The sequence below is a fragment of the Theropithecus gelada genome, chromosome 16, assembly GCF_003255815.1.
Source record: "Theropithecus gelada isolate Dixy chromosome 16, Tgel_1.0, whole genome shotgun sequence".
In the NCBI taxonomy this organism is placed as follows: Eukaryota; Metazoa; Chordata; class Mammalia; order Primates; family Cercopithecidae; genus Theropithecus; species Theropithecus gelada.
The window spans coordinates 65,156,886-65,227,763 of record NC_037684.1 but is presented as its reverse complement, the minus strand read 5'-3'; the positions used below and the strand labels follow the sequence as shown (position 1 = coordinate 65,227,763).

The 70,878-nt window shown below is 49.2% G+C and overlaps 2 protein-coding genes across 3 annotated transcripts in view; both read left to right on the top strand.

The window, feature by feature from the left end:
- Positions 1–16,558: 16,558 nt before the first annotated feature.
- On the top strand, positions 16,559–48,201 carry PIK3R5 (phosphoinositide-3-kinase regulatory subunit 5). The gene is made up of 19 exons (XM_025362364.1): positions 16,559–16,610; positions 17,582–17,697; positions 19,933–20,033; positions 23,390–23,458; positions 24,416–24,554; positions 35,866–35,935; positions 38,148–38,322; positions 38,927–39,080; positions 39,818–39,901; positions 40,152–40,875; positions 41,328–41,490; positions 41,788–41,913; positions 42,405–42,533; positions 42,688–42,781; positions 43,431–43,507; positions 46,411–46,504; positions 46,579–46,661; positions 47,284–47,396; positions 47,515–48,201. Exons 2-19 carry the CDS (start codon positions 17,595–17,597, stop codon positions 47,660–47,662), a joined length of 2,646 nt encoding a protein of 881 aa, XP_025218149.1. The 5' UTR covers positions 16,559–16,610; positions 17,582–17,594; the 3' UTR covers positions 47,663–48,201.
- A 12,294-nt stretch (positions 48,202–60,495) lies between these two features.
- The window catches only part of PIK3R6 (phosphoinositide-3-kinase regulatory subunit 6), a 66,244-nt gene continuing 55,861 nt past the window's right edge, over positions 60,496–70,878 (top strand). Inside the window, exon 1 of one of the 2 annotated variants that reach the window (XM_025362825.1) lies at positions 60,496–60,648. The gene's annotated coding sequence lies outside the window, so the exon portion shown is untranslated. The remainder of the gene's footprint in view (positions 60,649–70,878) is intronic. The other variant, XM_025362824.1, reaches the window with a different exon arrangement.

Here is a 70,878-nt window from a genome sequence, read left to right as displayed (position 1 = left end):
ATTCCTAAAGGATGTTTTGCTGAATATTGGACTCTAGGCTGACAGTGCTTATCCTTCAGCAATTAAAATGTTATTCCACTTCCTTCTAGCCTTCATAATTTTTGATGAAAAGTACACTGTCATTCAAATTATATTTCATCTAAGGTAAGGTGTTGTTTCTCTCTTGACCCTTTCAAGATTTTTTCTTTGTCTTTAGTTTTCAGAATTTTGACTATGAGATGTCTTGGTGTGTATTTCTTGGCTTTATCCTGTTTATGGTTCACACAGCCTCTTAAAACTGTTGTTTTATATATTTTGCCAAATTTGGCAAGTTTTATGTGATTATTTATTCAAGTACTTTTTCAGCCCTGCCTTCTTTCTCCTCTTCTATTGGGACTTCAATTATAGACATTTTGTTAGATCCCCTGTTTTAGTCCCACAGGTTCTGAGGCTTCGTTCATTTTTCTTCATTTGTTCTCTATTGTTCAGATTAGATAATATGATTGTTATATATTCAAGTTCACTGATTCTTTCTTCTATCCCCACCATTCTTTTTCCTATACCTCTCCATTGAGCCTACCCATTGAGTTTTTTTTTTTTTAATTTCAGTTATTTTCTTTCTCAATTCTATAATTTTATTTAATACTTACTTATATCTTCTATTTCTTTGCTGAGACTTTCCTATTTTTCATTTGTCTTAAAAGAGTTTAAGCTAATTTAAAAAATCTGTCACATTGGTGTTGGCATCCATCATTATCTTTTCCCATTCAGTTTGAGATATTCCTTCTTCTTGATGTGACAAGTTATTTTTTATTGAAATGTGGACATTTTGGGTATCGTGATAGTTATGAGGCTCTAATTTTTGTTTAAACCTTCTATTTTATCTAACACATCTCCAACAGGAGAAGAGTAGGGGGCACTGCCTCATTACTGGGGGTAGAAGTTCAGGCTCCACACTTAGCCTCCATTGCCAAGTTTTAAGTGATTATTTCTTCAAGTACTTTTTCAGCCTGGCCTTCTTTCTCCTCTCCCACTGGAACTCCAACCACATGAATGTTAGACTTTTTGTCTGACATTACTAATGAGTGGCATGAGAGTTCCAGCTTCCTATTAGGTTTTGTCTTTGTTTGTGCTGCTATAAAGGAATACCCGAGGCTGAGTCATTTATGAATAAAAGAGGTTTATTTGGCTCACAGTTCCACAGGCTGTACAAGAAGCATGGCGTCAACATCCACATCTGGTGAGTGCCTCAAGCCACATGCAGTCATGGTGGAGGGTTAAAAGTTGCTGGTGTGAAGAAATCACATGGTGGGAAACTGGGTGCAGGGGAAATGTGCCAGGCTGTCAGGGGAACTAAGCTGATTCCCAACCAGTTCTCAGGAATGAAGAGTGAGTACTCACTCACTCCCATGAGAATGACACAAAGCCATTCATGAGAGATGGGCTCCAACCATCCGAGTAACTCTCACCAGGCACCACCTCCAACACTGGAAATCAGATTTCAACATGAGACTTGCTGAGGCCAAGAAAACATATCCAAGTTCTACCAGGCCTCCACTGAGAAGTCTCTGGCTGGAAAGGGTAGGAGTGCCTCATTACTGCTACAATGCCACCACAGCAGAGGGGATGAACTCATTACTTTTGGGCAGTGTTAAAAGTCTTGACTCCCTACTAGGCTTCCTCTGATATCATCTTATCGTGGAGGTGTCTCTTTACTGTCTGGTGGGGGTGGAAGTCCAGGCTCCTCATTGGTGTCCAGCAACATTGTGGAGTGGGAGGGGGCTCATTATCACTAACGGAGATAGAAGACCTGGCTATCTACTTGGCTTTTTCAGACAGTGCCCATGGCAGGGGATTTGGGGAGCCTCATTACAGCCTGGCCAGAGTGGACGTCTAGGCTGATTAATTGGCTTTTGCTGGTGGAGGTGGCACCACAATTTTCCCTGTGGAGTTTGGCTGCAATAGAGCAGGTATTGTCTAAACGTGTCTGTCTTGCTAAGTTGCCTCTTTCTTCGGGCTTTGGCTAGAGAGAGAAGGCTTTTGTGGGGGCTTTATTTTAAATCTGCACCCATTGGTTTTTTTCAGACTGCAGGCTCTTCAGCTCCAAGTCTGGAATATGTAAGGCAAAAAGAAGCCAGGGAACTCACCCATGCCATTCCTTATCCCCAGGGTCCCTAGCCTGAATGCCTTCTCTCTCTCTTTCAGGGTCTCTTATGTTAGTTTTATATATAATCTTCAGTGCTTGTAGTTGTATTTTAAATGAAATAGGGAAAAGCATATCTACTCCACTTGCTCAGCACCATTTTTAAATTTTTATGTACATTATCTATGTGATAAAAAACACATAATACTACTATATATTATATGATATATAGTATATATATCATATTATACTATATATAGTGTATATATATAATACTATACTATTGTCTATGTGATAAAAACAAGGCATAAAATGTGTATTATGAAAAATATTTATAAAAAATAAAAATTATTCCTATTTTTACCTCCCAGATATAATTGCTGTTAGCATTTTGATGTGTAACCATGTCGGGTAGTGACATGGTTTGGCTCTGTGTCCCCACCCAAATCTCATCTCCAATTATACTTCCCATAATTCCCATGTGTTGTGGGAGGGACCTGGTGGGAGATAATTTGAGTCATGGGAGCAGTTTCTCCCATACTGTTCTTGTGGTAGTGAATAAGTCTCACGAGATCTGATGGTTCTATCAGGGTTTTTGCTTTTGCATCTTCCTCTTTTTTCTCTGGCCGTTGCCGTGTAAGATGTGGCTTTTGCCTCCTGCCGTTTCTGAGGCCTCCCCAGCCGTGTGGAACTGTAAGTCCAATTAAACCTCTTTTTCTTCCCAGTCTCAGGTATGTCTTTATCAGCAGCATGAAAATGGACTAATACAGGTAGTTTTCCTTTTGACATCGATATAGACATTTTTTTTTCAAACTGGAAGCACCTTAGGGTTCTTTTGGTCACCATGACAGCAAATGAACTTGTGCTAGGTAAAGAAAAACAAAAAGGAACTTGACAGAAGGATCCTGGGGCATCTCATAAACCCAGCTCTTCTGAGCAAAGCTTCCCAAAACAGTTGCCTCTGTGTCACTTATTCTCTCTCTTCCGCCCATTCCATTTGGTCTTCTCTCCCTGCACTTGTTCCTTCATGGTCACTCAAACCCTCCACGTCACCAAATCCAGTGGCCACTTCTCTGCCCTCATGCTGTAGATCTTGCAGCAGCATTCCTCACTCCCTCCTTGAAACATGCTTGTTATGAATCCTGTGACATCATGTTCTCCTCCTGCTCATGAGCTGCATCTTCTCAGTGTCCTTTTGGTGATACTTCTGGGGCCAACTCTTAACACTGGAGGTGTTCTCCTCACTCTTCTCACATCACATGGTTCGCAGCCTCAGTGGTCACAGCACGATGTGAACTCCCAAATAGAGAGCTGTAGCCCAGACCTCTCCACTGGGGTCTGAAGGGGATAGAACTCGGACAAAGCAGGACTCTTCTTCTCTTCTCCCAAATTGTCCTCTCCCCAAACTTCTCCATCTCAGTGAATGTGATGCATCAGTCTGCATTAAAGGAAAAGAAAAAAAGGGATGAAGCATCCAAGGAAAAAGTGCACACCCACTCGGGGACCAAAGTGTACTCAGCCGTGATGCAAGCTGTATCGACTTATTATAGAGATTTGGGCCTGAGCCTAAGCCTGGATTGTCTTAATCCATTTCCATCAGACTTAGACATAATGTCAATCCCTGATTCTGGCCTGTCAGTGTTGGTTTCAGTTTGGATTGTATGCATTCCTTTTTTCTCTATCTATCGATCTATCTATCCATCCATCCATCCATCCATCCATCCATCTACTATCTATCTATCTATCTATCTATCTATCCATCTATCCATCTATTATCTAACTATCTATCTGGTATGTTTGGTGAGAAATTGGGAGAGACTGCATCAGTGCCTGATGCCCTAATGTCATAGTAAATGATCCTTTAGAGTTCTAGAGAGTTCTAGACTGGGCTAAACGGGACTCTTGACATCAGTGTTTGTTCCATAAAAAGTTGTAAAAACCACACCTGGCCAAGTATCAGGAGGAGCGTCTGATTTCAGTTCTGTCCACAAACCCTGAGGAGTATTTGTTTTCTTGTTAGAGAGGTTTCGCTATAAAGCATATTCATGAATGGGATTGGCGGGGAGGGGAGGGGAGAAGTTGAGAGATTTTTCTTGCATAATTGAGCAAGAGTTCAAAGAGAGTAAAAAGGAGACTAGAGAAAATGGGTGTGCCCATGTCTGAAAACAATGACCTGCTGTCAGATTAATGGAGAGAAGATGGGGTGGTAAATGGTTTATCACTCTGGAAGAGAAGAAAATCTGTGCAAGGGAAAAGATAATGGATTGGACTGCTCTACCCCAAACTTATTCTGATAGTAAAGCATCTAGAAGTCACAGTGCTCTGGAAGAATAAAAATCTTCCTTGCCCAAAACTATGAAATATTCATGTCTGTCTTACAAACTAGAAATGATTCTATCTGTAGAAAGTGAGCAGCCTGTGTCAGACTGCAGGTGGCTCACGCCTGTAATCCCAGCACTTTGGGAGGCTGAGGCCAGCAGATTGCTTGAGCTCAGGAGTTCAAGATCAGCCTGGTAACATGGTGAAACCCCACCTCTACAAAAAATAAAAAATAAAATTTAGCCAGGCATTGTGACATGTGCCTGTAGTTCCAGCTACTTGAGAGGCTGAGGCAGGAGGATCGCTTGAGCCCAGGAGGTCAAGGCTGCAGTGTGGTATGATCACACCACTGCACTCCAGCCTGGAAGGCAGAGCAAGACCCTGTATTGAAAAGAAAAGAAAAGAGCAAAGAAAAGAAAAGAAAAGAGAGCAGCCTGCAATAAAACAAATTTGTCACAACCGCAATCTTTTTCCACATCCAGAAAAACCAGAAAGCTGCCAATATATGTGTAATTGGCCTTTCTTGAGTTTTTACATTTACATTCATTTGCTGCTTTATTCTCCTGTGCACATTTGCTAACAATTAAGATGGGTTCCATATTTAAAGGTGGCAGGATTAAACAGTCTCCAGTGTAAGTGCCCATGGATTAGTCCAAGCACCCAGAGAATTTGGTTGCTGCCTGGAGCTTATTCCTTGTTTTATTGTTATAGTCTTCCTCTGATTTCTCAGTTTGGCAGTAATTTCAGTTTGCCCACCCCTGGCTCCAGTATAGCTGCTCTTACTTGCATGGAAAAGCTAAATTGCCTAGAGCATACTTCATTTACCAGCTGAGAGAATGCTCTGTACCTCAGTCTCCTCATCTGTGAAATTGGGGGTAAGGAGGATCTACCTCACATGGATTTAATGACTGAATTCACAGAAACACCTAGAACGGTGCCTGCCACGTAGTAAGCTTTCAATTCCTATTAGCTGCTATTCTTAAAATTACATGAAAAGGCGACATTATACATCCTATTGTCTTTTCAGTACTCTACTTGGGTAGAGTGGACCAGATAGACCTTAGTTCAGATCCTCTCTGTGCTATCCGTATGTCCTTGGGAAAGTCTTTTAGTCAACAGGAGCTGAACTTCCTCATCTCTGCAAGTTCAGAGTGTTCTAGAGTAGCTCAAAATAAATGGGATCATGTGCTTCAAGCCCTAAGCACGGTATCTGGCCCAGGGTCAGTACTGTGTACATGTTAGCATCTTTCTCCTTCCCCATCCTTCATCCTTATCCCATTTCTTCTTGGTCTTGACCACAACTGTGGTCTTGGTCTTCCCAAGCATTCCTGTGTCCCTTCCTTGGTAAAGAAGGGCTTGAGCAAAGTTAGGGGGAGATGGGCAGTCTTACCTCTGCTTCTTCAGTGGTTCTTTCTTTTGGTACATCTCTGCTTCATCTTCTGCCCTCCCTGGACCTCCATGCCATGTCCACCTACCTTTTCACATTTCCTCCCTCTTCTGGCCCCAGAGTCCTTCTCCTGCCCACTAGGTACCGTCACTGCTGTAATAGACTCATCTGGTGGCTAAATCATCCTCCAAGAATCTTACATCTTGAAAAATAAGCTAGGACAGAGGAAGTGAACAGCCCTAACCCAAGGAGAATGAATCACTAACAATGGAAAACTCAGCCAATTTTTATGCAAGACGTCTTCTCTGGAAGCCTCAAATTACAACACTGAGACGAAACAGTACACTCAGCCCTTTAAGTCTCTAGAAACCAGTAGATATGACTTCCTATTAACACGACATAGGAAAGAACATGGGCTTTGAGAGTCACGCCAACTTTACATGGACTTCAAGCTCAGGCCATAGGAATCGTGACCATAGGAACTTGAGTGAATAAATGGCTTACCCTCCTCGAGCTGCAGGAAATGTGAATAATTATGACAATGTCAAAGGGTGCTTGTGATTATCAAACTAAGTAATCAATGTCTTGGGGATTGACCGAATGTTAATTCAGTTTCAATGTAAGTAATCAATGTCTTGGGGATTGACCGAATGATTGATAATTTGATAATCAATTATGATTATCAGACTAAGTGAAAACGCCCAACATAGTACCTGACACAGATCAGCCACTCAATAATTACCTTCCTCCTTTTCTTCCTTCCTCCCTCCCTCCTTTTCTGTCACCCTCCCACCCTCCCTCCTTCCCTCCTTCCTTCCTATTCTCCAGGCTGAAACTTACAGAGAATGAACAAATCGGGTGGTTTGTTTTTGCTGTTGAGTTATATAGGAGTTCTTTATATATCCAGGATGGTAGCCCGTAATCAGATATATGATTTGCAAATATTTTCTTCCATTCTGTGGCTTGCCTTTTCACTCTGTTGATTGTATCCTTTGATGCACAGAGTTTTAAATTTTGACATTTAACTATTTTTTCTTTTGCTGCCTGTGCTTTTGGTGTTATATCCAAGAAATCTTTGACAAATCCAATGCGATGAAGCCTTCCCCCAATTTTTCTTCTAAGAGTTTTATAGTTTTAGCACTTTCCATTTAGATCTTTGATCCTTTTTGAATTAATTTTTTATGGTATTGAATCTTCCAATCTAACAGCAGAATATGTATTTGCATTTACTTTTGCTTGTTTGTGTCCCTCAAACATTTTCTTTATAAAAATCTTGCATATTTTTAAAGTTTTTTTTTAAAATTTGTATCACTTTTGTTGCTGTTAGAAGTGGAATCTTGTTTCCCCAATATAATTTATTTGCATAGTTAGATAATATTGATTTCTACATTAATTTGTGCCCAGCCACTTTACCTAACTCTGTTCTTTGGTATGACCATTTTTCAGTTGATTTTCTTGGGTTTCTATGAACATTTTGAGGGTGAAAAATTATGAATTATGCCAATTCTATAATTGGCAAAGCTATAATTCCTGAGCCAGAATGAATGACACATGACATATAAAGTCTCAGAAAGTACCTCACCCACACATCTGTCCTGAAATTACTCAAAATACTTGAGCTGAGCAAGAAATGAACCAAAATAAAGGACTTATAAATAGGAATGGTAGGGTACAAAACAGTGAGTAATAAAATAAATGAAACTTAAAGCCACTGTCCAAAACTACTGCTGTTATCACAGTTATTACATTTAATGTAAATGTCAAAAACATTTAAAGAACTATAAAGTAGTATAAAATATTTAATACAGGCTGGGTGCAGTGGCTCATGCCTGTAATCCCAGCACTTTGGAAGGCTGAGGCGGGTGGATCACCCGAGGTCAGGAGTTTGAGACCAACCTGACCAACATGGTGAAACCCCATCTCTACTAAAAGTATAAAAATTAGCCAGCCGTGCTGGTGCATGCCTGTAATCCTAGCTACTCGGAAGGCTGAGGCAGGACGATAGCTTGAACCTGGGAGGCAGAGGTTGCGGTGAGCCAAGATTCGCACCATTGCACTCCAGCCTGAGCAACAAGAGTGAAACTCCATCTCAAAAAAAAAAAGAAAAAAGAAAAAATATTTAATACAAATATGGATCTGTATTTTGAAAGAAAACATGTTACATTAAAAGAAGGGCTAAAATTACAGAAGTAATTATAAAAAATATATAGGAATTTCTGATTCTTGCTAATGAACTTTAAAATCTTGATTAAAGTGAAAGATATTGTCAGAAAACCTAAGTTTGTGAAGTTGACACATAAAGTTCAGTACCTGAACAGACCAATAACTCTGGAAGAAATTTGAAAAGGGATTCCAAAAATAGCCTTGAGAAGAGCAGCTGAAGTCACTCACTGCTGGGCAGCAAGGAGAGTACGATCCTCATCCAAGCAGGAGGATGCATGATTATCTTTTGTTCCAGGCTCAGATTCTACTTACAGATTTACTGGGGTCTAATCTGGGCAAGTCCTTTCACCACTCAGAGCCTTTGTTTTCCTATCTGTAGAGTGGGAGTGTTGTACTAAATGGTACCTAAGGTGCCTTCCCAGTCTTAGAGTCAAAAGTGTGTGTGTATGCATATTTGTGTAAAATAAAAAGCATGACTTTCCAAGCCTAACTGTGCATCAGAATCATGCAGGAGGTGTTTTATTTCCTGGCCTACTCCCGAAGACATCAAGAGTTGGGCAGCTGAGATGTGAGTGTTAAGAAAGCACTCTGGGCCGGGCGTGGTGGCTCATGCCTGTAATCCCAGCACTTTGGGAGGCTGAGGCAGGCAGATCACTTGAGGTCAGGAGTTCAAGATCAGCCTGGCTAACATGGTGAAACCCTGTCTCTACTAAAAATAGAATAATTATGGTGTGGTGGCACACACGCCTGTAATCTCAGCTACTCGGGAGGCAAGAGAATTGCTTGAACCCGGGAGGCGGAGGTTGCAGTGAGCCAAGATCACGCCACTACACTCCAGCCTGGAGAAAAGAGCAAGACTGAAAAAAAAAAAAGAAAAGAAAAGAATAGAATAGAAAAGAAAAGAAGAAAGGAAGGAAGGAAGGAAGGAAGGAAGGAAGGGGAAGGGAGGGGAAGGAAGGAGAAGGAGAAGGGAGGGGAAGAGAAGGAAGGAAGGAAGGAAGGGAAGGGAAGGGAAGGGAAGGAAGGAAGGGAAGGGAAGGAAAGGAAGGAAGGGAAAGAAAGAAAGAAAGAGAGAGAGAGAAAGAAAGAAGGAAAGAAAAAGAAAGAAAGAAAGAAAGAGAGAAGAAAGAAACTCTGATAGCTAACAGAGAACATATATTGAATGCTTATTATGCACCAGGAATGTTTCTACACATTTGCCTTTGTTAACTCATTGTGCTTAACCTTGAGCTCTTGCAAATCCCAAGCACACACATGGTGTGCCCTGTCCTTTTAGGTGACACCAACATGGTATGACACAAATGCAAACTAGGCACGGACATCTGGTAACATTTGGTCATGAAGTGATCATCAAGATGTTCCATAATATATTAACTATGAACTGTATCTAGACTGACATTGAAATGAAAACATAACTTGAACATTCTCAAAGACAGCCCTTAAATCCCCCACAGAGCCCCAGAAATTCTCATCCCCAGTTTAGGAACTTTAGGTTGGGGGATTTTGAGGCAGCCAGCCCTGCACTGGTCCACTGTGACTGCAGAAGAAATAGCAAATATTTAAGAAGTTCATGTAAGGTAGTGAATCATTTGATAGCCGCCTGGAAAGATACTGAAAGGGCATAAGGCTATGTAAATATATAAAGGATCTTAGAGCCATGTCTACCATTCACTCAGCTTCCTCTAATGAACAACTTACGTAAACATGGTGCAGTTATCAAAACCAGGAAATGATCACTAACAGAGTACTATTAACTAAACGACAGACCTCATTTGAATCTTAGCGTATTTTCCCCCTAATGTTCTCTTTCTGTTCTACAATTCAGTACAGGATCCCACATTGCATGTAGCCTTTGTGTCTCCTTCGTCTCTACCAATCTGTGGTAGTTCCTCTGTCTTTCCTTATCTTTGATGACCCGAACACTTTGGTGAGTACTCCCCATAGTGAATGTCTGTATGGTGAAATGTCTCCGAACTGGATTTTGAATGGTGTTTTCTCATGATTATGGTTATGTGTTTTTGGCAAAACAAAACAAAAAACAAAGAAGTGACATGTCCTTCCCTCTTCAGTGCATTACAGCAGATGATACATGATGCTGATATAGCTTATTGCTGGTCATGCTAACTTTGATCATATGGTGAATGTGCTGTCTGCTGGGTTTCTCCACTGTGAGGTTCTTGTTTTCCCCTTTATAAGTGGTGATTATTTGGGGGGAACTACTTTGAGGCTATACGAATATCATATTTCTCCACAGATTTTCACTAACAGATTTTTAGCATTCATCAGTGAATCTACAATTATTACCATGGTGTTTGCCTAGGGGCAGTTTTCTATTTCTCTCATTCCTCTCACGTTTATTAATTGGAATTCTTTTGTAAAGAAGGCCTGTCCTTTCTCCTCCATTTATGTTTTTATTCAAGTGTCTATAACATTTAACTATCTATAATTATCTATAGACTTGTGGATGTTTATTTTGTCTATGAGTCATAATTCATCACTTTCTTTGTTCATTCAAACTGTCCTAGCTGTGGCCATTGGAAGCTCCTTCAGGTTAGTCCCTATGTCCTTTTGACACTCCCCATGGCTTTTCAAATATTGACTTATTTTCTGGCATTACAAGATGTGCTGGGTTTATGTTGTATATTTCCTGTTTCAATCCTAGGATCAGCCATGTCTCTAAGGAGCTCTGGTTCCTTTTATTGGAGAATGGTATTTAGAAACCAAGATCTGGGCACTAGATCTTAAGGACACTCCCGTAAAGACAGGAGTGGGCAGAAGTGGTGTTGGCTGAGAACGTTCATTTGCATCTTGGATTTGCATCCATTACACTGTGGGACACATAATGAGTGAGCGGGATGACTCACTCCTGGTTCGTGGCATAGCCAGCTTGGCCATCGCAGCAGGGGCTGGGCAGAGGGGTCTTAAAACCCAAATCACACGGTTCAGCCCATGGGAAGAAAGGTCATCTAGGACGGAAGTAGCTTGTTGCTACTGGGATGTCATTGCCTCTGGGCTTTCTCTGTAGACAGAACTAGAAAATGTATGTGTATTAATCCAAACACATACATCTTTTTAAAATTTTTCTATATGTATCTATCTGTATGTACTTTAACAACCATGAGTTCATACTGATTCTTTCAAGTCTGGCCTAACTCCACAAGGTTCATTCCAGCTTTCCCCCTTCTTTATTTGTCACTTCTTTCTTTAGCTCTCATTATCTATGGTTTATTCACGTATCTGTCTAATCCTAGTGTACACATAAAGAACTTTCAGATTTTTTTCTTTTTTTTTTTTTTTTGACATGGAGTCTCGCTCTGTCACCTAGGCTGGAGTGCAGTGGCACAATCTCAGCTCACTGCAACCTCCGCCTCCTGGGTACAAGCAATTCTTCTGTCTCAGCCACTGGAGTAGCTGGGACTACAGGCTCCCACCACCATGCCCGGCTAATTTTTGTATTTTTAGTAGAGACGGGGTTTCACCATATTGGTCAGGCTGGTCTGGAACTCCTGACCTCAGGTGATCCACCCGCCTTGGCCTCCCAAAGTGCTGGGATTACAGGTGTGAGCCACCATGCCCGGTCCGGAACTTTTGTAATTTTTAACTCACATTCATATTTGAAACATATTTAATAACCGGAAAGCAGTATTTGCCTATAGTTTTTATTTTTGTTTTCGACCAGTATCCAGTCAAAGTACCATTTTACAAAGTTACTTAGGTTAGTTCTTTCATTGCCCATCCGCCTCAGTGTGGTTATGTCAGTAATTGATTATACAGTTAGGTTAATGTGTTACTGCTTGTCTCCCATTTTCGGTCCCCTACCCCCATATCCTGGTTGATTTCGATTATTTATTTAATTTTAGGTATGTAAAATATCGCCATAGTTCTAAACGTTAAAGCTGTACACACAGATAATCCTCAGAGAAGTGCTGCTCCTCCCTCATCTCCAGTTTCATTCCTTGATCCTGTCCACCCTTTTCCCACCTCCACCTCCTATAGTAACTAATCAATCTCCTGAGTTTCCGGCGTATCCTTCCTGTGTTGCGAAGAATTCTTTTACGTAGGTCACCGTGGAGATTCTGCTTCATGAAGGCATGAGGAAGGGAGTGGGGCAGAGAAGGGAGAGTCAAGTCTTGGAGGGTAGGAAGCAGGAGAGGGAGGAGTCATCCAGGACGGAAGCAGGCTGGGTCAGCCCAGGACTGCATGGGCCTAGAATATTCCAGAACACCAGGAAAGCAATGTGGAGAGCCAGCCAGAACCTGGAGGCCCCCTCCATATGAGATGCGGGCCCTCTAACTCCTCCCTTCATCACTGTTTAGAAACCCCTAAGAGGCTCTCCTCCCTGCCCCATCGTGGGCTGCCTGGGGAAGCTGGACCCAGGTGGACCCCACGCCTTCTCTGACCAGCGCTGCACCAAAGGGAAGATGAGCCCTCCACATCATGACGTCCTATCAACATGGGAAGAAAAGGTGGAAGCAAGACTGGCTCTCTCTGTGCCCTCTGGGGTCCCACCAACCCACCCCAACTTCAGGCCTGTCTGCCCCATGCAGGGTCCCCAGCAAGCACTATGAGTCCTCTTTGCTGGCTCAGAAGAGGAACTTGGATATGGGGGAAGGCCCCGTTGTTGGATGTTTCAACACCACCTCACTACTGGCAGGGGAATTGGTGGTGGTGGCGGGGGGCATTCCCGGCAGCAGCTGGAATTTTACAATGGGAGCTTTTCTCAACAAGATAGGGAGGGGGCTTGGGAGAGCAATGCCAGGGAAGCCAGGCCCTGCTTGCCCAGCTTTTGAAAAAAGGCGTCATGCTGGGAGAGCGGGTGCCACTGCCTTCCCCTGTCACCTCTGCCCCAAAGCCCGTGAGGTTCTGCTGACAAGTCATAAGAAACAGCTGATGACTGACTCAGACGGAAATGAGCGTTCAAAGGGCTGGGTGGTGAACCCGGTGTGCTGGGTTAACCCCCAGGGCAGCACGACTGAGGGTCCCCCGGCCGGGCTCTCTCTCCCCGTCTCTCAGGCTCCCAAGGGCTAGTGACTCGGGCAAGCCCTGCCTCTGAGAAGAACTTGGGGCAAGCTTGAGAAAGCCTTGGAATGCCAGGGAGGCTGGCACACCAGAATTCCACCAGTGCCTGAGGATATCCTGCCCTTCTGTGAAGAAGGCTTTGATGTGTCCCTGGAACAGGGTGGAGCAGGGAGGGGGCACACTGAGGCCAGGAGATGGGAAAGTCACAGGCGGCCCTAAGATGAGAAGGAGAAGCCATGGGCAGGCAGGCATTGGGCGGGGTGTGCTAGCAGCAGCCCCATGGCACTGTGTTCTGCCCGCTTAAGGACAGGAGTGTGCAGAAGTGATGTTGGCTGAGAACGTTCATTTGCATCCATTACAGTGTGGGACATGTAATGAGTGAGCAGGATGACTCACTCCTGCTTCATGGCATAACCAGCTTGGCCATCGCCGCGGGGGCTGGGCAGAGGGGTCTTAAAACCCGATCACATGGTTCAGCCCAAGCTCCAGGGTAGAGATGCCTGGGCCCTGTGAGCCGCCACAGTCATCGCCGGTGCAGTCCGAGAGAGTGTTGCTCGGTATCCCCTCTGGCACATACTGCTGTGAGCGTCGGCCCTTTCTCTGGAGGATGCAGGGCTGTGAGGGGCAGCTGGTGTAGATAGACGTGGTGGGGCTCAGAATCCCCAGCAATTGAGAGTCTAGATCTTTTTTTTGGAGACAGAGTCTTGCTCTGTCATCCAGGCTGGTGCGATCTTGGCTCACTGCAACCTCCACCTCCCGGGTTCAAGCCATTCTCATGCCTCAGCCTCCTGATTAGCTGTGATTACAGGTATGCACCATCACACCCAGCTAATTTTTTGTATTTTTAGTAGAGACAGGGTTTCCCCATGTTGGCCAGGCTGGTCTCGAACTCCGGACCTCAGGTGATCTACCCACCTCAACCTCCCAAAGTACTGGGATTACAGACATGCCCAGCCTACCTCTTAAAGCAAAATCAAGTCTTCGCTTGTTGAAGTAGAGACGGGAATTGGTGTTATTTTTCTTCCAGTAACTCCCTTTGACTGTGCTGAGGGGCAATGTATTCTAGTGGTTGAAACCCCAGACTCTCTGGGTTTATACCCTGGCTTTGCCATCTCCTAGCTGTGTGACTTTAGGCAAGCTGTTTAACCTCTCTGTGCCACCAATTTCCTGTCTTCAATCTGCCCCATCCAGCTTCCTGCAAAATTGGTCCAGCCTTCAGCCTCCTTCTGATAGGTTTCCCTCGCCTAGCTGGCAGCCCTCTAGAAAAGTAACAACAAATGGCTCAAGCCCCGCTTTTGTTCCACCTCTCACTCCAATCTGGAGCCCACGTCTTTGACTTGTCCAACAGTGGGTCTGCAAGATGCCCCCTCTGCCCCTTGTCTCAGCCCTGCCATGGTTCACAGGCAGCACAGGAGCAGGCAAGTGAGGAACAAAGGGCAGCACCCTCACCTTTGGGCATCCCAGTCTGTGTCAGGACTTCTCTGAAAGCCCTCTGCCCTCAGCTTTGGGGAGAGAAGGAAGAACCTTCCAGAATGGTTGAAGACCCTTTTTCTCTTCCCAATCTTATAACGACAGGGGTTGGCGGATCACTGTGCTGGTTCTGGACTGACACCTCCCAGCAAGCCCACCGGGGTGGTTGTGCCCACATCCTTGACAATACCCCATGGCTCTTAGAACTTTAGAATGCAGAGCATTTAGTACTTTTTGTCCCTAGAATTGGGTCTCAGCCACAGCTGGAAAATAAAAAGTCCTCCCTGATCCCCTTGTCTGTTTATACCAGTGGCAACTCTCTCCCAGCTGCCTTGAACAAGCCCCTTATCCTTACTGGACCTCAGCCTCCCCTTCTGTAAAATGAGGTCTCTGAGCTCCCTCCAAGAACCTGCCCCGGGGGGTAACCTGAGAGATCTCAGCCTGAGGACAAAGGGTTGTTGATGACATCTGGGCCAGCCGTTTATGCCCCAGGCTCATCCATGTGAAGGTGCCTAGTGTTCTCCCTCCTCCAGCAGGTGCCGTTAGCCCTGAGCTGGAATAGGACCCACCTCCAGAGAGTCTTATGGTCGGGCTGCCACGAGAGGCAGAAGGATGAGCCTTCGTCACAGGTGTCAGTCCCCACAGATGCTCATCCATGCCAGGTAGCAGCACAATCCCAGGTCAGGGAGGGGTCTGCCCAGTCTGGCTCAGGGTCAGTGGACTCACTACCTGAGCTGCCTGTGGAGGTGTTAACAGAAGCCCCAAAGGCAACTGTAAAAGTCACACGGAAGGGCCTCAGGATGTCTCTGGGCATCCAGGTGCTGCTAATGGACACACCCAAGGTCTTGAGTCACCAGTGAAAAGTTTTCTATCTTTTTTTTTTTTTCTTTTTGAGACGGAATCTCGCTCTGCCACCCAAGCCGGGGTGCAGTGGCGTGATGTCGACTTACTGCAACCTCCACCTCCCAGGTTCAAGCGATTCTCCTGCCTCAGCCTCCTGGGTGACTGGGATTACAGGTGCCCACCACCACGCCTGGCTAATTTTTAAAAATCTTTTTTAGTAGAGATGGGGTTTCAACGTGTTGGCCAGGCTGGTTTCGAAATCCTGACCTCAAGTGATCCGCCCACCTTGGCCTCCCAAAGTGCTGGGATTACAGGCATGAGCCACCGTGCCCAGCCCCCCGTGAAAGGTTTTCTGAACTCAGCTCTTCACCTCCACAGCCAGAAGGCGTGGGACCTAATGGGTTAGTCTGTCTCCTGGGCCAGCCCGGCACCCTGGCCTATGCTCCTGGGTCCAGGTCCTCCGCGAGCTAATTCCTGCACCCAGACCATGGCATGGGCTGGCTCCCCTTCCTCCAACACTCTTCCCCATCACTTGTCCTGGCTTCCTCATCCGGCTTAAATGTCCCTTCTTTAGAGAGACCTCCCTGACCCCCCAACACCCTGTAGCGGGGTCCCCACTTGTCCCACTCCCAGCACTATCCTTTACAGTACGTTTCACTTTCTGGAATCACGTCTTTCTTGGTTCCACTGCTCATTGTCTGTGTCTCCCACCAAGGAGCACAGCTGCTTGGTTCACTGCTATCTCCCTAGTGCCTGGCACATGGCAGACCGTCAGTGAACCTGCAATGGAACCAAGGTGCGTGTGCCGCTTCCTGTGTGCCCGCTGCTGCACCGTCCGGCTTTGGCATGCATAGCCTACCACAGACACCGTGAAAGGATGCTGCAGAGCTCACAAAGGGCTTAGTTTTCACTTGGCCAGTGGTGCCTCCCAGGCTGGGGAAGCAGGAGGATTTGCCTGTGTGGGACCTCCGTAAGCCGAATACTCCAGCCGCACAGCTGAACCCAGGTTAGGATTTTATCCTTCTTTGTATGTCATTTGCATGGCTCAGCTCTGAGCTCTGTGCTTCCTCCTCTGGCTTCCAGAGCTGAACTGCAGCTTTCTCGGCATCCCTCTACGGCCTGGCCTGACTGGCCAGTGAAGGGATCTGCCCAGAAGGGGTGAGTGCAGTGACATGCCCTGGGGCCAGGGGCGATGATGGCAATGACTGTAGCAGGACAGCTCTCGCGTGTTGGAGGCTTACTCAGCGCATCTGCCACAGCATTTTATCTTCCCAAGAGCCCCATGAGGCTTTAGCACCACTGTCATCCCATTTTACAGATCAGTCAGTGGAAGTTTGGAAAAGTTAAAGTGTTTGCCCAAAGTCACATAGTTAAGCAAATATCAGAGTCCAGGTTTGAGTGTAAGTCTGTTGGATGCCGGAGCCAGGCTTGCTCACTGTGCCAAATCACCTTCCGTGGCTTCCCCAGAGACCCGGGAGCCCTCATACATAACTAAGAAGCTGGGCTGGCCTTGCTGGGGGCTCTCAGTTCCCCATATGGGGCTAAAACCCTCCTGAAATTCCCACTTCAGTGACTTTCCAGCTCAGCTAACCACCCCTTGGATTCTCCTCAGTAGGATGAAGAAGGAGGGCAGGGTAGGTCTTTGAATGGCAGGTAACATTGCCAAGCCCCAGGGGAAGGAAAGAAAAATGGCAAAAGTGGAGGTTAGGGCAGAAAGGAAACAGGTGCCTGTGACCTGGGCACCCAATCAGAGGGAGCTCCCTCCAAGCATATTGAGGGAGTTCCTGTGGCCTTCTCATCAGGAACACACTCCTGCCCCATCCCTGGAGGTTTGGAAAACACAGCCCTGGAAATTCAGAAAAAGTCCTCCAAGTGATTCTGATTTTCCCCTCAGGGTCTTCCTGCCCAGCCCATTGGGGTCTGACCACTCCCTGGGTACTTGGTGACGCTCCCCACTGCCCAGTGGGGAAAGCAGATCCCTTTCCACTTCTCTGCTCCCATCCCTGACCCCTTACTTCCCACACCTCTGTCCTATTCTGCTATAGGGGTGCTCTGTCCTGCCACTCACATGTGGCCCTCCAGATGCTGTTCCTACCCTGGAGGCAGCTGTAAGGCCCCTGGTGCTGTTTCCACAGCACCTGAGCTATAGCTGGGCTGGGCTGATCGCGCTGCACTGTGAGCACCCATTGTCCTTACTGGACCAGGTGCTTTCTGGGAAGGGAGCTCGACAAGTTGACCGGTGTCTGTCCCCCATGCAGGCAATGACCCAGGATGCAGCCAGGGGCCACGACATGCACGGAGGACCGCATCCAGCATGCCCTGGAACGCTGCCTGCATGGACTCAGCCTCGGCCGCCGCTCCACCTCCTGGTCAGGTAGGTCTGAGGGAGCCCGGGAGGCGTTTGAGGGCTCAAGGAAGCCTCAGGGGCCACGGTGGGCTCTGGACCAGGCATGGAAGCTGGTAGATTCTAGGTCAAACCCTGTCTGTGTGACTTGGGCAAGCCCCAGGCTTCACCTGGGCAGGTGCCCGGCACAACACTTGATGTCGTCAAACCTCAGTATCCGGCACTTTCTCCCTTCTCCCATGGCATCTTCCTCATCCTACTCAGGGCTGCCTTTTGCTTCTGGAAGAATCCATTGAATCTGCTTAGAAAACCACAACTGCTGATTCTGAAAAAGCAGCTGGGAATCCACAGGCAGCTCTCCCCAGAATTCTCCCGTTGGTTTGTTTCTGGTTCCCTCATAGCCCTATCCTTCTCTTCCCTGTAGAATAAGGGAAAACTCAGCAGAGCTGCGGAGAGCAGGAGGGCCCTGTGTTTCCCATCTCCCAGGACTGAGAAATAGGATGTCTGCAGTCCCGGGCAGTTGTGTCTCTGAAGGCTGGTGCCTGGCTGTAAATAATTCCTCATGCTTGTAGAGCTTTTTCATGCCCCGTATCTCACTGGCCTCCCTAACTTCTCCGTGAGTAGCCATCTAGTGCTCCTTGAATACCTGGTCCCTCCCTACCCCAGTACCTTTGCACCTGCTGCCTGCAATTCTTCCCTGGGAACTGCACATAGCTGGCTCCTTCTCATCCAGGTCTCAGCTCAAATGTCTCTTCCTCTGAGAGGCTGTCCTTGGCTTTTGGAATGCGAGACAGACCTGGATTAAAGCTATCTCCCATTGGCTTTACAACCCTACGCAAGCCACTCACCCTCCCAGAACCCTGGCCCTACTTGCCTTGTCTGCAAAATGGGAATAATAACAATGGAACCACTTTCCTGAAGGGACAGTGGGAGCCTCAATGAAGATAATGTATTCAGAGGCCTAGCACTGTATTGGCACATAGTAGGTGGTCAATAAATGGTAGTTTTCCTTCTTGCCTCCTACCCAGGTTTTGATGGAGGCTAAGCTCATAGGGCTGGGGAGAGGGATATCATTAAGCAAAAGAATATAAAAATATCTGATCTTTGCAAATTATCTGACAACCTGTGACCACATGGACACATTATTAGAAGCCTCCAGAACTTTGGAGGGAGCCTGTACACGTGAGAGGTCCTGGAGCCTGAGCTCCACGAAGTTCAAGTTCAATCCATTTCCACTCCTGGGGCTCTCACTCCCCACCCCACACACACATACACACAGCCCCTCCCTGCTCTTCCGCCCCGGGCCGTCCCTTTAATTTTTAGGGGTTTACCCTTGCTGACTGCAGGGAAACAGAGATTGACAAAATAAGAAAGTCTGGGGAAGTTACAGAGTGACACAGTGCTCATGGCAGCTTTTAAAATAGAACTTATTTAGCTTCCCCTTCCTGGGCTCCATTGCCACTCCTGGGAAGCTCCACGGCTGCTGTAGACTCAGTCTTGTGTCTTGGGACGGAACTCACCGTGGCTCCTCTCTGTATTCTTCCAGCAATTTCTGCCTCTGTTCTAACCTCCCTGCAACTCATAGGTACCAGAACCCACTGTAGGAAACCAGGGCAGAGGAGGTTGTGGAAGAACTGGTGCTCCCACAGGGAGCAGAGTCGTGGTGAGCTCATTATCCTCCAACGTGGATCCCAGCCCACATCTCCAATCCCTGTGTCTCTTGCATATGCAGGAACAGGGAACTTGTCATTATGTCTTGATGGGGCATGGTAGGGTTGAGCGTTGATCCAGCATCTTCTCCTAGATTCACTTACTTTAGAAAGGAGTGTTCCAGGCCCCGTGCGGTGGCTCATGCCTATAATCCTAGCACTTTGGGAGGCCAAGGAGGGCGGATCATGAGGTCAGGAGATCGAGACCATCTTGGCCAACATGTTGAAACCCCATCTCTACTAAAATACAAAAATTAGCCGGGCGTGATTGTGCGTGCCTGTAATCCCAGCTACTTGGGAGGCTGAGGTAGGGGAATCGCTTGAACCCGGGAGGCGGAGGTTGCAGTGAACTGAGATTGCGCCGCTGCACTCCAACCTGGGCGATAGAGCAAGACTCTGTCTCAAAAAAAAAAAAAAAAAAAAAAAAAGAAAGGAGTGTTCTGGTGCAATACCGCAGAAGAATGTTCCAGCATAAGTGCCCCTTCTCTACAACCCCTACCTGAGTGTGGCCGGAAAACACCAGAACTGACCCCCTTGCCTCTCTCTCCTTTTCAAGCTGGGCTGTGTCTGAACTGCTGGAGCCTGCAGGAGCTGGTCAGCAGAGACCCGGGCCACTTCCTTATCCTCCTTGAGCAGATCCTGCAGAAGACCCGAGAGGTGAGGGCGAGTCAGGAGCTGAAGGGCAGAGCTGGGGTCGGCCTCGTAGAGTAGAGAAATGGGTCCCAGAGAACATCATTCCTAGGTGCCTGGACCTCCAGAGGGGCTTGGCAAAGGCCCTGGGAACCTGTGAGTTTTGTGTTTCGGTAGTGCTTGCATGTGAGGGGTTTCTAGGAAGGGGTGCATTCCGTAAGAACACATAATACGCGAGCTAGGGTCCTGAGTTCAGCTACAGACATGGCTGGTAAGGCCAGGTATTGACTAGGGAGAGAGAAGACACTTTACCCAATTCCTTTCCTCAAAAAGATCCGTAAAAACAAAGACACGAAAGAGAAAACTGATCGGAAAGGTAAACTACGGCCTCCTCTCATTGTTCAATCAATGGCTTTCATGACAAAGAAGAGGAATGTGTTTAGTGCTGAGCTGGGCTTGGGTTCCAGAATAGCTGTGAGTCCGGGAAGAGGATTTGTATAAAGAATTCTCTTTTATAAAGAATTCTCTTTTGTGGTGTGTGTGTGTGTGTGTGTGTGTGTGTGTGTGTGTGTGTGTGTGTTTTAATTATTTTAAATACGTGTGATTTGGAAAACATGTCACTTTCACTCTCAGTTACCTATCCCTGTAAGAAGATGCTCAAGGTTACACAGTTCTGACCCCACTATTTACCTGGTACTTTTTAACCCACATCATAAGCCAACCAGCTCAGAAGAGCTGAACCGCCTCTGGAGTGCATAACATATAAACCCACATGGAAAGTCTAGACCACCATGTAGCAATACAGAAGGGTTTCATAGAAAGGTCTGATCTGCAAGGCTTGGTAGACACATTGTCTATTAAGGGTAAAGAGAAGGAGAAGTCTCAATTTGAGCCTACTGAGCTCATCTAGCACAGAAGACATGATGGGGCTTTCTCTGTATCGCCAACCCCCACGAGTTCCAAAATGGACCGAGAAACCTTCTGACCAATGAATTCTAAATCATGTGGTGTGCACATGTGTGCATGTGGTGTGGTAGGTGTATCAGAGAGGCAGTTCACAAAGGGATAAATAGAAGTTGTAAACTAATATGAAAAAGCAATAATAAAATGAATGCAAATGAAAACCATAATGAGACAAACTTTGCCTAACAAATTAGCTAAAAAACAAAAGGTAAAAGGCCAGGTACAGTGGCTTGTGCCTGTAATCCAAGCACTTTGAGAGACTCAGGTGGGAGAAATGCTTGAGCCCAGGAGTTCAAGACCAGCCTGGGCAACATAGTAAGATCTCATCTCTACAAAAAAATACAAAAAGTAGCCGGTTGTGGTGGTGTGCACCTGTAATCTCAGCTACTTGGGAAGCTGAGGCAGGATTGCTTGAGCCCAGGAGGTCAAGGCTGCATTGAGCCAAGATCGTGCCACTGCACTCCAGCCTGTGCAATACCCTATTTCTCTCTCTCTCTCTCTCTCTTTGTTAAAAAAAAAAAAGATAAAAACCAATGCAGGAAGAGCATGGTGAAACTGGTACTTTTATATATATAGATAGCATAAATGGCAAAATCCTTTTGGAAAGCAATATGACAATATGTCTCAAAGGTCATAAAAGTCTATAAACATGTTGACAATCTTTGTTGACTACACTTCTTGAACTCTTTTCTAGATAAATAACCAAAATTATAGAAAAAGGAGTGTGCTGCATAATAGTGTTCATTGCAAAATATGTAAAATACCAAGACAATAATCTTGAATGCCCACAATGAAACTAATAAGATGCTGGGCACAGTGGCTCACGCCTGTAATCCCAGTACATTGGGAAGGCAAGGCAGGCGGATCATGAGGTCCAGAGATCAAGACCATCCTGGACAACATGGTGAAACCCCATCTCTACTAAAAAAAAATTACAAAAATTAGCTGGGCTTGGTGGTGGGCGCCTGTAATCCCAGCTACTTGGGAGGCTGAGGCACGAGAATTGGTTGAACCCAGGAGGCACAGGTTGCAGTGAGCCAATATTGCATCACTGTCCTCCAGCCTGGCGACAGAGTGAGACTCCATCTCAAAAAAAAAAAAAAAAGAAACTAAGAAAGTAATAAGTTATGGAGGTCTACCAGAAGGAGTATAATGCAGCTAAAAATGATGGATATTATCCAAGGGCATAAACAAAATTTAATATATGATACAGTTACATCAGTAAGATTTGTTAAATGGTTTAGGGAAAATTGACTAAACATTTGGAAAAAGATAGAGTGAGATCCCCAACTGACACCATACAGCAGGTGAAATTCTAGTTACATGAAATATGTCTCCTTTTTTTTCTTTTTTTTTTTTTTTTTTGAGGCAGAGTCTCAGCCTCCTGAGTAGTTGGGATTACAGGCGTGCGCCACCACCCCTGACTAATTTTTGTATTTTTAGTAGAGACGGGGTTTCGCCATGTTGGTCAGGCTGGTCTCGAACTCCTGGCCTCAAGTGATCCACCCGCCTCGGCCTCCGAAAGTGTTGAGATTATGGGCATGAGCCACTGCGCCCAGCCTAAATATTTCCATTTCAGAAAATGAAGTTTCAAAGAAAATAAGAAAGTATATATGAATATTTACATGATCCTTGCATGCAAAAGCGAAAATCCATGAAGGAAAAATCGACACCTGTAATTTCTGTACACGAAAAATATTTATAAAATTAAAAGGCAAACAACCAACTGCAAAAAAAAAATTTATAACACAAATAACAGGTAAATGTATAACAAGAAGGGAAAAAAGGGGGTCTTAGAGACCCTATAGTAAAACAGAAATTTACTTATAATACTATATGTAAAATACATTAGGAGTAAAAATATACACACAGCTTATAGCTTCGCAGACATAGGAACAGAAAACCAAACACCACATGTTCTCACTCATAAGTGGGATTTGGACAATGAGAACACATGGACACAGGGAGGGGAACATCACACACCGGGGCCTGTCGGAGGTTGGGGGACAAGGGGAGGGAGAGCGTTAGGACAAATACCTAATGCATGCAGGGCTTACAACCTAGATGATGGGTTGTTGGGTGCAGCCAACCACCATGGCACACATATACCTATGTAACAAGCCTGCACGTTCTGCACATGTATCCCAGAACTTAAAATAAAATTTAAAAGAAAAGAAAATACACAGGGCAAAAATGGTGTCAGGAGAGGGACATTCAAACAGCTGTGGTTGGGTTTGGGAGGGGAAATTGTGAGTGTTTTTGTTTACGTCTATTTTCCAAATATTTGTCATGTGATTACACTACTTTTCACTTAAAAAAAAAAAAAGCAAGACTAGAACGAGGAAGAACCACTGTATTCCGCTTCAGGGAGCCCTGGACCCTGTGAATGAGTCTCATTCCCTTTCTCGTCCTCTCCACAGGTCCAGGAGAAGGGCACCTACGACCTGCTCACCCCCCTGGCCCTGCTCTTCTATTCCACTGTTCTTTGTGTAAGTCCAGGTGGGCCAGGATGCGGGAGGTGAGGGAGGAGGGGGAGGAGTGACCTCTCTCTGGGGCAGAGCCCTCACACCTCTGGAGAAAAGCAGAGAGAGAAACTGTCAAGCAGCGGCATGTGAAATGGGTTTCAACCTTTAGATGGCTTCAGAGCAGCCACCATGAAAGGCTTCCAGTGACTCCATGTGGCCGCCATAGTGCCTGGCATCTCTGGGCTCCCATGGAGGAACTGCTGCCACTGTCTGTTCACAAGCCACAAGAGATATTCTGTGTCCACCTCATTCTTCACCTCATTCAGTCACCCAATGTGATCACCCGCTGTATTCACCAGACAGGGGGCACCAAATGTATACACTGACTGAATCCATCCTCAAAAAATAAACATTTACCTGTAATGAGGCTATTTAAGTAAAGATGGTTTAGGCATTGGAGACCATTATCCATAACATAACATTGAAGACCACTGAATCCACCCTCAAAAAATAAACATTTACCTGTAATGAGACTAATTAAATAAAGGTGGTTTAGGCATTGAAGACCGTTATCCATAACATAACACTGAAGACCATTGAATCCACCCTCAAAAAATAAACATTTACCTGTAATGAGACTATTTAAATAAAGGTGGTTTAGGCATTGAAGACCACTATCCATAGCAATTGTCAGCAATGGCACCATTGACCAGTAAGGGGACAGCCTTTCAGAGAGGCTCACTCAAGCATTGGGTAAAGCAAGTCCCTTCCAGTAGAGACACCCCGGGTGCCATCTTGTCCATCTGAAACTCACTCCCTGTGGGTAACTTCCAGTTCCACCTGACCTTGTCCTGGGACACACTGCTGCCAGGAAATGTGTGTCTTTTGTGGAATATTCCAGAAAGGGAGCAGAGGCTGTTTGGGACTATCTGAGCCTTTTCTCACCTAGATCTCTTTGCTTGTTGCCTGCCTCCATCCTAGACACCACACTTCCCACCAGACTCGGATCTTCTTCTGAAGGCAGCCAGCACCTACCACCGGTTCCTGACCTGGCCTGTTCCTTACTGCAGCATCTGCCAGGAGCTGCTCACCTTCATTGATGCTGAACTCAAGGCCCCAGGTAAGCATTGAGGCAGCTGGCACGGGGGGCAGGGTTCACAAGGTCAGAATGCTTCCAACTCCTCTGAAACTGTTCTTTGTGACCCTCCTTACCTTCCATCCTTTGGTTCATCTCTGCCCATGCCTTGGTTCACAACCATGGAGTCTCCTCTTCACAGCACCATCAAGCATCTGATGGTTGAATCCACACAAGATGAAAGTAAACAAGGGAGGTAACTCGAGGAGGGATTCTTAGGGGAAGCAGGAGCGAGCACTCAAGGCAAGGAGACCCCAGCCCTTGGCCTGTGCCTCTGATCTGGTTAGTCAAGGGGTCCCCAAGGCTGCCCAGGTCAGACAGAGGAGCCCCCAGGATGCTGACAAGAGGTTTTTGCATGTTCTCTGTGCCCCAGGAACAAGTAAGTAATTCCGTGTGTGGGTTGATGCAGTTTGGGTCAGGGAAGGTGGCTGGTGCTAGGAATGATGGCCACTGTGACAAGTGTGGACAAGACCCGGGACTCAGTTTTCATGTGCGGGGTCTGAAAAGTAGGAGCTCAGAAATTGCAGGTGCTGTCATAAACATGAAAATCAGGTCTAAGGAAGCTATGATAGTGCAGGAGAAAACATTATCAAGTGTGATTTACTGAGAAGTGGCGCAGCGAATCAGTACTCTCAAAGGAATAAATTCACAAAAGCACCTCAATAGATGCCTCTAAAATATTTCATAAAATTCATCACCATTCCTGATATTCAAAACCCCTCAATATATGGAAACGATTACTCTAGAAGTGCTTTTAATATGGCAACGGCCCAAGGTAAAATACTAGAGGCATCTTCTTTAGAGCCAATAATCTTCCTCTTTTGGCTTATCGGTATTTTGCCTATGCAAAAAGACAAAAAAAAGAATGCTTTCTCTTCTGAAGACGAGAAATTTTAATTAGTTGGAGCTCAAACAATTGGTTTTCTGTCAAGACTGAGAGAATCCCCTGAACAAAGAACTGTCAGAACTAGAAAACAGGTAGCTAAGAGCTTTTTTATAAACCAGCATTAACCAGGAAGAAAACATAATTTTAAAAAATTTACAATAGCAATTAAAAATAAAAAATAAAATGTTAATAACTTATATAGAGAAAACAAACTTTGCTGAAGAATGAATAATGGAAGAATCGTATTGCTGGGTTGAATCAATATTGTAACGAGACCAGGTGTTAGGAAAATAAACACAACCACAATCGAAATAACAGGATATTTTAAAAATTTATAAAATATATATAAATAAAAAACATAATATATAAATATTTTACATATAAATAAATTTATATATAAAGAAAATAAAATCTATTTGAAAGATTTATTTATGCACTTAGTATATATTCATTCACGTATTTTTAAAGGAGAGTAAGAAGGAAATATTTCCATTTTTTGAAGGTATTATAGGGCTATAGTTATTAAAATAGTACACTATGGGTATAAGAATAGGTAGATAATGGAAGAAAATGTAATATCTAGAAACAGATTAAATATACAAAATTATATGATAAAGTGGCATCATCAAATTACTGATGAAAAAATCAGTCATTTCATAAATGGTATCAGGATAATTGGTAGACCATAAAAAAAATTGAGTGAGAAAACTATCTAAACAGGCCAGGTGCGGTGGCTCACACCTGTAATCCCAGCACTTTGGGAGGCCGAGGCGGGCAGATCACCTGAGGTCAGGAGTTCGAGACCAGCCTGGCCAACATGGTGAAACCCCATCTCTACTAACAGTAGAAAATTAGCTGGGCTTGGTGGCATGATCCTGTAATCCCAGCTACTCAGGAGGCTGAGGCAGGAGAATTGCTTGAACCCGGGAGGCGGAGGTTCAAGTGCCTCCCAGATTGTGCCGTTGCACTCCAGCCTGGGCAACAAGAGCAAAACTCTGTCTCAAAAAAAAAAAAAAAGATTTCTATCTAAAAAATAAAATTAAGAGTTCTAACTCAAACATAAAAATAACTTTTAGATACATTAGTGGTTTAGGTGTAGAAGACAAGACCACAAAAACTACAGAAGAAAAATAGGTTGTATGAGCCTGGAGTGGAGAAGAGCTGCCAAACATATTCCCCAGGGCAAAAATTATAAAGGAAAAGACTAACAGATATGAAAGCAAAAAATTTAAAGCTTTTCATACGGCAAGCCCACTTTGAGTGAAAGGTAAATGACAAACTGAGAAAAATATTTGCGATAAAAATTAATATATCAGGCTGGGTGCTGTGGCTCAGACCTGTAATCCCAGTACTTTGGCAGGCCGAGTGGGCGGATCATGAGGTCTGGAGATCAAGACCATCCTGGCCAACATGGTGGAACCCCGTCTCTACTGAAAATACAAAAATTAGCTGGGCGTGGTGATGTACACCTGTATTCCCAGCTACTCGGGAGGCTGAGGCAGAGAATTGCTTGAATCCGGGAGGCAGAGGTTGCAGTGAGCTGAGATTGTGCCACTGCACTCCAGCCAGGTGACACAGAGAGACTCCGTCTAAAAAAAAAAAATTAATATATCAAACCCATGAAGAGTGTTTTTTTTTTTTTTGAGTCCATTAAAAAATAGGCAAGCACACTTATGGAAATATGAATAAATATGATTCAATGACATCAAAAAAGAACCCCCTCAAAATATTCACCCTCACTACTCATACAGAAAATGCAAAACTAAAGAGCAAAACTCTTTTTCCCCCTATCAAATTGGCAAAAATAAAAAAGAAAGAACAAAAATGCCAGCGCTGGTGAGGAATGGGGGGCTGTGTTTGCTAAGGAATCAGAAAAAATATCCTTTCACCCAGCAATTCTATTCCTGAATTTTATCTTGATGAATCCCTATGGATGTACAAAGATTCAGCTACAAAGATGTTCATCAATGCATTCTTGCTAATAATCAACCAATGCTAAAAAACCTAAATATTGAACATGGTTGAGTACCCTGTGGCAAAGTCATTTGGTGAAATGTAATTCAATTATTAAAAATGATATTGTAGAAATAGTTACTGAGCTCAAAAGATGTTGAGTAACTAGTCGAGCGAAAAAGCAGTCCCCCCAGTACTAAGTATGTTATAATCTCATTTTTATTTTCTCTCTTGCTAATGGACACATGCACCAGACCAGGTTTAGTACTGGTAGTGTTTCATTCTCACCTTACACATTAAACACACACAGAATGGAAGTACCAAATCTTATTCCCCAATGACTTATGGACCCTAGAAAGCTCAAGACTGGCTTGTACATTTCTTTGGAAGGGTTCGTAACTTTCCTAACCCAACCAGTTACCTGATCTGTCTGTGCCCTACGCAGTCAGCTGACCTGTCTGTGCCTCGTCCAATCAGCTGATCTGCATGTCCCCAGTCAGTCAGCCGTCTGCTGTTGTCTGTCGTTACAAAGAGCAGAGCAGGTACAGCTAGGAATGGCCAACCCCCAAGTCTACCTACAACCAGGTCCTCAGCTTGTGGTAGAGACTTGGGTGGAGACTTAGGACGTCAGGAAGACCCTTAGGAGACTCTGGACTCTGAAAGGTAAAAGGTGGATCTGCCAAGCCAGCATCCCAAGGAAAGGAACAAACCAGTTAAAGGAACAAACTCTAAAGGAACAAGCCAGTTTAAGGTCACACTCCTTCATTCCCTCCCACTGTCCCCCAAAACAAACAGACTTGGATGTCTTCTGAGCTTCTCTTCTTCCTTTCTACAATGCTCAAAGAAAGAATTTAAAATGCAAATGTCTTGGCAGGGCCTGGGGTTTCTACCCAAGACTGAAATGATTCTTTTTTATTTTGAAAAGGATAAGGGAGTTGTAGGGGTGGGGGAGGGGATTACCTGTGGGGAGACCACTTCCCAATTTCAAGTAGAACCAGCTGTCCCTCCTCACCTCAGTGCACGCTATGCCTTGAGATATTTTTGCAGGCGGCTGGATAGAAACTCTGTTCTGGGCAGACAGAAAGCAGATGTGCCATGGAGGGGTTGGCGGTGGTGAGGCCCAGTTCCTGGAATGATAAAATGTAAAGTCTGCAGCACAAGGACCAGGCAGGGCAGCGACTGGAGCCGGAAGTAGAATGAGGGTCCTTTGGCCTCAGAGCAGGGGGGATCCTTGGAACCATCACTCACTGCTGACGGCACATCCTTCCCGGGACCATGTGAAGCCTCAGATATCCTGGTGACCAATGAGAAGTCAGATGCCCCAAGAGGGCAGCTCAAGCCAAGTACCCGTGGTAGGAACCTCTCCTCTTCCAGGGAAAGCAGAACCAAAATAGGAAATGATCAACTCTCCCTCGTTTCTGGGAATCATTTTCAAACAGTTCCAAAACCTCACACATATATAAATATATAGTGAGCCTGTGCTCACTCATTAATGAGGAGAGCAGCACGATGATACAGCTGGCTTATAGGAGGATCCAAGAAACTGAGATGAGCTCCTCATGGAAACTAGAGTGAGATTCAAAGTTAGATACCAAACAGTTAATATCACAGAGGGGAAGAAAACTATAACCTTTGAGGTTATCTTTTCTACTGAACAGAAATCTCTTGCTACTTATCTCACATCCACCAGTTAACCTTCAATTTTAAAGAAGCTAAGCCCTAATCCATAACAAATAGTTAAACAAAATTACCTTCTACATGACCCTTAAATGAGCTTTTTGAAAAATGCTTTCGTATGATTTTTATTTTATTTTTTTTTGAGACGGAGTCTTGCTCTGTCACCCAGGCTGGAGTGCAGTGGCGTGACCTCGGCTCACTGCAACCTCCGCCTCCTGGGTTCAAGAGATTCTTCTGCCTCAGCCTCCCCAGTAACTGGGACTACAGGCATGTGCCACCATGCCCGGCTTATATTTGTATTTTTTGTAGAGACGGGGTTTCACCATATTGGCTGGGCAGGTCTCGAACTCCTAACCTCGTGAGCCGCCCACCTTGGCCTCCCAAAGTGCTGGGATTACAGGCGTGAGCCACCGTGCCCGGCCTTTCCTATGATTTTTAACAGGCCTGCAGTCATCTTTGTACTCAATTCCTGAGTCCCTCCCACCCCCAGTTAAGTGGAGAGAGGGCTAGGATGGAGGCCAGGGAACTTGAACGCTTGAAGGAGAGGCCGAATAACTTAGTGGCTTCTAGTCCTTGGGGCCAGATCGTTGTACTTGCAAATCCTGGGTCTGCTACTCACTAACTGTGGGCCTTCAGCAAGACATTTAGCTTGTGAGCTTCAATTTCCTCATCTGTAAAATGGGTGTATAGCAATGCCTCCCTGTTAATACAGTTCGTGAGGATTAACGTTGGCCTCATTGATTTCACAGTGCTGGGGGCAGTAAGGGTTGCAGTGGTGTTAGCTTAGAAGGTAGCTCCTAGTAAAGTCACAGGAAGAAATGAGAAGGGACGCGGGGAGGTGAGGCCCCCACCCGTGAAGTCTTAGGGACCCAGTTGCCATGGAAATGAATGAAACAGTTTATCCTGCTTTGATGTGGCTGGGTGGCAGAGGAAGTGGGCCTGTTATCAAGGCTGGGGGCCTCCCCCTGCTTCCTGACTCCACCCCCATATGATCGTCCAGTGCCTCGATTCTGGAGGTAGCAGGAAATCTCACGTCAGTGCCACCGGGTCCGGCCCACCACAGCCCTCTTGGGGTCAGCCCACATGTTTATTGAATATTTACTCCATGCCTGCATAGCTGTGCCGACCACAATACTTTCCTGCAAAGAATGTATCTGTAAAGCTGGGGGATGACACTGGGCATCTTACGTGCAAACCACTCTGCAATTTTCAAAGCACACAAACTTCAAGGATCGCGTCTCGCCTGTAAGGGAAGAAGGAAAAGTCATATTCTTCTCATTATAAAATGGGAAATGATTTTGAGAAAACCAAGTTCAGTATTTCTTATTCAAGATACAAAGTGGGCCGGGCGCGGTGGCTCAAGCCTGTAATCCCAGCACTTTGGGAGGCCGAGACGGGTGGATCACGAGGTCAGGAGATCGAGATCATCCTGGCTAACATGGTGAAACCCCGTCTCTACTAAAGTAATACAAAAAAACTAGCCGGGTGTGGTGGCGTGCGCCTGTAGTCCCAGCTACTCGGGAGGCTGAGGCAGGAGAATGGCATAAACCCGGGAGGCGGAGCTTGCAGTGAGCTGAGATCCGGCCACTGCACTCCAGCCTGGGCGACAGAGCGAGACTCCGTCTCAAAAAAAAAAAAAAAAGATACAAAGTGAAGTATGAAAGAGGCAACATGAACCCTCGTATGACAAAGACCTGTACTTCGCCACTTATTAGCTGATGATCTTGGACAAGTTCCTTAGACTCTCTGAGCCTCCTGGTCAAAAGCAGGATTATAATTATCATTGAGATGATGAGGAGGAGGACAGCAATGATGCCAGGGTTGTCTACGGCATATGAAGCACTGTCACAGGTTCGTCCCATCTAACCCTTAGAACACCTCCATGGGTAGTTACTATTATTCCCATTTTTCAGATGCTGAAACTGACGGCTCGACATTTATGTAACTTGCTCCCAGTCACAGAGCTGACAAGAGCTCTACCACTTGAACCCATATCTCTTTGATACCAAAAGGCATATCATATCCTTTTCACATTTGCATAAATCTGTGTTTCTACCAAGAGGCCTGACAGATGGCTGCATGACCCTGGGTTACCCAGGCTGTCTTTTTATAAACATTCCCCCTTTGGGGAATTTCTCCTGCCCCTTTCCCTTTGGGATGCTTAATATGGCTTCATACCCTTTGATCTCCTATCAAATGAGGAACAAACCTGGGTTAGGTCAGTTTTGCTTATGAACAGGTGGCAGGTGAATTCAGAGTGTTCTTCAGTGGTGAGACGTTTCTCTTGGGACATTACTGATCACAGACATTTGCGTTTTATACTTTTTGTCCCTGGTTATGGAATGAAAGGTTAGACCTCTTGAAGGATGTCAAACATCATTGACTAGTAGGTGGGGGAGGTTTAGGGAAAAGAGTAGAGGCTGGTGTTCCAGAAATCACAGGGTGTGATCAGTTAGGACTGAGCCGGCTGCCTATAGCAGAAAGCCCCAAACAACAATGCCTTAAACTCATAGGGGCTAGTTTTCTCTTACACACACACACACACACACACACACCACACACAATCTGTAAGAAGGCAGGCCAGCATTGGCATGGTGGTCCCATGAACATCCTAGACCAGCCTTCTCTCATCTTTCCGCTCCACCATCCTTAGCAAGAGGCACCATCTTCAAGGTTGCTTCATGGTCTAGGATGGCTGCTGGAGCGCTGGCCATCATGTCCACATTCCAGTTAACAGAAAGAAGGAGGTGAGGGGAGTTGCACCTAAAACATTCTGCAAGGGAGGCTGAGAAATTGACTCATCAACTGGGTACAGTGCCCAGTGTCTCACTCAGTGGATATTGAGTAGATGCCTAGAAGTCCCTGCCACATGTGACTTACTCGTAAGAGTAGCCCATAAGGCCCGGATTGGTCCTGTTAGGGTGACTATCACTAGGGTGGTGAAAGGGTGTTATGAAAGGGCCTCATCTCACTTCGCCCCCACAAGCCCGGTGGCTCTTCAAAGCTGCAGACCTCATCCCGCAGGCATTTCCGTGGGGTCACTGCACTTGTTCAGAGCAGCATATGTCTTGTGGTGGCACTGAACTTTCATTCCAAGAACTCACATCTCCTCTGCCAGCATGGAGGCCTGCCCAGTGGGTTCCTTCTCCCCAGTATTTTCCTCTTGGCTTTCTAGCCACATCGCTTCTCACCTTCCACCTCTCTGCTCCTGGACTCCCTGTGGCCGGGGATTCCAGCCTCCCTTGTTATGTCCTCTCCTCCTTTGTCTATTCACCTGAAAGCTGTGCTTCACCTTCCTACCCAGGCCCTGCTGAGGCCCACAGCCATGAGTTTCCAATTCCTCCAGTCTCTCTGGAGTCCAGGATCCTGGAGATGGGGAGCAGGAAGGCACTGCACATGGGACCCCCAGTGAGGAGGGAAGTGTAAGAGAAACCAGGCTGTGGAGAGCGGTGTGCCTGGTGTTTGCTTCAGGGTATGACGTAGGTCAAACTGTCCACCGTGAGTTGATATTAATCGTAGATGCTGGAGAACCAAACCTGACCGAGTCTCATTTGGAGACTGCATTGCCGTTGGGGCCGGGCCCTGATTCCACTCTGTGGATTCCGTGGAATCTTGGTGTTCCCCTTGTAAGAGGAAACTGAGTCAGATGTGGCTGCTGTCTGCCTCCCCCAGGCTCAAGTACCCACATGACCCTCAGCATGGACCTGTCTATCAGTGTGTTGCTAATACCAGTGCTGCTTGATGGCAGATGTAGTGATTTTCATGTGTCCTGGATCTTCACAGTCAGCTGTTCTGTGCAGAATCCCTATCTATTTGCAACTTTGAAAAAGAGTGGAAGCTTTGATGGGCAAACAAGCTTGATGGCGAAGGGTCTTGGACAACTGGGCCAGGAGTTTGACCTTCACTATGACTGTGTTCTGCCCACCCACCCCATTCGTTGCCTATATGGGGTGACTCCTCTCGATTTCTTACTTGCTAGGGCCTGACGCAGGAACAACCCAGGCAAGGTTTTTGTTTAGCCCTTGCACCAATCTTGATCCAAGAAGCTAAACTCAGAAAGTTGTTTCCATCTGCTAAGGTGACCAAGGAAGGCTGTGATCTAAGATCAAAGGGAGAGAGGAGTCTATTGATCCGAGGCTCCCCAGTGTAGCTTCCCTGTTTGGGGAGTGGAGGGTGGAGTTAAGGGTGGTCCCGAAACTGATATTGCACACCCCCACTTAGCATTCATGGCCTCCGTGGCATCACCAGGTAACACTGTGAAAACCAAGCCCGTGGAGGATGCTGGGAGATATTTCCAGCCTCACAGCATAGACCAGCAAATGGGGACTCAGCGGTACAATTTCTAAGCCAGGTTCAAAGGAGTGAGTCTGTACAAAAGTTTGTAGGATCAGAGCCTCCTCCACACTGCACAGTCTTTTCTAATTTGTTCCCAGCTCAGGCCCCAGCCCACCAGTTAATTACCCAAAACTCCACACCCCATGCATGCTAAGCAGGGGGGTCCATTACCAACAGAGACCAAGGAAGGGGGTTGACGGTGTTTTTGGGGTGATGGCAGGAGTTTATCTGATGATCGTAGGCTCTGCTTGGGAACTGTTGGTACCTTGGGTATTCAGCACCGGCCAAACAACTCGGAAAATAACTCTCTGGGTCAGGGTGTGCCAAGAGGTACTGGCAACCTCCTAAATATCCCCCGTTAAAGCAACAGGATACATACAGCAACAGTCACGTGGAGTCCACGTAGCTCATACGAAGCAGCTTCTTGTTCTAACTGTAGCACAATCCGAAAATGAGACGAAGGCACATGAATGTAGATGTGAGAGATTGCTCCTCATCCTAGAGATGAGAGGAAATGAAGGAGCTTCAAGGTTGTCCACAGTACCAGGCACTCCAGAACAAAAGTTCAAGCAGCGTGATGATGAACCGTTGGGTATGGCGACGGGGAAAACGTTGCCAAGCTTCAGGAGAGCAAGGTCAGGAGGGCAGAGGCATCGGAAGCCAATGGCTGGGCGTTTTGGAACAAAGCTGATGTGGAGGGAGAGCGACAGCACAGTCCACTGCTTCCTGGAGTGCGACCGCCTGGATGACCTGGGTCAACAGAGGCAGAAGTGGCAGTGACGAAATGGGGTCAGCGGGGTGTAGGTTACCTGTTAAAAGCATTAAATAGTAAAAGAAAAGAGAAATAAGGTCAAGAGAAGATTTTGCGTGTCTGTGTATTTTACGGTCAGGGAGATGGGGGATATCTGTTTGTCTCCACTACGGTAACTACGGTAACTACGGTAACTACGGTATTATGTTGGGGTGGTTGGAGAGTGGGTGAGGATCTCTTCTCTGTAATGCATGTGAGTGGCCACCAGATGGTGTCCCAAGTCCTGATGTAATAGCCACTGTGTCAAGGACTTTCCTGGCAAAACGGATCAAATGTTAACTTCTAAATATGTGATGATTACATAAAGTAAACATCACACAAAAGGCCCAAAATCAAAGCAATTAGGTCCCAAGTTAGAAGAGCATTATATGGTAATTTTTTGCCTTTCACAGTCTTTCTATTTATAGCTGTCTTTCACCCCCCCGGTCCAGACTTGCACTTCTGAGGGGACGTCCTGCAGGTTCCCAGCTCAGTCCCAGTTCAGGGTGGCCCTGCTCTGGATGGGGACTACCCCGGGCCTATTTCCAAGCTATGACAAGAAGGCGGCCCACCCCGCTGGGTCCCCAGCCCCTGCTCTGTGAGGGAGTGAACTTGTGCTTCCTGTTTCACCTCCTCATCGTGGTGGAAACAGAACTGAACGCACACTGTAAAGCAACTACTGTGCAGAACGGAGTCAAGTTGCAGAAACAAAAGGAAAACCTTTGGTGTGTTTCTTCTCAGCATTTGGAAGTCAGAGGAGACAGAGAGGGGGAAGGGCCGGGGAGAAAGGGGATGTGGACTGGGAGCAGAGCCTGGGATGCAGCTGCCTCAGAGCAGAGAGGACGCCAGGCCAGACCGCGATCCTTTGAGAGGACTCGGGACTCCAGGCAGAGATGGGGAGGCGCAGGTGTGGAAACTCGAAACCCGCTGCCTGGCTGGAGCTGAGGCAAAGTGGTTGGGCTGACAGGTGCCTGGCATAGCGGGAAGGCACCCAGGACCGGGAGAGGGGATGGCGGCAGGGACCCAGGAGTAGCCCGGCGGCACCAGACGCGGCAGCCTCCTGGGCCCAGGTTCTGCCTCCTGCGATGCTCTCCCTCCCAGTCTCTGAAGAGAGAAACTTTAAGTTGGTCAAGCTGTGATGGGGCCTGGGAATCATAGACTGTTAAAGGCCTCAGAGACCACTGATCTAATCTGCCCCTTCCCGGGAGAAACTGAGGCTCAGGGATTAAGTGACCCGGCCAAGAGCTGGAATAGAACTCAGGCTTCTGACCCGGGCTCTCACCCTGGATCCCTTTCTCTTTAGCTAGGCTGCCTCCAAGCCTGGGGCCAGGGCCTGAGCCACCAGGGGAGTGGCAAGCTCTTAGGAAGGGAGGGCAATCGGAGAGGCCACGGGAATCCAGAGGACAGCGAGGCCCAGGACCGAGTTTTGGTGTTGGAGGCGAAGGTGGGGATATGACTCGTGAGGTGTTAAAGGATGCATAGAAGCAAACTGCTAGCCACGCTGGAGGAGCCACTGAACAGCCCCTCTCCAGGTTCTCCTGAGCTCCATCCGGGAACTTCCAACCTGATTTTCCGGGGCTTGGCTCGCCACAAGGCACTAGGACGATGCTGAAGGAATTGACCAGCCCATGAACTCTTTTCTTGTTGGCCCACAGGGATCTCCTACCAGAGGCTGGTGAGGGCTGAGCAGGGTCTGCCCATCAGGAGTCACCGCAGCTCCACCGTGTGAGTGCTCTTGGGGGACGGAGAAACAGAGGGGAGGGAGTTTGGGACCCCTGCACTGTTCCACCTTCACCCTCCTCCCCCACTCAAACATCCAGTACCCCGCTCCCCCACCATCCATCCCAGCCAGCAACAAACAGGCTTCCAGGGAACTGGGAACTCCTGGCACTGCTGGTGATACTTTGTGTCCAGGTTTGTTTTTCTAGGCTGAGGGTCTTTCACCAGATTCTTAAAGAGGGCCGCATCAATTGTGCCAGGTGTTAGGCACACAGTTCCCCCACTTTATCCATTCTTTTCAGATGAGGAACTGGAGGTCAGAGAGGCCAAGCAACTTCCCCAAGGTCACACAGCGAGCAAGGGTCTGAGCCACAATTTAACTCTCAGGCTTATTCAGAAGCCCATGGTATTTCTACAGTCTCTTTCTGCCTGTTACTAAAACAGTGTTTCCAAACTTTTTTGACCAGGACCTACAATAAAAATCCATTTTATACGACATCCTGGTACACACACACACACGCACACACACACACACACCCCTAGCACTAGAGAGGGGGTGCCCATTCGGAGGACCCTCTGCAGGCCTCGAAGAGTTGAGTGCTACCTTGCCTTGACATGTTGGGAGCCCAGGGACCCCAGCCTTCACCAGTGCAGAAATTATAGGCCCCCGGCCCTCCCCATTCCCAGCCCCAGGGGTTCACTTCCCACTCAATCCCCTGAGCAACACTTCTTGATTTCCCTCTAGGTAAAAACAAGCACAAACAAAATGATAGATGTTGAGAGAGGGAAAGGATGCTAACATGTTGTAGTTTAGTAAGTAAATAAGATGCCTCTGGGGGAGCTGGGGCAGGTGGGCTGATGAAGAATCATCAACGCCTCTTAGACCCTTTCTCGACCTCCAGGCGCCATTCTAAGCGCAGTTACGTGTGCTGACTCATTTAATCCTCATGTTAACCCTGTGAGAAGGGGAGTTTTCACATTAGGGAATTGAGGCACTGAGAGATTTGTAGAAAGAGCTTGCAGTTGGGAGATGGTCTCACTTTCATTATCTATAAATTGAGAATGATAAATTATGCGGCAGAGAAATTATGTGAGCTGGTGAGGGCAGGGGCTCAGCTGGGCTCGTTATAAGGTTATAAGGCGCTGCTTATGCAAGCCCACCTCCTTTTCTTACAAACAGAGAAATCAAAGTTAGTTTCTTCCCAAATGATGGGGACTTTGACAGAGACTAGTCCTGTCTCTGCCCTGTGCCCGGGCACTGATGTCCCCAGAGCCTGGAGGGAGTGCTGCCTGCATGGGGCTCCTCTGCACTGGGTTTAAATGCAGAGTGTGGAACTGAGAGAGCAAGAGCCATCACACGCAGCTCATACTAAAGCATTTATGGATACAAAGCCGCGATGGCTCGAGTTTGCTTCGAGGTCATGCAGTGATGCAGGGGTTGGCATGGGGGAAGTGAGAACAGCCGTGCGTTGTTAACTGTAAACAAAGTGATCAGTGCCTCAGAGCCCACGATTCTTTTAATTTTGGGTATGTTTGAAAGTTTCCACAATAAAGAAATGTTAACACTGGCACCAAGAGGGAATCTGGGTGTTCATCGGGAAGGGAGGTAGCAGTGGCCAGGCACACACTCCCCTCCCAGCCCATGAAAGCCTGTATCACGACTTTGGGCCAATTAGAAAGGTGTCCCTCATGAGCGCAGGAAGAAGATGCACTCTGACTTGGCACCCTCTCCTCTGGGCAGAGGCAGCCCCACGCCACGAGGAATTTCATGCCCCTCTCGCCCCAGACCACACTGTACAGCACCACGTCGCTGCCCGGCTCCCCCCGAAAACTGGTCACTTGGCTTCAAGTCACCTTGCTGAAAATAGGATCCTCATTTGAGTGATCTTGCGTCCACTCAGCTGTCTCATAGGAAAAAAAATGGTTTTGTAAAAATTAAGTAAATTTAGTTTTAAAGAATTAAGTTCAATTTTGAAAAGATCTTTGAAAACAACAGCTGAAAAATGCTCAGCAGCGAACCCCACCCTTTCCCCGGGGACCTGGGTCCTGGAGCTGCTGCTTCTGTCCTGGCCTCCTGTGGTCACCTCCTCAAGCTCTGCCTGGGCTTGAGGAGGCCCTGGCCTCAGCGGAGCTGAGCATCAGCAGGCACGAGGTGGGTGGCTGTGCCATGGCATGCTGCCCGCCCCCAGGTACCATAGCCGGTTCCCTGTGTCCCCAGCACCGTGCTGTTGCTGAACCCAGTAGAAGTGCAGGCCGAGTTCCTCGCTGTAGCCAATAAGCTGAGCACCCCCGGACACTCGCCTCACAGTGCCTACACCACCCTGCTCCTGCATGCCTTCCAGGCCACCTTTGGGGCCCACTGTGACGTCCCGGGCCTGCACTGCAGGCTGCAGGTATGTACCTGGGGCCTGGGGCTCTGGTGGAGTACCTCTCCGAAGAGGTAGCGCCCTCTCCCTGCTTCATCTCAGCCATGGTCTCCAGGGTACACTAGTCTCCGGCGCCCCAGGTGACACGGCAGGGTGGTGGCTGGAGGGCGGGCCTCGTAGAGGGGGTTTCTGGTGCGCTGGATCCTGACCAGTGGGGTGGCAGCCTGGGCAGTGGGGCCGGGTGCTGGTAACTGGTGCCTCAGAAGATGGCATGTGCCACAAGAATGAGAATGAGCTTTGGGCTGAAGACCTGGCCTCTAGGCCTGGCTCTGTCACAGGTCGGCTGTGTCACCCCACACAGCTTCTTCCCCTCTCTGGGGCACAGTGAGGAGCGCTGAAGTCCCTCCTGACTGCATTGCCCCATGGCTCCGGTCCTTTCTCTCCTGACCATTTCCTGAGAATGGAAGGGCAGGGAGAGGCCTGGCTGCCTGGCCAGCTGTGGGTACGAGATGGGTGATGAGGCTAGGAGGGGACAGATCACTGCCTCCCTCAGTATGAAGCTAGGAACTGGAACAGGTGGACAGCTAGCTCACGGTCCAGGAGCAATGCCCATCTCCTCCTGGGGTTTCAGGCCAAGACCCTGGCAGAGCTTGAGGACATCTTCACGGAGACCGCAGAGGCACAGGAGCTGGCATCTGGCATCGGAGATGCTGCAGAGGCCCGGCGGTGGCTCAGGACCAAGCTGCAGGCGGTGGGAGAAAAAGCTGGCTTCCCTGGGGTGTTAGGTGAGGCTCTTGGGAGAGTGAGGTTCTCCCACATTCCCCATGGCCTATTCTAGGTCCCAAGGTGCACGGTCCAGGTGGGCCTGGCGGCTCTGCTCCACACAGTCACTCAGGGACTCAGCTTTTTCAGTATCTCACTGCTCCGTCATCCCCTGGGGTGTCTGTCATTCCTATCTATAGGGGCAGGGTGGGGGTGCCATCATGATGGCAGCTTGCGGGAAGAGGAAAAGAGAGTGCTTATGAGGGCAAAGCCTGGGCTTTTCTGTTGAAGGTGATGCAGAAGCTGGGCACATCACTTCCGCACATGTTCCTTTGAGCCCACCTTGGTCACGTGGCCACATCTTGCCCCAGAGGATCCTGGGAAGCATCCTCTCTGCAACTCTATTACCGTAGAAGGGAGCACAGATTTTGAGGAGCCGTTTGCATTCCCTGTTACAATATTCCTCATAAAAACCTTCTGGACTAGTACCATTATTCTCCCATGGGCACATTGTAAAATGAGGCTCAGAGGTTGTGGCTTGGCCACGTTCGCACAGCTCATAAAGGGCATGCCTTGAAAGAAGGGCCCTCTGGCTGGGAGCCCGCACCCTGGCTCTAACTCAGCCTCAGCCTATCCAGCTATGCATCCTTGTGCCGATGCTGTCCCATCTCTGGTCTTTTCTCCAAGGCAAGGGAACTGGACTGGCCAATCTCCAAGGCCTCTTCCCAGCCCTCTTCTCCTATCCTCCCTGTTCTTACAGACACTGCAAAACCAGGGAAGCTCCATACCATCCCCATCCCTGTCGCCCGGTGTTACACCTACAGCTGGAACCAGGACAGCTTTGGTAAGGAGCCAGGGCCCTGGTGACACCCATGCCCCACACTGCCAGAGCTGTCTTTCTGGTCCTGGGTCCGTGCGGCTCCCACCCCGTCCCCAAAGCTCTCCCATCTGAGCAGGCTCTAAGCAGAGCAAGGGGCAGTGCTAGGAGTCCTGGGCTGGCCCTGAGTCCTTCTGCTGTCTCCCCTCCAAAGGGAATATGGAAGGGGATTTGGGGGCCCAGACACCCAGACAGTGCTGGCCTTGCTTCCCTGCAGACATCCTGCAGGAAATCCTGCTCAAGGAACAGGAGCTGCTCCAGCCAGGGATCCTGGCAGATGATGAAGAGGAGGAAGAGGAGGAGGAGGAGGAGGAGGAGGAGGACTTGGAAACTGACGGGCATTGTGCCGAGAGAGACTCCCTGCTCTCCACCAGCTCTTTGGCGTCCCACGACTCCACCCTGTCCCTCGCATCCTCCCAGGCCTCAGGGCCGGCCCTCTCGCGCCATCTGCTGACTTCCTTTGTCTCAGGCCTCTCGGATGGCATGGACAGTGGCTACGTGGAGGACAGCGAGGAGAGCTCCTCCGAGTGGCCCAGGAGGCGCGGCAGCCAGGAACGCCGGGGCCACCGCAGGCCTGGGCAGAAGTTCATCAGGATCTATAAACTCTTCAAGAGCACCAGCCAGCTGGTACTGCGGAGGGACTCTCGGAGCCTGGAGGGCAACTCGGACACGGCCCTGCCCCTGCGGCGGGCAGGGAGCCTCTGCAGCCCCCTGGACGAACCAGTATCGCCCCCTTCCCGGGCCCAGCGCTCCCGCTCCCTGCCCCAGCCCAAACTCAGTACCCAGCTGCCCAGCTGGCTTCTAGCCCCCGCTTCACGTCACCAGCGCCGCCGCCCCTTCCTGAGTGGAGATGAGGATCCCAAGGCCTCCACGCTACGTGTTGTGGTCTTTGGCTCCGATCGGATTTCGGGGAAGGTGGCCCGGGCATACAGCAACCTTCGGTAAGAGCCATAACGGGAGGCATCGCTCTGCCCTGGGTAACAGCGTTGTTCTGCTGGTGGAATCTGGGGCCTGAGGCTTAGGCCCCAGAGGAACCAAAAGTTCCCTTATTTATTTATTTATTTATTATGATTACTATTATTTTGAGACAAAGTCTTGCTCTGTTGCCCGGGCTGGAGTGCAGTGGCATGATCTCAGCTCACTGTAGCCTGTGGCTCTCCGGTTCAAGCGATTCTCGTGCCTCAGCCTCCCAAGAAGCTGGGATTACAGGTGCACGCCACCACACCTGACTAATTTTTTTTTTCTTAGTAGAGATGGGGTTTCCCCATGTTGGCCAGGCTGGTCTTGAACTCCTGGCCTCAGGTGATCCACCCACCTCGGCCTCCCAAAGTGCTGGGATTACAGGCATGAGCCACCATGCCCGGCCCTCTTCTCACTATCTTCTTCTTGCCAGGCGGCTGGAGAACAATCGCCCGCTCCTCACACGGTTCTTCAAACTTCAGTTCTTCTACGTGCCTGTGAAGCGAAGTCACGTGACCAGCCCTGGTGCCTGTCCACCCCCTCGGAGCCAGACGCCCTCACCCCCGACAGACTCCCCTAGGCACGCCAGCCCTGGAGTACGTCCCCAGCCTGGACCAGTGGGGTGGTAATGTAGAGTTCTTGCTACCTGAAGGAAGCCGATTGGAAGTCATGGAAAGCAATCCCCTGTGTTGACAGGGCACCTGCCCCTGCCTGGCCCTCACTCCCTGCACTTGGACGTGACATTTTGCCATATGACAAAGACTGAAAGTTGTCATACTTCCCCAAGGGCAGGGAGAAGCTCAGCTTGGGGCTGCAGGTGCCATCCAAGGCCCTGGAGCTAGGATGGGCAGGCTTCCTGGGGAGCTGGGAATGACTCTTGTCCCTCGCCCTAGGAGCTGGGCACCACCCCATGGGAGGAGAGCACCAATGACATCTCCCACTACCTCGGCATGCTGGACCCCTGGTATGAGCGCAATGTGCTAGGCCTCATGCACCTGCCCCCTGAAGTTCTGTGCCAGGTAAGTGACCCCTGAGGTTGTGGAACAGGGCCCACTGGCTGCAGTCACCCAGCCTCACTTAGAAGGCCCTGGATTTAGGGAATCCAGCTTGAGGCCCCCATGGAAGACCTGGGCCCTCTTGGAAAAGATCAGGGAGTGTGGGTGAGAAGCAGGACTGAGCCTGAACTCAGGACACTGAGGGCAAGAGCTGGGGTCACTGCAGTGATAGAGGAGGGGCCTCAGAAGGGTCCAGGGGACCTCAGATTTCAGTCCCCTTCCTCAACTCCCACCCTTGTCTGGCTAAGCCAGAAGCCTCCCCGGAGGCTGGTGGGTCAGGTGAGGGGCATGGAGGCTGGGCACCGGCCCTCCCGTGCTTCCTGCTTCCACCTCACCAGCTCCCCCTGGCTGGCTGCCTCTATGTCTCTCTTCTATCTTCCTCCCTAATTCTTGCTCCTTCTTGCCATCTATCCACCCACCCATCTGGATTGGCTGCCCCTTCCCTCTGGTCACAGCAGTCCCTGAAGGCTGAAGCCCAGGCCCTGGAGGGCTCCCCCACCCAGCTGCCCATCCTGGCCGACATGCTACTCTACTACTGCCGCTTTGCCGCCAGACCGGTGCTACTGCAAGTCTATCAGACGGAGGTAAGGCCTCCCTGACCCGCACCGCCTCTCCCCCACCTGCCGGGCCTGCAAGTCCCCACCCCTGCCTTGGGACAGCCAGCTGGTCTATGCTGGAGGAGCCGAATGGGCCCCTCCAGGGGGTTCACAATGATGTACATGCTCCTGCACTCTCCAGCTGACCTTCATCACTGGGGAGAAGACGACAGAGATCTTCATCCACTCCTTGGAGCTGGGTCACTCCGCTGCCACACGTGCCATCAAGGCTTCGGGTGGGTACTGCCTGAGCAGAGACAGGCGGGGAGGCGGGGCCTGGGACGCGAAATGCGGAGCTCTGGGGAGGTGGGGTTACCTGGGAGGTGGGGCCATGGGAAGGCGGGGTTGCACAGGAGATGGGGCCATGGGAGGGCGGGGTTACCTAGGAGGCGGGGCCACGGGGAGGCGGGGTTGCCCGGTAGGTGGGTCCCTGGGGAGGCAGGGTTACTGAGAGGCAGGGCCATGGGGGGGGCGGGGGTTACCCAGGAGGCGAGGCCATGGGGAGGCGGGGTTACCCAGGAGGTGGGGCCATGGCAGGGCGGGGTTACCCAGGAAGTGGGGCCCTGGGGGTGCTGGATTACCCAGGAGGCGAGGCCATGGGGAGGCGGGGTTACCCGGGAGGTGGGGCCCTGGGGAGGCGGGACCCTGGGAAGGTGTGATCACAGCAGAGATGAGGCCCTGGAGTGATGGGTTCACTGAGGAGGTGGAGGCCCCCGGAAGGTGGAGTCAGAGAGAGATGCAGGGCCTTGGTGAGACAGATCCCTAGGGAGTCACGGTCAGTGTGGCAGGGGATGGGGAGGTAAGCCCCAGGGAGGCAAGGCCACTGCGTTCGTGAGGAGCCTGGGAAGCCAGAGGGAGTGAAGGGTCTGTCTGTGTGTGGCACAGGTCCTGGCAGCAAGCGGCTGGGCATCGATGACGACCGGGAGGCTGTTCCTCTAACACTACAGATTATTTACAGCAAGGTAAGACCCGGGCTGGGGCTCCTTCCCCTCCAGGATCTGCTACTGATCCTTCCTCTGCCAGAGCCTGGGCCCAGAGCTGGACTTGTGTGTTCCTGGGCCCCAGTCTTTATGCTAGAAGGCCACAGCAGGCTCCCCTGGATGCTCAGAGAAGCAGAGAGGGGAGGGAGTGGATATCTCTGTGCTTCTTGGCCTCCAAAGCCTCTCTCCCACCATGTGCTCTGCCCTCACCTGAATGCGCTCAGCAGCCCAGGGGTAGGGGTCTGCTGGGCCTGGCTACAGGGCTGGGGCTGAGAGGGGGCAAGGGAAGCCTTCCAGAGGCACTTGAGGGAGAAGCCAGGGTCTCGGGGGGGCCAATGTGCCTGGCAGGCTGCATGCAAGGTGGGATTGGCATGAGAAAGGAGTGAGGAGAGTTGTAGGGAGGTGGAGGGCTGTCGGTGACAGGCCAGAAGACGTGAGTTCTCTGAGCAGATCACATCCCAGGTTCTAGGCTGAGGGAAGCTTGGCCTCAGAGGTGGGCTCCTTCCTTCTTTCCTGCCTCCTTCCCTTTCTTCCTTCGGCCATTCCAAACATATCCTCTTAGCACCTGCCCATGCCACCTCTGTGCTGGGCAGAGGAAAAGAGGGGTTGAGCAGGGAAGCCTAGGCCTCACTTTAGCTTGTCTAGAGGAGGGAGACAGGTAAGAAATGAGGAAACAAAGAAATAGCCAAGATAATTCCAGACAGTGGCAAGTGATGACAAGGCAATAAAACAGCAGATGGACGGTGGCGTTGGGGCTGCGGTGCATTTGGCAGTGAAGAAGGTGGGCAGGAGGCACCAACACTCACTGCAGCCACATGCCAGGTGCTTGCTAGACATCTTCCACGGCCCAGGCACTGTTCTAGGCCCTGGAGCCTTCCTAAGAGTGAACAAAGGACAGACGTGGTCCCCGGAGACATGCTGGCCCCCTGGAGTGGGCGGTAGGCATTGGTTAGGTGATGCACACGATGTAAAATTACAACTGTGACACACAGATGGAGGAGAGGGACACGGGATGTTCCTAAGTGGTGAACTGAACCCAGTCAGGAGAGTTAGTAGTGAAGGCTTCCTTGAGAAGGGACCTGAGTTAATATTGGAGGGAAAACCAGGAGTTAATTAGGCTGAGAAGAGAGGTGAGTGCTCTCGCGGCAACAGGAACTGCATGTGCAAAGGTCCTGTGGTGGGAGGCAATGTGAACACCTCAAAGCACTCTGAAAGAAGACGCCCGGGCTGGAGCAAAGACAGCCGGTGGGAACATGATGCCGAGGTGAGGCTAAAGAAATGGGGGGACCAGCATACCAAAAGCCTTCATTGCAGTGAAAGGAGTTTTTTCTTTTTCTTTATTTCTTTCTTTTTTTTCTTTCTTTTTTTTTTTTTTTTTTTTTTTTTTTTTTTTTTTTTTTTTTTTTTTGTCACAGTCTCGCCCTGTTTCTCAGGCTGGAGCGCAATGGTGCAATCTCAGCTCACTGCAACCTTCACCTCCCTGGTTCAAGCAATTCTCCTGCCTCAGCCTCCCGAGTTGCTGGGATTACAGGTGCCTGCCACCACACCCAGCTAATTTTTTGTATCTTTAGTAGAGACGGGGTTTCACCATGTTGGCCAGGCTGGTCTCGAACTCCTGACCTCGTGATCCACCTGCCTTGGCCTCCCAAAGTGTTGGGATTACAGGCATGAGCCACCACCACGCCTGACCCAATGAAAGGAATTTTATCCTGGTCCTAAGAGCAGTGGATATCCATTAAGGAGGCTTACGTTTGTGGTGGGGCTGTGAATGCTTGTGACATGATCAGATCTGAGGCTTGGAAGCTCCCTCTGGCCGCTCTGTGGAGGAGAGACTGGGAGGGTCCACAGGTGATGCGGGAAGGCCAGTTAGGAGGCTGCTGCCATGGTCCAGAAGAGAAATGAGGGCAGCAGCCTGCACTAGGGTGGTGGTGGCGGAGCTGGGAAGGAATAGGAGACAGATGGGAGTGATGTAATCAGCAGGGCTCATGGGTGGGTTAGGAAAGGAGAGGCCAGACTCCTGGAATTGCGCCTCTGTGACTGGCAGCACCGTCTTCTCAGGTGAGGACCACGGGAAGAGACCCGGATCCAGTTGGGGAAGATCCTGAGTTTGGATCGGGTCATATTATTGAGGTGGAGAGGCCTTGAGAGGTATAAGGAGACAGTGAGAATAGGCGGCTGGCTGAACGGGCCTGACTTTGTGGTGAATACGAAGATGGGTGGACAGCTGCTGTGGAAAAAGGTCACGGAGGAGACTCCTGAAGGGGGGAAGCAGGGAATACAAAGAGGAGAGGACCAAGGGGAGAGGCTTGAGCCCTTCATGATGAAGGGTGGGCAGAGGGCGGCGATCCAGCAAAGCAGAGAGGCACCAGCCAGAGAGGCACTAGGGAAACCAGGAAGGCGCCATCACGAAAGCCCAGGAGAGGCTTTCAAGGAGGGGAGAGCCGAGAACTATAAGGTCAAGTAAGCTGAGGACCAACAAGTGTTCTTGGGTTTAACAACAAGGAGGTCCCTGATGACAGAGACATTCACACAAAGACTTGAAGAGGGGGTTCGGGTCTGGCTGTGCCAGAAACAGCATGTCTGTGGGCCCGTCCCTTCCTCACTCTGGGCCCGGCAGGAGAACCTCAGGACCACCTCTGCAGGTGCTCTCAGCTCTTGTACCTTTCAACCTGGTCACAGAGGCTAGACCAAACCAGTGATGTGAGCTCCTACCTAGAGTCATCCAGGTCCATCCAGGGTGGCACAGGGGCCCTGGTGAACAAGAGAGAGCTTTCTGGGGACATGCTGACTAGAGGCAACCCCCTGTCACTGATGGGCCTTCAAAGAGAAGGTGGCAGGCGTGGGGGCCTCTGGACCCAGAGGGTCTGGCTATGCTGCATTTCCAGGGGGCCATCAGTGGACGAAGTCGCTGGAGCAACCTGGAGAAGGTCTGTACCTCCGTGAACCTCAACAAGGCCTGCCGGAAGCAGGAGGAGCTGGGTGAGTGGGGTGGGCAGGGTGGGGTCACAGTAGGGAGGTGCTCTGAGCCTGGCCTGAGTGCCCTTGCCCTTCAGATTCCAGCATGGAGGCCCTGACGCTAAACCTGACAGAAGTGGTGAAAAGGCAGAACTCCAAATCCAAGAAGGGCTTTAACCAGGTACCGGCTTCCCTGTCCTTCCAGCCATACCCTCAAGAGACTTATTGGAGCATGCATGTGTGTATGTGTGTACGTGCGTACATGTGTGTGCACATGTATGTGTGTCCATGTGTGCACATGTACGTCCATGTGTGTACAGACGTATGTGTGTGTGAGACAGAAAGAGGAGAGGTGGGGAGGAGAGGCAGGGTGAGGGGTGTGATTTGGGGATGTTTGAGGGGTGTGGAGTGTTGTGGGGTGTCGGGGAGGTAGGGGTACCCTGTGAGAGGACGCGTGTATGTGGAAAAGTTATGGGGTGGGTACCAGGAGAGTCCTAAGACTCTGAGACCAAAGAAAGCAGGCTCTGCATCAGGGGACCTGGGGCTGCCCCGGTGAGGGCAGCAGGCAGGGCAGAGTCTCCTCAGGGGGCACTTGATTCTTCCAGATGCTGGAGAGGAGGCAGGGGCTGATGGAGGCCTCAGGCTCCCTCCCCTGACCTGGCCATTAACCCTGGAGCACGGTCAGACAAACCCCTGCCCTCCCACACCCCCAGAAGCGGATGGGCAAAACAGAGAAAGAACTGCCAGGGGCTGGCAGTGTTGTGTGGCCAGGGATTTGGGGCTGACCTGGACCTTCCTTCCAGATTAGCACATCGCAGATCAAAGTGGACAAGGTGCAGATCATCGGCTCCAACAGCTGCCCGTTTGCTGTGTGCCTGGACCAGGATGAGAGGAAGATCCTGCAGAGTGTAGTCAGGTAGGAAAGGGGCATCCCAGGGAGGGGAGCAGTTTCTGCTCCCACCAACCCAGAGGCTTGGAAGGAGCTGGAGGGTTGGGGGCTTGCTCTGATCCCTGGCCCCTGCCCTGCCCCACAGATGTGAGGTTTCACCCTGCTACAAGCCGGAGAAGAGCGACCTCTCCTCGCCACCCCAGAGGCCTCCCGACCTGCCGGCCCAGGCCGCGCCTGATCTCTGCTCCCTTCTCTGCCTGCCCATCATGACTTTCAGTGGAGCTCTGCCCTAGTGTGGGCCCAGCGCCAGACTGGACAGAAGCCCTGGGGCAACCTCCTGTGTGAGCCCTGGGACAGTCCCTGTCTGCGGAGAACGGAGTGGTCCTGTGCAGAGACAGAGTCCCACTGTGGGTCCTGCAATGGGCAGGGTGTTGGGGTACAAGGTTTCTGGGGTCTCAGCGTTCTGGGAAAGGAACAGCTATCAGGGAGAGAAAGGCCAGACCCCATAGCCTCTCAGATTCCTCGCAGTAGAAGGAGAAGGATGGATAAATTGACCTCCAAAGTCCCTGACCACTAGCATGGTCTAGGATGCTTTCTAGAAGGAAGATCTGAGGCTCTGGTGCTCAGGGGGATGGCTTGGGCCTTTTCTCTCAACGTTGGCTGAGCCTACCCCTTACTTTGTCAAAGACTTGAGGACCCTGTATGTCTGGAGTTCAGTCCCCTCCTCTCTGGGGGCTCAGGTGACTGAAATGTGGATGAAATATTTCTCTACTTCAAGACCACCTCTCCCTCCAAACATACACACACACACACACACGCACACACACACACCCCAGCAATTTCTCTCTGTCAGGTTTCCTGATTCTCTGGAAGAACAGCACTAATGCTGCACCTGTCTACTCTCAGAACCCAGCACAGATTGTCTCTTGATCTCCTTTTTGGATCTGAGATTCTTGGAAGACAGTATAGGCTTAAATTCAGTAGCAGCTCCGTTCTAGCTAAATCACCAGAGGAAGTTAATTACCTTTGAGCCTCCATTTCCTCAGCACTAAAATGGAGTGGAGAGTTGAGGTGGAAATAAGACATCGTGAAAAGGTGAAATTATCTGCAAAGCACCTAGCCCAGTGCTGAGCTCCCAGTAGGTGCTCAGTAAAGCTTAGCACCTGACTTTCTGAACACTGATTCCTCCTGTTTGGAGCCACTGGGATACTCTCACCTCCGTTGGGATGCTCCTCACTCCTTCCCAATTCATGGCTGAGGCAGAACCCAGACTGAAGGGGGAAAAGACGTTCCAGACATTCCAGAGACCTTCATCAGGGTAAGGGGTGGGCTGCTCAGGGGCCCCACCCTTCAGCCCCTTCTGTATCACATTGGGCCTCCCACTCCCATCTCAATCTTTGTGTGCAAAATCTTCCATGCCCGCAAATTCACTGGCACTCTTCTGGCACCTGGGCAAGATCCCAGAACAGAGGATGGAGTGACCGGTCTCACAGAGCTTAGTGCCCAACTCAGGGGAAATGGCACTGGTGCCTGGGACATGGTCAGCCTAGGACAGGACATGAGAGTCTAAGATTCAAAGAGAGCAGCTTGAAGTGGTTTAAGAAGCTAGAAACCAGCGTGGACTAGAGAGATGGGACAGAAGTCAAGACCAGGATTTGGACTGATAGACGTGGAGAAAGCAGCCACGGAAGCATGAACTGTATCCCGCACAAAGTCCCTCTTCCCCTCCTCCTAACTCATTATGCCCAAAAGGTCTTACATGAAATTCCAGCCCAGAGTACTCATGACTTGAGAGATGTGGACAGAGCCAGCTTCTACCTTGCCTGGCCATTTATCCCGTCTTTTTTTTTTTTTTTTTTTTTTTGACAGAGTCTCGCTCTGTCGCCCAGGCTGGAGTGCAGTGGTGCAATCTCGGCTCACTGCAAGCTCCGCCTCCTGGGTTCACGCCATCCTCCTGCCTCAGCCTCGCGAGTAGCTGGGACTACAGGTGCACGCCGCCACGCCCGGCTAATTTTTTGTATTTTTAGTAGAGACGGGGTTTTACCGCATTAGCCAGGATGGTCTCGATCTCCTGACCTCGTGATCCGCCTGCCTTGGCCTCCCAAAGTCCTGGGATTACAGGCGAGAGCCACCGCGCCCGGCCTCTCCCCTGTCTTAATATCTGCTCTTGCTCTAAGCTCCAGAAGAGTGGCAGGCCATGTATCTTCAATACTTTTTTGCTGTATGGGCAGGTTGTCCTGTTACATGATCAACAGATGTCCAGGAATTAATGGGTGGAATTTAATATTTTTGTCAAATAAAACTTGATTTATCTTATATTTAATGACCATTAGTTATTTTGCTGCATGACACCTGCTAGTTGGACAGTTTATATAGATCATTTTATTTATACCAGAAAGAAGCTTCATAGGGGATTGTTTTATTTCTCCTTTTGTAATTTTCCACCCTATAGAAAATATATTTGGGTGAAAATTTTCCCCAATACTGTTCTGCTTAAGCCACCGACCCACAGAACAAAAAATCCTACACCTAAGGACTCAACATTTGGGGTTTCCTGTGCCACTTCGCTTGAGAAATATACACCCATATATCCATCTGTTCCCTGTACCCCAAGCCCCAGGGAGGGGATGGGCCTCAAGCTGTTGCTGTTGGTGGTGGTGGCAGAGTGGATCCCGGACCTACCATGCAGCTGAGAGCGAGGGAAGAGAGCTCAATAATGGCCCTCTGAATCTGGGACTGCCTTTAGACTTGGGTGATAAGGAGGGAGAGAAGAAGTGGAGGGATGATAGAGGACACCTGTGGCTTGGGAGAGGGCGGTAAGTACCAGGTTCCCAGAACGCTATTCAGGATGGAGAGAGAAAGAACTGTCAGCTGTTTCAGCTCTGCATCAGCTGGCTATTGCAAACAATGAAGCACGCCTTCAATTCAGGGGACTAAGTCTCCGATCACTTGTTCTCGCTCATGCATCTAGAGGTCATCTAGGGACCAGCTGATCTAGGTGGCTCAGGTGGTTTGACTTAGGCCCCGAGTGGTTTGGCTCCAAGCTGCAGACCTGCTTAGTTGGCCTCTCAGACACATTGGACCAGCCTGAGAGGCCAGCAGAGGCACGCGATGCCTCCTAGGAATGGAGCCTGGAACGGGAACAATATTCCTTCTGCCAATAATTGGCTAACACTGAGGAAGCACATCAACCCGCAGACTTAATAAACCCAGCAAATTTTACACAGGAAATTTGACACAGGAATCTCCACACAAGAGGAAAAAAAAAAAAACAAAATCACATGAGAAGTGCACTTTACCTTTGATGTTCCTTCCATAACTCCAGTCTAATCAAGAGAAAAAAACCATCGTATAAACCCAGACTATGGGACCAGATAACCTGACCAGTACTCTCTTAGTGTCACGAAAAATAAGGAAAGACTGAGAAACAGACAAAAAGAGAAGGAGTAAACCTGAAAACTAAGCAGTGGACACTGGCTTGAATCCTGAACATTAATCCAAAAACTGGTAAAATCTCAATACAATCTGGAGTTTAGTTTTTTTTTTTTTCTTAAACCACACACACACACACACACACACACACACACACACCCCTTACTGTCAAACTTCGAAAGAAAAAATGTAATGAGAAAATATTAAAGACAGAGGAAAATAATACACTTTATCTTCAAAGTAGCAACAATTAAACTGAGAACTCCCTCTTTCAACAGAAACAATGGAAGCCAGAGATGATGAAATTATATATTTAAAGTATGAGGGGAAAAAACAAACCTACTAACCTGGAATCATACACCCAGAACTGTCTGATAATTACTTTTTAAAAAAATCTTATAAACTGCAGCGGCCAGGTGTGGTGGCTCATACCTCTAATCCCAGCACTTTGGTAGGCCAGGCGGGTGGATCACAAGGTCAGGAGATCGAGACCATCCTGGCTAACACAGTGAAACCACGTCTCTACTAAAAATACAAAAAAAATAGCCGGGTGTGGTGGTGGGCACCTGTTGTCCCAGCAACTCGGGAGGCTGAGGCAGGAGAATGGCGTGAACCCAGTAGGCAGAGCTTGCAGTGAGCCGAGATCGCGCCACTGCACTCCAGCCTGGTGTGACAGAGCGAGACTCCATCTCAAAAAAAAAAAAAAAAAAAAAAACCAAAAAAACTTATAAACTGCTCACAAGGGACACAGTTTAAAGATAACATCACAGAAAGGTTGAAAGCAAAAGGACGGAAAGAATCACACCATGCAAAACCAGACCAAAAAAGCTGGTGTTAATACACCAATATCCAAAGATGCAAAACTGGACCAAAAAAGCTGGTGTTAACACACTAATATCCAAAGATTTAACAGCAGAAGCATTACGAAAAATAAAGAGGAACATTTCATAAAGATTAAGGAGTCCAACAAAAGGTATTACAGTTATAAAACTATATACACCAAATAACAACTGAAAATTATATATAAATATAAATATATGTAACTATATATAAATATAAACTATATATAAATATAAAACAAAAATTGACAGAATTAGATGTCTCCATAACCACAGTGGTCAACATGCCTCTCTCAATAGCTGACAGAACACATAGACAAATTAATAGAGATATACAAGATCTGGACAACACAATTAGCAAATTTGATGTTATTGAAATTGATAGAACATGGTGGCGCGATCTCAGCTCACCGCAACCTCCACCTCCCGGGTTCAAACAATTCTCCTGCCTCAACCTCCCAAGTAGCTGGGACTACAGGCACCCGCCACCACACTTGGTTCATTTAAAAATTTTTTTTTAGTAGAAACGGGGTTTCACCATGTTGGCCAGGCTGGTCTCGAACTCCTGACCTCAGGTGATCCATCCACCTCGGCCTCCCAAAGTGCTGGGATTACAGGCGTGAGCCACCGCGCCCAGACAGAAGATTCTTTAAACCATACTTCACAAAAATCACTGGCCAACCTAAGAATGGATCCCCCATTGATCAGACACATACCCTGGATACAATCACCATGATCTGTAGGCGAATCCATGGGCCAAGCGATTGTAGACTAAAGGGGCTGTGAGCCAGAATGTCTCATCCAGTCCATAAGCTTTTGTAATCCGAGTCATTGAACACTGAGGAAAGGGGCCAGGGTAGGGGACTGAAACTAGAACCCTTACTGGGTCCTGCTGTTGGCAGATGAAGAGAAAGGAGGAGGCTGTCCTTTTCAGCACCCCACCCTCCTCCTCAAGGTGGCCCCTCTTCCGCGTGGTACCTCACCATGAGCTCAGGAGCTGGCCATAAACTTGAAGACTCTCACCTCCCACTACTCAGCGTGGAATTACTCCTGCCCTAGGGGTGTTGACCTCCTAGTCTTGCCATCCCTGGAATGGGTGTACTTCTCCAGCTTTGGAAGGAGATGGGTGTCTCCCTTTGCCACTTCCTGCTTCCTAAAAGGCTGGGCAGGCCTCCGTTAGGGGACCAAAATCAAGCTGTGCACTGCGGGTCTCAGGGTGTGGGGCCGTAGAAGGGAGAGCTCTCTTGGCTCCCAGTTCCGTCATTCCTTCCTGCACCTGCTGGAACCCCTGTGGCCCCACATTTCCTCCGCTCCCTTTGCCGGATGCGACACTCTCTCAGGCCAAACCTCGGATCACAGGGAGGCCAGGGAGGAGCGGGAGCACTCACCCTTGGAGTGACCCTGGCCGCCTCACAGTGTCTCCAAGCCTCGGTTCCCTGCCTGTGAAAATGACATGGTGTCTACTTTCCAGGGAGTGTGTAGGGCTTATCAGGGGATGCAATGTGAAAGGGGATGACGCTGCTGAGACTGTAGTCCAGGTAGCCTGCCCAGCCCCAGGGCTCCCTGTGAGCAGAAGCCTTACCGAGAGGGGGCTCCTTCAGACACAATGGCTTACACCTCTTTGTTCTCCTCAGGCAGCTGGGAGCTTCCTCTAGGGGCCGGAAGGTAGTGGTCTATCACCATCTTCAGACCTCTCCCTGAAGTCCCTGGCATCCCAGTCGTGTCTCCACCAGGAGAAAGGGCTCTAAGCAGAGGCAGCACAGTTTTCAGCCCCGGCAGGTCCAGGCACACCCGAGATGCTGTGTGGACCCAGCCTGCCTGGTGCCTGCCCTGGGCCTTCAGACTGCCCCTCCCTCATTGCCACACTGCCACCCACTCCAGCACCGGGAATGTTCACAGCTTCCCTGGGAAAAGGGCTCCCCCGTTTTCTTGAGGAAGAATCCACTTCCTTCTTTCCCCAAGTCTCTGAATCCTTCTCTTTCTTCCCCCAACCCTACCAGTAAAATCAGGGTAAAGGAAATGCCTGCTGGGAGAGGATGCCATCCCCCATCCCTCTGGAGGCAAAGTGAGGCAGGTGGCAGACTCTGTCCCCAGGCGTGCCAGCTTATTTCTCTCTGTTCTGTGTGCAGGCACGCCTATGTCCTGGCTGGGACCACAGCCCCGGAGACTCTGAGTGTGGGCTCCCTGGAGACATGGCTGTGGTCACAGCAGACGCATGTGTCTGCCCCTCTTTGCACAGGGGGAGTGGGAAGGAATGGCGCTTGTTCGAAGGATCTCAGCTATTTCGAGCTCAAAGGTGCAGCGTCTCAGTCAGTGCCACCTGCACAGGGCATCACCTGTGAATGTCCGCGTCGAGTGAACTGAGCTATCAGCAATCACTTTCAGCACTTACTGAGCACGTGTCAGGAGCTGCTCTGTGTGCTTTACGTGCTTATGTTAACTTGTTTGTGCCGCAACCCCATGAGCTAGGCACAATTATGCCCCCTTTTACAGGCAGGGAAACTGAGGCAGAGACAGGTAACTTGTCCAAGGTCACCAAGACAGTAAAAAGGGGAATCCAGGATTTAAGCACAGACAGGTGGGCTCCGGAGTCCCTGCGCTTAACCACTAATCTCTGCTGCTCTGTGGAACCTCTCATGTGGGTGGTGGCTAAGCTGAGGCCGTGAAAAGGATCACACAGATGTCTGAGAAGGATGGCTTCATTTCTAATGGATCGCTGGAGACGCTCTGATGGTTTCAAAATAGAAGCTGTGTTCACACACCCTCAGGAATGGTGGGAGTGGCAGGGGTGGAAAAGTTGGCGGGGGCATAGAGGAGGAGCGGAAGCTGGGGCCGGACTGGATTGGCGGGACTCCAAGCTGGTCTGCACTGACCACTGCTGAGGGGAGGGCAGTCAGGAAGGAAGCCCTCAGTGAATGGTGAATGTTGCTCCTGGCTCCAGAGTGGACTGAAGGGGGTCCCCCGAGACCTCTGGGGAGGAGGAGGAAGGGAGCGGAGCAGCCCCCACCCACACACACCCAAGGAAGGGGCCCTTGCAACCAGGGACCAGAGGCCTTCTCTGAGCGAAACTGTAGCCGAAAGTCTCTGAGGCCAGAACAGAATCGTTTTGGGGCTGAGAAAGCTGAGGAGGGCTTTGCACACCCAATCTGCAGCCATCAGGTTACAGAGGAGGAAACTGAGGCCCAGAGACTGGGAGAGGCCTGTACAGGGTCACACAGAGCGAGAAGCACGTGCCAGGATGAGGGCCCAGCCAGGTGGCTTGGCTTACTTTTGGGGGTGTGTCTCAGTGTGTGTGTGTGTGTGTGTGTGTGAGTGCGTGTGTGGTCCTGCACATATGTGTGGAGGGCAGGCAATTTGCATAAATAATGAGAAGCTGGAGTCTTTGCGTTTTCGCACTGATCTCCTGGTTGACCCCAGCCATCTTGATTTGTTCCACTTCCTGGTGTGAGTTCATTTGGGAGAAGAAAATGGAGAGGATGATATACATATCACGCAGATCAAGAGACTCCTAACACCTCCCCAGCTCAGCTCCGCCAGCAAAAGCGTGTCTAAGGAGGAACCTGTGGTATTAGGGGCTGAGGGAGAGGAAGCAGGGGTCCACTTGGTCTCCCTCTCAAGGCAGCCATGAGAACAGGGGAAATGAGAAGAGACCAGGCCCCACCCTTCACGGCAACCCCAAGATGTCTGCCCTCTCACACCATCCCAGAGCTGCCAGTACCAAGGAGTTTGGGAGAGGGGACAGTTGCACCTGCAAAAGAGAAAGAGGAGGTCACAAGATTTTCTTCACCAACTAAAGGATGGCTTTCGGAAGAGGGAGTGACTGATTTTCTCTGTGTACTTCCCATTTTGAACCCTGTAAATGTGTGACTAGTCCAAACAAAAATGTACACTTATATTTAAGGAAAGAATGCAGTTGATCCTTATGCACTGATATGTCGTGATCTTCCACTAAACAAAGCAAGTTGAAGAGCAATTTCTATGGCGCTTATGTGTATAAACCATCCCAGGCTATTTACCATGGTTACCAGTGGGTGGGAGGGTAAAGAAATTGGGAATGGGGAGGAGAGAGACTCTCCTGTTTAACTCTTAGGTTCCTACAATGCTTGAGTGTTTTTATAATGGAAATATATTTATGGATTACCTAACTAGTTTTTTTGTTGTTGTTGTTGTTTGTTTGTTTGAGACAAAGTCTTGCTCTGTTGCCCAGGCTGGAGTGCAATGGCACAATCTTGGCTCACTGAAACCTCTGCCTCCCAGGTTCAAGTGATTATCCTTCCTCAGCCTCCCAAGTAGGTGGGATTACAGGCGCAGGCCACCATGTCCAGCTAATTTTTGTATTTTCAGTAGAGATGGGGTTTCACCACATTGGCCAGTCTGGTCTCGAACTCCTGACCTCAAGTGATCCACCTGCCTCGGCCTCCCAAAGTGCTGGGATTATAGGCATGAGCCACCATGCCTGGCCTACTTGACTAGTTTTTTAAACTTTACAACTTAACGAAAAAAGAACATTGATGGCATTTAAAATCAAAACTTCCCCACCACCACCAAAAAGAAGAATGGCTGAGTGGGTGACTGGTTGGATATGAAGCATAAATCTGCTTCTTCTATCACACCAATTAGCCCTGATTCTGCATGCACCCTGCCAAATAACACTGATGGAAGTAAAGGATGGAAGATTCCCGAAGTGTGCACTGTTCCTCCCTTTCCACAGCCACAGCAGACAGTACTAGTTGATTACAGATTTCCAGGGCAATGCTGATGCTACTGGTCCAGGCATTACCCTTAGGGAACCACTGGCTTAGAGCATAATGCTGTCCTGCCTGCCCCTGGGCCGTGGGCAAGAGCTGGAGGGACTGCACCAGAGGCAGAGGTGCCCTGGAGGTAGGTACTGCCTGTGCCACTACCTTGGCCTTCCTGGACTGAGGTCAAGTGATTCAGGATTCAGGCTGGCTCAGCCTACAGATCTTCCTGGGGTCGGGTGGGAAGTCCTAGGACTGGGGGGTCCTTGGTTGGAGTCTCACCTCCACCAGGGATGTGAGCTTTTAAACTTGACCTATCTGTGTAACTGTACCTGACTCATGAGGTGATTGTTTAAACGAAGCAAAATGTGTTTTCCTAACAGCTCTTTTCTGGTTTATTACCTTTCACAGTTTTCTAAAAATGGGACCTGCCAACCAGAGAGCCATCTGTGTGGGTGGTGGTGATGAGTTTAGGGTAGAAAAATGAGGAGCTGGCCGGGCGTGGTGGCTCACACCTATAATCCCAGCACTTTGGGAGGCCAAGGCGGGCGGATCACAAGGTCAGGAGATCGAGACCATCCTGGCTAACACGGTGAAACCCCGTCTCTACTAAAAATACAAAAAAATTAGTCGGGCATGGTGGCAGGCGCCTATAGTCCCAGCTACTCGGGAGACTGAGGCAGGAGAATGGTGTGAATCCGGAATGCGGAGGTTGCAGTGAACCGAGATGGGGCCACTGCACTCCAGCCTGGGCGACAGAGCAAGACTCCATCTCAAAAAAAAAAAAAAAGAGAGAGAGAGAGAGAAATGGGGAGTTAAGAATTGGAATGGAATTGAAGTGCTCTAAAGGCACGTCAAAGACAATTCAGGTATGTCTGTGAAAAAATCCGAGATGGAGGAACCAGCACTCGTGAGTCAGGGTCATGTGGGGAGAAGAGAGAAAGGAAAAAGCACAAAACTCCACCATATTCCAGGCTGCCCGCTCCAATGGCACGGCTTCGAGGAGGGACGTCGGGATCCTCTGAACTATCCACAGAGGATTTTTGAATAGTTTGCCAAGAGATGTGTGATGTACTCTCCCTTCATCCTCCCACATAATCTTTAGTAAAATCGACTTTGCTTATTAGTATTACATGTAAGTGGATTCCTTAGAAAACAGAAATGACAAGTTCTGCTGCCTTCAATGCTGAATAATCCCAGAGCAGCTCCCATGGTGGGCGGCACTGCAGGCGAGGACACAAGCGACCCTGGGGGCCTCCTGTTCTAAGCAAGTAATTCTTGCCTGACTCCAATACTGTGGTACTACAGACCTCCCCAATGCCAGTATCTGGCCCCCCTTACCCATGGCTCAGTCCACAGTGGCAAGAATATTTAATTTTGGTTTAAAGTTCTCAGTGGCTTTGTCATGGACTGGAAAATGGATGAGGATGGAATAGAAGCAGTGGTTCATCTGTAGAGAAAGTAACTTTGTAACCCCAAGGCGAGTTATGTGAACAGACTTCCAAACACCCGGGCTGAGATAGAGGAACCTGAGGAGAGGCCATTGCAGCTATGCCCAGAAGGGTTACCAGGAGTGGGGACCCTCACTTGGCAGAGGAGGGTGGCAGAGGGAGGAGGAGGAGGAGTGGCAATAGATGGTGAGCCTTCTGCTTCTGTATCTTGGGCATTGATCATTCTGGGGGGGGTCTTTGCCTCCATTAACTGACCAGGTCATCTGAGACCTAGTACAATGAAACCAGGGAACCCTAATTTTTACAGTTCTGATGCTGATGGATCGTTTGCCTTTTGGCAGGGAAACAGGGGGCTGCTCTTGGGAGATTGGCGCAGATGAGAAACCTGGTAAGAGCACAGCCTGGAAAACTCAGATTAAGCAAATCCTAAGAACATGGTCTGGAGAGGAAAGACATGGCTGGAATTGGTCAAAGGGGTAGTGCTGCCTTGCCTTGGTGATGGTAGGGACGGTGCACTGGGGGCTGTGGGGGAACTTCGTCCTTCCTATCGTCACCTCCTCCTCCCACTGTCCTTTGTTCCTGGCTGGCTATCAGCAGTGTGCACTCAAAAATGAAAGCACCCTAGCTCTTCTTTGCAAGGGACAGCTCTAGGGGCTCTCTATGGTCACCAGGCTGCCCCCTCCATGGCTACCAGAGCCAATGCAGTTGCAGAAATGGCAGCTGATGATAAGGCAGCAATGCACCCACAAGAAGTGACCTCAGCTTGTGATTTCCGATTCAGTTAAAGTCAAGGCTGATAAGGAGAGGGGCTGCCCAGGGTGGCCACACTGCCCGGGTGCTGCTGAGTCTGGAACCTGCAGGGGCTGAGTTCTTGGTCCTTTATTCTGTCCTGGGCATATTCGTTTCCTTCATTCAGTCACCCATTTGCTTCACAAATAAGCCAGGCATTCTCTTAACAGTCTTTCGCCCTGTGATGGATGGAATAATGAACAACACCCTAGCCCCTGCTCCTTCAGAACTCACTGAGGGAGGGAGGAGGAACAAGGCAGACATGTGAGCTGAGAACATTAATACGAAGATGCGAGATAGAATGTGACTTCAGTCACATGAAGGGGACAGAAAAGCAGCAGCTGTGGGAGGAAGGCATAGCTGTAGAGTAAATGATTTACATTTCTGGACTTTTTTTCCAAATAGCTTCCTCTGCAAAATGAGGGGTCAGCATAGAACCTAGTCAAGCCCCTACAGAAAAAGATCAGTGACTTCACAGCCCCAAAGCTCTTTGGGTTGAGTTAAGTGACACACTCCAACAGGCTTAATCCAAAAAAGAATGGAATTTATTGGATCATATACAATGAACAGTCCAAGAGTAGATTTAGCACCAGAATTTCAGGCATAGCTGGATCCAGCACTCAAACCATGCTGTCAGCAATCTGTCACTTTCTAGAGCCATTTACCCATTAGGCCCAACGGGATGACAGCACAGAATCTGCGAGTTTTTCGAAGCTCTAGAAATGTGTCAGAGACTCTCCCAAATAGTGTTTGGCTTCAAAATGTGAAAAAAAGAAAGAAAATGACAAAATAGCAAACGTGTCACCATGCAGTTGATCGACTTCCCCCAGAAGCTCTACTGTCCCTGCCCAGCACTGCTGTCTCCTAATTGCCAAGGACAGCCGATGCTTTTTCATTCTCTTCACCTGTGTCCTCTCTGCAATCATTGACATTGTTGACCATCATCCCCTCCTTGGCATTCTGTCTTCTGCCAGCGTCCCTGGCACTCCACTTTCTTCCTGCCTCTTAGGCTTGCTTTTTGTTCTTCTCTGATAAATAACAAATGACAAGGGGCGAGCCAGGAGGAGGGCTGGGAAGCGATTCCCACAGCCTGGATCGTTAAGAGACTGCAGTACTTCTGGGAGGGGCTGGAGTGAGGGATAAAGCATGAGGTTGGAGTTTAGGGAGGGACCAGATCAAGCAGGGTCTGGCAAGTCACACTGAGGAGTTTGGCCATTCTCTTTAAAGTAATAAGGAGCCATTGAAGGTTGTAGCAGGACCGTAACATGAAGAAATTTGTGTTTCACTCTTAGAGACCTTTGGTTGTGGGGTGAAGGACCTCAGGCTATTGTGGTGTTTCAGGAGAAAGATCATGGTAGTCAGGTGAAACAGTGACAGCCATAGGGATGGAAGAAAGTGGAGGATTCATGAGTTATTGACTGGGCTTGGTGCAGTTTAGACGTAACAGGTGAGGGAGAGGGAGGCGTTGATGACACCGAGGTTGCTGATTCTGAGGCGGGAAACAGAGAAGTGGGCTTAGAGGGGGAAATGATGAGCTCGGTTTGTACCTGTTGAGATGGAGGTGCTTGAGGGACATCTGACTGGCCATGTCCAGGAATGGGGGATGGTTGGTGAGTCTGGAGCTTGAGAGAGAGGTCAGGGCTCCCTGCATCAATCCCTCCCCCGTCAACACCAGAGGAAGTCTCTTGGGAGGTGTCCCTCCCGTCCCATAAAATTGGTCGCATTCGATCAGAATAAAGGACCTCCAGTGACCGTGGGTGACCACAGATGCTTCTTTAGAAAGCAGTCTCACAGCAGAACGCATTCTGGGAGGAGCTTCGAGGGCCACAAGGAAGGGGAAGGAAGAGGAGGGGACAGAGCTGTGAGACATCGAGCTTTCCTCTGCAGATCTGAAGAGCACAGTCAAGACCACAGACACCCGTGGAGGGCCTCCCAAGACATCTGCTTCTCTGGGACTGGGGGCCTTGCACAGGACTGTAGGGAGTTGGTTGAAGGACTTGGGGAGCCCAGAAACTGCCACTGAGCCAAGGTAAGTGCTGGCTTGGATGGAGCTCGCCAGGCAGGCAGATCTGAGCAGAACAGACAGAGGGGCGGAAAGGAGGGAGATGGAAGGGGAGCCCTGAGGGGGCTGAAACACCCCTGGCTCTTATTTACCCAGGCTCGGGGCTGCCACGGCCACCTTTCTGAGGAGGGTGACCTCAGACACTGCAGGGTTACTCTGCCAAGTCAAGACTGTTTCATCCCATTTTCACAAGAAGAAAGGACACAGGACCCTGTAAGAAGGATTCTCCTTTCTTCTGGAATCCTGTACATGCCGTTAATAATAGGACTAATGATTCATGCCCGTGCTGCAGAGTACACCCATTTTCCCATTTGATTCTCACCAGCAGTTACAGGTTGACTGGATAAGTGTTTTAGTGCCATTTTATAGGACAGAAGACTGAGGCATGGGGAAATGAAGCAATCTGCCAAAGATTGCAGAGTGGGGTAGCAAGGAGCAAGACTCAATGTGAAACATCTGGGTCCCAGTCCGCGCCCTTTCTGGGACATCATCCGTCCATCACTTTCCTGGGGAATTTGGTGAAAGTCATGCCGGTCTGGCCGATTCTCTCCCTACACACGAATCGGGTATCTTCTATGTGTGCCAGCATCTGACCGAGGCCTGGTCTCTGTCCTTGAGGAGCTGACTGCCTACAAAGAGGGTCTGAACACAGCTGCGAGTGACCAACCCAGAAAGTAATACCTGCCAGGGTCCTCAGCGAGCCAGGCAGTGTGTGGTGGGTGCAGGATGAAAGAGAGAGACTGCAGGGTGTGGGCTCAGGGACGTTCCCATGGAAGGTGGCTCCTGGCTGAGGCTCAAGGGAGGACCTGGTGTGCAAAGAGGTGGCAAGAGGCACCCCAGCAATGGGGAGCAAAGTGTGCAAACCCCTAGAGGCAGGAAAGCAGGTGGGAAAGTCAGGTGTTGGGGGGAGCACAGCTAGAAGGGGTGTGTGTCTGCTACTGGGGGGTGTACAGAGCACTCGCGGGTCGGTCCTTTTTGTTGTTGTTGTTGTTGTTGTTGTTGTTGAGACAGAGTCTCACTCTGTCGCCCAGGCTGGAGTACAGTGGCGCGATCTCAGCTCACTGCAACCTCCATCTCCTGGGTTCAAGCGATTCTCCTACCTCAGCCTCCCGAGTAGCTGGGACTACAGGGGCGCACCACCACACCTGGCTAATTTTTTGTGTTTTCAGTAGTAATTTTTTGTATTTTCACCGTGTTAGCCAGGATGGTCTTGATCTCCTGACTTTGTGATCCGCCCACCTCGGCCTCCCAAAGTGCTGGTATTACAGGCACAAGCCACCGTGCCCGGCACGGTCCATTTATTTATTTAGCTCTAAGTGGTTTTCAAATATCATCTCATTTAGTCTCATGACAAGCCTGTGAGGGAGGCATTGTTGTCAAGTCCCCTTTAAGATAGGGAAACTGAGGCACGGAGGTTTTAAGCAAGCAGCCCAAGTTGCCCTATGGACAGGATTGGAATGCTACCTGCCTGGCCACCATGCCCCGCTGCCTCCCATTAGAACCTGCTGTGGGCCCTCTACTGTCTCCACGCAAGTGCTTCAGCTGACATGGTGGCTGCAGATGCCAAGCTGCAGTCGTCGCCCTCTGCTCCCTGTTGCATTGGGGCCCCATCAGATCCCATCAAGCTTCCCTGCCCCTGGGAACAATGCTCCCCCACCCCACCCCACCGGCTCTTTCATATCCAGGTGTTTCCTTCCGGTCAGAAGCAGACACAGCTGAGGAAACAGGCCTGTCCCTGTCCACAGGGGCCAGCCCGGGCAGCAGGACCCTCACCTCCCGGTCACTTGGGAATCTGAAAAGTAGACCTCATGGGGGCAAGGGCTAAAGGTTGAGGGGCCCCCTCAGGACCCAGAGCTCTGTCTTCTCGCTCCCTTACTCCCTCACTGCCAGCTCACTCACCACACGCTCTGATCCAAAACAAAAAACAAAAACACAGCTATGGTGTCTGGTAAGCCTGAGCTGCCCCTGAAACCCTGAGGGCATGAGGCAGCTGTGGTGGGAGAAGAGGGGAGGCAACAGAGGCAGGTCACCCAGGCTCTGCGGGTCCCCTGTCTCTGTGCCACAGGAGCGGCTGGAGGACAGGAGGCAGAGTGTGGCCCTGGGAAGCTCCGCGTCTTGTCTGCCCGGGCTTTATTCCTGCAGGTACAGGGAGGCCTAGGTGGTGGGTTCTTCTGTCTGAACAGCTTGTCCCAGGACCCAGCAATGAGGGGCTGGGGGGATGGGGGGACAAGGGACTGTCAGATCTGGAATCTTCATGACAGAAACACTGAACCTGAGCCAGGCTTCCTCGGATCCTCCTCCAAGCCCTCTTACTTCAGTATTCTCTTCTATCCAGGAGGTCACCCCCACTTTATCTCACACCAATGACAGGCAGCAGCAGCTATGAACAGGTGGCTCCATTCGCTTCTTTCTGCCGTGTCCATAGAACGCTTCTATGGTTCTGTGGTCGGTCCTTGGGCTTGTTGTACCCCAAGGGAGTGAAGAGCCGTGTGTGTGCACCTGGCTTGCGACGCGTTCAATATCGATATTCTGTGTTTAAGGAAGAATGCTCTCTGAATCCCAATTCACTCCTCCCTTTGTTCGTTCATTCATTCTTTGTCTCCGATCTCATCCCTCTGCCAAGAACTGTGAAGGGGAGGGGCGCGGTGGCTCACGCCTGTAATCCCAGCACTTTGGGGGGCCAAGGCAGGTGGATCATGAGGTCAGGAGATTGAGACCATCCTGGCCAACATGGTGAAACCCCGTCTCTACTAAAAATACAAAAAATTAGCTAGGCGTGGTGGCAGGTGCCTGTAGTCCCAGGTACTCGGGAGGCTGAGGCAGGAGAATCACCTGAACCCGAGAGGTGGAGGTTGCAGCGAGCCAAGATTGTGCCACTGCACTCAGCCTGGTGACAGAGTGAGACTCTGTCACAAAAACAAACAAACAAACAGTGAAGGGCCTGGGTTACAAGCTAGAAGGATCTGTTAGTTATAAGTTAACTTAGAACTAACAAGTTAGCCCACCACCGTTTCATGGTCACCAGCAGAAGACATGAGACTCCAGAGTCAAAGACAAAGAACTCTATTACTCACAGCACAGCTAGCAGCATGAGCGTCGTGACTGTAGGTCCTGCTTGCCCCCAAGTCCCAGGGCCGCCGCAAGGAGCCCAACCCAAGTGGACTCTGTGCATCACAGCCCAGGAACCCTGAGCCTAGGAAACCCCAAATTTTCACGACGAGCTGCAAACAAACCTGCCCAACTTTTACCCTGAAAGGAGCCATTATCTCTATTCTATTGACAGCAAATTAATCTGCCTTCTGTCCTAGAACGGACAGTATCTTCCAAGGCCGTTTGCTGTACAAACGTATTTGAAAAGATGATGCAGAAGAATGCTCACCAGGCATGCACAAACAGAAACCTATGGAGAATTGTCTCCCAACATCTTCGTAGTGTCCCCCACTCATTGCGCCCCAACCATGCTGTCCCTTAAAAACACTGGGCACCCTCGCAACTCAGGACTTGGCTATTCTCTTTGCTTAGAGCGTTCTTCCTGCAGATACCGCATGGCTTGCTGTCGGGCCTTTTTCAGGTTCCCACTCAAATGGCACCTCCTCAGGAGATCTCCCTGATCATCCTTTTAAAAACCAGCTGGTCGCGATGGTTCACACCTGTAATCCCAGCACTTTGGGAGGCCGAGGCGGGAGGATCACGAGGTCAGGAGATCAAGACTATTCTGGCCAACGTGATGAAACCCCATCTCTACTAAAATACAAAAGATTAGCTGGGCGTGGTGGTGGGCGCCTGTAGTCCCAGCTACTCGGGAGGCTGAGGCAGGAGAATTGCTTGAACCTGGGAGGTGGAGGTTGCAGTGAGTCGAGATCGTGCCACTGCACTCCAGCCTGGGGGATAGAGCGAGACTGTGTCTCAAAAACAAACAAACAAACAAAAAACAAAACACATACAGACTTGGGGATTGGGGGAAGTAAGGAGATGCTGGTCAAAGGGTATGAAGTTTCCATTAGATGGGAGGAATACGGTTTCTGAGATTCATTGCACAGCAGGGTGACTATAGTTAATAGTGGTGTATTATATACTTCACAACTGCTAAGAGAATAAATATTTCAAATGTTTTCACCAGGAAAAGGATACGTATTCAATGGATATGTTAATTAGCCTTATTTCATCACTCCACGTTATATATGTCTATCATAATATCACTTTGTACTTCATAAATATATGCAATTATAATCTATCAATTGACAATCAAATTTAAAAGTTTATATTTAAATCTATATTTAAATATCTATATATCCAAATATCTATATGTAGACACTGCACACTCCTCCCCAACTCTAGAACCGCCCCCTTCCCAAGGTTATTCTTATACCACTATCTTTATCTAATATACAATTTAATTATTTGGTCGATTTTCTGTTCCCTACACACCCACTAGAGTGCAAACTTTCCGAGAGCAGACATTTTGTGTATTTTAACTTATTGTCACATCCCCAGGACCTGGAACAGTGTCTGACACATAGGAGGTGCTCAGGAACTATGGAATAAGTGAAATAATGAGTGAATGCTGTGGGCAGTGTAAGTGAAAGGCCACGGTGGGGGTGACCACAGGGCGTCTCCCAGGTTGTTGGGATTTGTTCCTTGGCCACTTTCCTGCTGCCTACTTTGGCTGCCAGGAGTCTTGCTGACTGCGGGTGGAGGCTGGTGTATTGCTCTCCTGTAATGTCTTATTCTTGCAGTGCAGTGGGAGGGAGAGGAATTTTTAGATGAGCCCTGACATGCTCATCTAAAACATGCTCATGACATGTTTGGTTGGTCAGTACCTTGCACATTGCCCCTTGTGGCACAAAAGCAGCAGTCAAACATTGCAGCCTCAGCTGTCCATGATAGGGCCCGAGAAAGATCGGCCACCCCCAGGTGACAGAGGCAGCTGCCAGGTCAATGTGGCACAATGTCCTTCTCACCATTGTGTCTGTCTCCACGCTTCCTATGGGACTGCTGTCTTCTCTGCAGTATTCTGAGCATCAAACTAATCTCTGTTTCCTGTGTCATTTATTGTAGCAACCATACCCAACAGACGTGTTTCTGTCGTCTAGCCCAAGGGTAGCTTTGGGACAGTGACCCTGCCTTGTCTTCATATGAGTGCCTGACATTCATTCATTTATTCAAGCATATTTATCAAGGGCCTTCCATGTGGTATAAACAGTGTCAGGTAATGGGGACTCAACAGTGAGCAAAATGGAGCCCCTGCCCACAGGGAGCTTATATTTTAGTGGCGGCAGCCAGATGATAAACAAATGCAATAGCGTAGTCCCCTTACCTGCAGGGGACACACTCCAAGACCCCCCAGGGGATGCCTCAGACCTCCAATAGCACTGAACCTGGCTGCTGTCAATCAGAACACATTTCTGCTCAGGTCTTGCACCCACACATTTAATACCCTTTCTATCTTAATGAAGCACTGTGGCCACAACTTTGCAGTTTCAGATGAGACAGCAAAACTAGCAAAAAGGTCTTTTTCCTTCACAATTTCATGGCTAGAAGATTTGTCCTTACCACAGATCTTAGCTACTTCAACATACAATTTTTTTCTTTCCTTGTTAAGATGAGAACTTTTGCCTTTTCACTTCAAGGGAGCACTTTACAGCTTCTCCTTGGATGATTGATGGCAGGCAGGTTCAGTACTATCGGAGGTCTTAGGCATCCCCTTGGCATATCTGAATTGCCAGCCTCACTTCTCTTGCACCTTGGGGCCATGAGTAAGTAAAATAAGGGTGACTTGAACACAAGCACTGCGACACCGCCACAGTTCATCTGATATCCATGATGGCTTACAGTCAGGTAGCACACACCGTGTACACCTACTGAACAAAGGGACGCTTCACATTCCGGGAGGGACAGACCAGAAAGGTGAGAGGTTTCATCATGCTCCTCAGAACAGTGTGCAATTTAAAATTTAGGAATCATTTCATTCTAGAAGTTTTCATTTAGTATTTTTGGGCCACAGTTGACCTTGAGCAACTGAAATTGCAGAAAGTGAAGCTGCAGATAAGGGAGGATTACTGTACAGGGCATCGGGTGCTAGGGAGAAGTACAGAGATGCACCGTGTTTGTTGAAAGACTTCTATGGGCACTGTGTGGCAACCCTAATGCCCAGCCCATTTCAGAAATTCTGCAATTAACTTTTCTCTTTGTGAACTGCAACTTGAACCACAATATAGAACATGGATTGCCAACATGTCTGCTTTTTTTTTTGAGACACAGTCTCGCTCTGTCACCCAGGCTGGAGTACAGTGTGGCACAATCTTGGCTCACTGCAACCTCTGCCTCCCAGATTCGAGCAATTCTCCTGCTTCAGCCTCCTGAGTAGCTGGGACCACAGGTGCACGCCACCACACCCGTCTAATTTTTGTATTTTTAGTAGAGGCGGGGTTTCACCACGTTGGCCAGTCTGGTCTTGAACTCCTAATCTCGTGATCCACCTGCCTTGGCCTCCCAAAGTGCTGGGATTACAGGCGTGAGCCACCATGCCCGGCTCATGTCTGCTTTTAAGAACCCAATAGGTAGCATAAATGGTGATGTGGACAGGCTGATAGTGCTGGTGTGGTGTGCCTGGCACTGCCCCCGGCTTCAGCGTCCCCATTGTGAACTCAACAGGGACACTGAGATCCTGGGGAGCACATGGCCCTTCTACAGGGAAGCTGCATGGCAACTCCAGCTAACTGTCGCCACACAGGATCGTGGGTTTGGTGTCGCTAGATCTTCCAGTTACTCCTTTTAAATAAAAGCTGGAAATCTTGATTTTTTAGATGAAATACGACTTTTAAATGTTGGCCACAGATTCAAATTTCCAAAAACGGTGGCATCTCCTGGGGAAGGAAACCGATGGGCCAGAGCAGCGGTCCCCAACCTTTTTGACACCAGGAACCAGTTTCATGGAAGACAATTTTTCCACAGACGGGGTTTGGGGGTGGGGAGGGGTTGGCTGGGTGGGGAAGGGAGCTGGGGCTGGGGATGGATTCAGGATGAAACCGCTCCACCTCAGGTCATCAGGTATTAGATTCTCTTAAGAAACGGGCAGCCTGGATCCCTCGAATGCGCAGTTCACAATAGGGTTCAAGCTCCTATGAGAAGTTTATGCCCCTGCTGCCACCCTACCGCTGATCTGACAGGAGGCGGAGCTCAGGAGGTCCTGGTGGCCCACCAGCCACTCACCTGCTGCCGTGTCCCTAGTTCCTAACAGCCCATGGATCAGCACAGGTCCACAGCCCGGGGTTTGGGGGACCCTTGGACCAGAGGATAGCTAAGAAGGAGCCTGGCCTTTCACTGCATAGCTATCTGTGCCTTTTAGAGTTTTGCCATATGCAAGGTTTTTTATGTGAAAAGTGAATTTTAAAAATATACTAGACAGAGCACAGTCTCTGAGAGTCTCTTACATGAGTCTGCGAAATGGGTAGTCTTCTTAAGCACTGTATTAGTCAGGTCACTCCAGAGGAACACAGCAAATAGGATAGAGAGAGAGAGATTGGGAGGTGGGTAGGGGGTGGATAGAAAACAAAAGGATGTATTAGCAGGGATTGGCTCCTGTGATTGTGGCGGCTGAGAAGTCCCTCATCTGTGGTCTGTAAGCTATAGAGGCCCGGGAAAGCCAGTGGTGTGATTCCAGTCTGAGTCCAAAGGCCTGAGAACCAGGGAAGATGATGGCGTCAGTCTCCACCCAAGTCCGAAGACCGGAGAATGAGGAGCGCTGATTTTTGTCCAGGGGCAGGATGGAGGTCCCAGCTGAAGCACAGAGAGCACATCAGGCCCTTCCTCCTCCCTCTTGTCTATTTCAGGCCCTCAGCAGATCACGTGCCCACCCACATGGCTGAGGGCAGATCTTGACTCACTCCCTCCATTCAGATGCTCATCTTTCCTGGAAACACCCTCACGGACGCCTCCAGAAAAAATGCTTCCCCGGCCATCTGGGTTTCCCTTGGTCTGGTCAAGTTGACACCTAAAATAAACCATCACAAGCATGCTGCGTGCATGGGGCGGTGAGACAGTTTCAGTGTGCTAATGGTGGGCCATGGGTGTGTGAGGTCTGTTCCAGGGGTCTTGGGCAAGTTCAGCCACCCTACGGTCATTACGAGGTGGCAGACTGGTAGACCATGCAGCCCCAAGGGGCAAGGACTGTGTCTCATTCATTCATCTCTAACCTCTCAGGTCTTGTGTGATTTCTGCCCCATGGATTATGTTCTGAAGAGGCTCTTTGATTTACTCAGCAACCTCAGCCACCCAAAACACTGCCAGGAACTCAGAAGACAGCCAGAGGGCCTTCTGAGCAAATAGAAGTTGCAAGTCCATGCATGGAAGTTTGCTGCTCTTTTCATTGATCAGTTCTCAGGCTTTGTTTCTTCATTTTACATACAAGACAGTTGCATGTGCTTATCCAGCTTCTCAGCCTTCAGCAAATTGGCAGTTGGGTGGAGGAGCAGACACAGCCCAGGCAGGGCTGCAGCCAACACAGAAGGCACTTTGTTCAAATCAGAAAGAGGCACCCCTCTGAGCAGACAAATTACAGCAAGTTCCTCTTTGGATGGATGAATTGCAAAACCTCACCCTCCCTGCCCGGGTAAATTACAAAAAGGCCAGCAGAGCAGTGGGCTGGACTGCAGCCTCCACTCACCCACTAAGTGCAGGACACAGTCGGTGCTGCTGAAATGAGGAATCACACATGAGAAGTCAAACAGTAACAGCCACTCAGTGTAGGGTAGGGTTGTCCTCACCTACTGATAGCTCCTGCCATCGTCACCGTTTTATGGCACGATGCATGCAATCAGCTTCCATCAAGATTCATTGAGAAAACAGCCAGGCGCCGTGGCTCACACCTGCCTCTAATCCCAGCACTTTGGGAGGCCAAGGCGGGTGGATCACCTGAGGCCAGGAGTTCAAGACCAGCCTGGTTAACATAGCGAAACCCTGTCTCTACTAAAAATGCAAAAATTAGCTGGGTGTGGTGGCAGGTGCCTGTAATTGCTAGCCTCAGGGAGGCCGAGGCAAGAGAATCGCTTGAACCCAGGAGGCGGAGGTTGCAGTGAGCCGAGATCACGCCACTGCACTCCAGCCTGGGCGACAAGAGGGAAACTCCATCTCAAACCAAACCAAACCAAACCAAATTAATTGAGAAAACATTCAGAGGCATGGTTTGGTGCTTGAAAGGGCAAGCTTTATTTCCTAAAAAATTCTTCTCATTCCTGAAGCAAAGACACATGAGATGTTGATGCATTTTGAGAATGAGCTGCTTCTATTTCCATTTCCTGTCTACGTGCAAGCTTGTCCCTTGGGGGCTCTTCCCCTACACTGGTGTGGCCAGCAGCCCCAAAGGACAGGAAATCGACCACAAAGGTCCCCTGGGGGAGGAGCAAGGAAGCAGCACCTGCACAAATACATAGAAACGCTGAATAAATGTTTGATGAGTGAATGTGTGAGTGACTGAAGGAATGAATAAATGATCAGGGAGGCTTTCTGACAGTTACTGGTAGAGTTTCTTAGAATTTTACTTTCTTTTTTTTTATTTTATTTTATTTTATTTGAGACAGAGTTTCACTCTTGTTGCCCAGGCTGGTATGCAGTGATGCGATCACGGCTCACTGTAAGCTCCGCCTCCCAGATTCAAGCGATTCTCCTGCCTCAGCCTCCCGAGTAGCTGGGATTACAGGTACCTGCCACCATGCCCAGCTAATTTTTTTGTATTTTTAGTAGAGACGGGGTTTCACTATATTAGCCGGGATGGTCTCGATCTCCTGATCTTGTGATATACCTGCCTCAGTCTCCCAAAGTGGAATTTTAGTTTCAATTAAAAATCAGCCCAGAAGCACTCTCCATTTGCCACAAAAACTCCTGGGATCTTACACTTCTCTCTTAGTCTTTATTGGTGAGATTTCTTTTCTCTCGAGGCTGCCCTACGTTCATTATTAACCCATGCCACCCCAGACAGAAGTTTGCGTTCATTTTATTTCACTAAGACAGAGGGGGACTTTGTGAGGTTTAGAGAGGGGAAAGGAGGGCATGCGGAGGTCACGGGAAGTGGCCACGACCCCACGCCCCAGGTTGAGATCTGGGCTCTAGCCCTGGTTCCATCCTTCATTGGCCATGTGGCTTTCGGCAGTATTCTTCACTTTCATTCGTTTATCAAATATGCATCTGAAATAGGTATTC

Bases quoted from the DNA above. Each gene is read 5' to 3' on its own strand.
- PIK3R5 (XM_025362364.1), top strand. From the start codon at position 17,595: ATGCAGCCAGGGGCCACGACATGCACGGAGGACCGCATCCAGCATGCC. The intron at 38,323-38,926 runs GTATGTACCTGG...CTGGGGTTTCAG, and splicing joins GCCTGCACTGCAGGCTGCAG to GCCAAGACCCTGGCAGAGCT. The intron at 46,662-47,283 runs GTACCGGCTTCC...CCTTCCTTCCAG, and splicing joins CCAAGAAGGGCTTTAACCAG to ATTAGCACATCGCAGATCAA.